Source organism: Stegodyphus dumicola, chromosome 10 (assembly GCF_044657685.1).
Source record: "Stegodyphus dumicola isolate Sdum_Otavi_A_Nest chromosome 10, ASM4465768v1".
Taxonomy (NCBI): domain Eukaryota; kingdom Metazoa; phylum Arthropoda; class Arachnida; order Araneae; family Eresidae; genus Stegodyphus; species Stegodyphus dumicola.
Genome location: NC_140777.1, coordinates 124505395 through 124577483, shown reverse-complemented (window position 1 = coordinate 124577483; position 72089 = coordinate 124505395). Strand labels below are relative to the sequence as shown.

General features: G+C 31.2%; 1 protein-coding gene across 4 annotated transcripts; it reads left to right on the top strand.

Moving 5' to 3' along the window:
* The first annotated feature begins 14254 nt into the window (after positions 1 to 14254).
* LOC118204036 (uncharacterized) lies at positions 14255 to 64570 on the top strand. Of its 4 annotated transcripts, none has more exons than XM_035376356.2 (11): positions 14255 to 14504; positions 15452 to 15549; positions 20906 to 21077; positions 23621 to 23763; positions 23937 to 24054; positions 37017 to 37075; positions 47892 to 48014; positions 49049 to 49126; positions 52164 to 52224; positions 56188 to 56274; positions 56710 to 64570. In XM_035376356.2, the coding sequence occupies exons 2-11, from the start codon at positions 15478 to 15480 to the stop codon at positions 56868 to 56870; spliced, it is 1074 nt and encodes a 357-aa protein (XP_035232247.1). In that variant the 5' UTR covers positions 14255 to 14504; positions 15452 to 15477; the 3' UTR covers positions 56871 to 64570. The 4 variants fall into 4 exon arrangements, with proteins under 4 accessions (XP_035232247.1, XP_035232248.1, XP_035232246.1 ...); XM_035376357.2 differs by lacking the exon at positions 14255 to 14504 and adding an exon at positions 14531 to 14894; XM_035376355.2 differs by lacking the exon at positions 14255 to 14504 and adding an exon at positions 14901 to 15141.
* Positions 64571 to 72089: the final 7519 nt, after the last annotated feature.

Here is a 72089-nt window from a genome sequence, read left to right as displayed (position 1 = left end):
ATAAATGATTGTCTATTTCTCGCATTGTGATAAAACAATGGTACATAGAGCCATCGAATTTTGAATGACGAAATCCTACTGCGAATATGGGCATCTGAAATCCCAAATTTGGAATTTGTTTTATTATAGATTTTATATTTTGTAAAACTTTAACGAATTTTTGATTTACAAACTCAATGCTTTAAAAGCGAGAAATGGCAACGTTATATAGAAAAAAAAATACTTTTATCTCCAGCTCGCGAGACTGTGTATATCGGAAATTCTAAAGATATGCTTAATTTAACATTATTTTGCGATATTGCTCTTGAACTGAATTTTATGGTTTAAGTGCAAAGAACATGATATTTAATAAATAAAGGTAACACTCAAAACGTTAAAAAAAACGCCCCTTTGGACGTAATTTAAAATCTGAAACATTTCAGATTTTTTTTTTTTTTTTCTTTATTTTTAGTCCAAAGGGGCTTTGTCCCTGGAGGACTATTGTTTTCGTTTTGCGATTTTGCGTCGGACTCATAAACGTCGGTTCACTTTTCAAACTTTTGCCACAAAATGTTAGAGTCCTGCATTATATTTGAAAAAATTAAATAATGAAAAATCTGCATAAATGATTGTCTATTTCTCGCATTGTGATAAAACAATGGTACATAGAGCCATCGAATTTTGAATGACGAAATCCTACTGCGAATATGGGCATCTGAAATCCCAAATTTGGAATTTGTTTTATTATAGATTTTATATTTTTTAAAACTTTAACGAATTTTTGATTTACAAACTCAATGCTTTAAAAGCGAGAAATGGCAACGTTATATATAAAAAAAAAAAATACTTTTATCTCCAGCTCGCGAGACTGTGTATATCGGAAATTCTAAAGATATGCTTAATTTAACATTCTTTTGCGATATTGCTCTTGAACTGAATTTTAAGTGCAAAGAACATGATATTTAATAAATAAAGGTAACACTCAAAACGTTAAAAAAACGCCCCTTTGGACGTAATTTAAAATCTGAAACATTTCAGATTTTTTTTTTTTTTTCTTTATTTTTAGTCCAAAGGGGCTTTGTCCCTGGAGGACTATTGTTTTCGTTTTGCGATTTTGCGTCGGACTCATAAACGTCGGTTCACTTTTCAAACTTTTGCCACAAAATGTTAGAGTCCTGCATTATATTTGAAGAAATTAAATAATGAAAAATCTGCATAAATGATTGTCTATTTCTCGCATTGTGATAAAACAATGGTACATAGAGCCATCGAATTTTGAATGACGAAATCCTACTGCGAATATGGGCATCTGAAATCCCAAATTTGGAATTTGTTTTATTATAGATTTTATATTTTGTAAAACTTTAACGAATTTTTGATTTACAAACTCAATGCTTTAAAAGCGAGAAATGGCAACGTTATATAGAAAAAAAATGCTTTTATCTCCAGCTCGCGAGACTGTGTATATCGGAAATTCTAAAGATATGCTTAATTTAACATTATTTTGCGATATTGCTCTTGAACTGAATTTTATGGTTTAAGTGCAAAGAACATGATATTTAATAAATAAAGGTGTAAGGATCTTAAGTTTTACTAACGTTTATTTTATTTTAAATCTTTACTATCACTTCTTATTTTCTACTTCCGGCCAGAATTATAAGCGTGAAGGAGTTTATGCAAAGTTGTCTGGCGAACGCCAAGTATTTAAGTGTGGCCTTTTTGCCAAGCAAAAGAGAGGAAGCCGTGAGTTCGAAGCAGGCCGCTTACCTTAGAAGTTACGCAGTTGCTACTTTGCCTTCCAGGCCAGAGGTTTTAATCCTCTTGATAAATTAAACGTATTGTAGTGTTCACAGTCTCTGTGCTACATACGCTTTCTGTTATTATAATGCCAATCTTATTCTAAAGTTAAATTAGAGTTTAGTTTTATTTTGATATCTTTTATGTTAGACCCCGAGTGGAGGGTCATTGTATTCCGAAGTACGGAAGTCATTGTATATAAAGAAAAAAAATAAAGGGTTTTGTATACCCTTCGTCTGTATCCTGTCTACTTACTACAATTAGTGAACATAGCTTTAGTAAGCTCTCTGTTCCTAGTCAGGTCATTGTATGTTTCCGAAGAAGGTTAGAAGAAACATTGAACCTGATAGTGGCGCCCGACGAAGAATAACCATGTCCGAGTTTCAAGAAGAACCTGTGCTGCCTGCAGAAACAGCTCAGAATCCAGAAATGCCAGCTGCCGCCCTGGAAGGATTTGGGTATATTGTCCAGACCATGCGCGCTTCGATGAAACCAGAAGCAACGTTTAATGGAAACTCACAGGTAACCAGTTTTTTGGAAAAATTGGATGACCACTTCATGCTCTACCCCGTGCACGAGTTTCAAAAAGTTACCTTAGCTACCAGCGCTTTGAGGGGCCAAGCGCTTAACTGGTTCAAATGTATCGGCAGAAGTCTCTTGGGTGAAGCAGGAAGTCCCACCTATACTTACGAGAATTTCAAGACTGCCCTACTAAAAGCCTTCCCTGTTGTAAGGGATCGTGCGAAATTAGAAACAGAACTTTTCAGTATATATCAACAAAGAATAAAAAACCTCTCCAGTTTTATTTTAAGAAAAATTCACGTTTTCAAGCTCTTGTATGGAAACCGTCCGGATCCTGAAATAATTCAAGTGATTTTGCCGAGGTTACTACCCCAAGTGCAAGACTTTATTGAATTGAGAAATCCGACTACACTGGAAAAATTATTTGAGCTAGCAATCCAGTTTGAAAGTAGAAGAACGGCGGACGTCGAAAGAAGACGCCAATATCAACAGCGAAACCAATTTGGTACGCCAAGACTACAGCAAACTCAAGCACATGGCTACGGAGAAAAAGCGAATCAGTGGGCAAGGAAACCCGAGCATTCAAAAACAGCCGGCGAACGTCGACAGTTCAATAGCAACCCAGGAAAAAAGTCTCAAGGCCAGTGGAGAAAGAAGGAAAGCACCGAAAGAAAAAATAATTTAAACTAAAACGGATTTCTGCTGACGAGAGGGTGCGGAAATCCGAAGGCCACGAAAACCCCTCTTCCTACAAGTTAAATACAGTAATGGTGAAAAATTTAACTCTTCCGAAGATTGAAGTCTTGGTAAATAATATCCCGGCCACCGCACTCCTGGATACCGGCGCGCAGTGTTCCTGTGTGGCAGAAGTCTTTTTTAGAAAGTATTTTCGCAAATACCGCATATATAATGCGGATAATACAACAGTATTAGCGGCGCAAGGAGAGCAATGTAAGTGCGTAGGTAAAGTACCTTTGTACATCCGTATCAAGGACGAACAAGTAAAGGTGATGTTTTTTATAGTAAAGAATTTGCAAGCACACTTAATACTAGGAATAGACTTTCTTTCAGACGCACAAGCTACACTGGATTTTAATGAAGCGTCTCTTAAGCTGACGATGAAACCAGTGCGTGTAGAAAAGGTTGAACCGCCAAGGTTAAATCTCGACCACCTGCCTAATGACGAGCAAGATAGAATCCGACAAGTGGTAAGTGAATTTGCTTCCTTATTTAGTGATATTCCAGGATTTACCCAGGTTACTAACCATAGTATTGACACCGGAGATGCATTGCCGGTTCGTCAAAAACCATACCGGTATGATAAGAATAAGGAAAAAATTATAGAATGGCATATTACCGATATGCTACGTAAAAAGATCGTAACGCCTATCTCAAGTAGTTATGCTAGTCCGGTGGTTTTATGTAAGAAAAATAATGATTATCCTTTGGAGCATCCAAAAAGGTGGAGATTCGCTATTGATTACCGTAAATTAAATTCCATAACGAAATATCCGGTATATCCGTTACCGATTATAGAAGAAATTTTAAGGAACATAAAATCAACCAAATTTATGACAACTTTAGACTTAACGAATGGTTATTTTCAAATAGGGATCAGGCCTGAGGACGTGCCTAAGACTGCTTTTATAACCAAGTCTGGCACTTATGCATTTTTGCGAATGCCGTTTGGCCTTTCAGGCGCCCCAGCAACATTTCAGCGATGCATGGACATTGTGTTAAGACCTGTTCTCGGAAAGTCCACATTTATCTATTTAGACGATATCATTATTACTAGTGATAATCTAGACCAACATGTACAGGATTTAAGACAGGTGTTTTCTTTATTAAATGAGGCCGGTCTAAAAGTTAATGTCGAAAAATGCAAATTTGCAGCCCCTGAATTAAAATATTTAGGTTACAAAATATCGCAAAAAGGGATCGAGACAGATGAATCAAAAATAATCGCTGTACAAAAGTATCCGACTCCAAACACGGCAAAGAAGCTCTCTTCTTTTCTAGGACTTTGTTCATATTATAGGTCCTTTATAAAAGATTTTGCGGCTATCGCTGAGCCATTGTTAAAATTAAAAAGGAAAAAGGCAAGATTCTCGTGGACGGCCGAAGCCAATAGTGCTTTCGAAAAATTAAAACAAGCATTAACGCAAGCCCCTGTGTTGAAATTTCCTGAAAAGGATGAAAATTTAGAAATTTCAGCGGATGCTTCGGATTATGCGGTAGGAGCGGTACTTTCGCAAAATCAGCAGCCAGTAGCATTTTTTAGCCGAACTTTAAATCAAACACAAAGAAACTATTCCGCGACCGAGAGAGAGGCACTTGCAGTTCTGTTAGCAGTGCAAAAGTTCCGAGTCTATTTTGGAAAGGCGCCGATAACAGTATATTCTGATCATGCGGCGGTAACTAGATTGTACTCTGGAAAAAATTTATCCCCAAGGTTAATAAGATGGGCACTCAAGCTGCAAGAATATAATCTGGTAATCAAGCATACCCCCGGAAAGGAAAATATCGTAGCAGATGCCCTGTCACGAATTAAATTAGACGAACAGGGTAATACCGTAAAAGTTGCAATGCTGACAGCGTGTACAATAAATTCCCGAGAAACTGTAATAACCGAACTGGGTAAGGATCCTGAGTTTGGAAGTATTTATGAGTATTTGAAGGATCCTGAAAATTTTAGCCACCAAGATATTGTGGCGATAAGAAATAGGGCGGCCCATTACGAACTAATAGATGGTCTATTATTTTATACAAAAACTACGAATTCCAACAACGAATTTCGACCTGTTATCCCAGCTAGTCTTAGATTAAATATCCTGCAAGAGCTCCATGACAGCCCTTTAGCTTCTCATGCTGGTATTCGAAAAACTACTCAACGCGTACGCGAGGCAGTCTACTTTCCTGAACTGCAAAAGTTAACAAGGGCGTATGTCCAGTCCTGCCCAACATGTCAAGCCGTTAATTATATTAATTTCCGCCCGGCCGGGTTTCTAAATAGTATTAAATCCGAATTTCCAAATGAAATAATCGGCATCGATTTATTGGGCCCTTTCCCAAAAAGTCAGTTAAACAAAAGTCGCTATCTCCTTGTTATAGTTGATCATTTTAGTAAATGGACCGAAATTGTTCCCTTAAAACGAGCCTCCCCGAAATTAGTTACCGATTCTATTTTAAATAAATATATTTTAAAATACGGGGCGCCCCTAAAAGTTATATCGGATAATGGTCCTCAATTTGTAAGTAATATATTTGAAGACATGTGCCAAAAACTGGGCATACGTCATTTAAAAATGGTCCCGTATCGGCCGCAATCAAATATAGCGGAACGGGTCAACAGAAATATAGTGAAAATTATCCGTAGTTATGTTAAAAATTTTCATAAAAGCTGGGATAACTATGTCAATGAATTTGCTTTCGCCCTTAGGACCGCAAAACATGATACAACGGGCAAAACTCCTGCTGAGTTATTTCTAGGCAGAAAGGTTATAACACCGTTAGATAAACTATTTTATGTGCAACAAAGAGCCCCAGAATTTAAAATGGGTGATATAGAAAAACTAATAAAAGAAGCAAAAAAGAATACGGAAGTAGCACAAAGAAGACAAAAATTGTATTATGACTTGAAACGACGGGGAGTAACTTATAAAGTAGGGGATGAAGTACTAAAAATTAAGCATTCACTTTCTTCAGCACCAGAAGATAAAACTGCCAAATTTTTTCCACGCTTTGAAGGACCATATGTTATAGAAAAAATAACTCACGCTGTTGTAGTGTTAAAGGCAAGAAATGGTGAAACCTGTTCTGCAAACATTGACCAGATAAAACCATTCTATGACCGTAATAAAATGCAAATCTTTTCAGATCTTTTGCAGGATCCGGTACGGCAGACACCGCAGGTACAAGTTCCAGAGGTGGGAAAACGACAAGTACAAGGGCAAGCCAATGAGAGACAGAAGCAAGTGAAAAGAAAATTGCCCCGCGGAAAAATTGAAGGTACAAAGAAAAAGAAGCCGTTCCACCGTCCAAAAAACAGAGTTCACGAGCACCCCCAGAATGAAGAAGGGAGAAGGACGACGTATGTGGAAAAGACCGGGAGAAAGGACGGCAACTATAACCCGGCTGTGAAACGGAAGATTGACTCATCCGACAGAACTCTCCGCAGCAAAAGTCGCCGAACTGCGGAAGGGCCATCAGCGGCGGAGGAAAAAGTACAAGAAAAATTTGAACGGCCAACAACGAGGTCCAAGCAGGATCACGACAGAAGTTTCCCGGTTCCACCAAGACCAGCTGCCTTCAAACGGCCAAGACCACAAGCAGAGGACAGAAGGAAGATGTTCAAGGGTGGCCGTAGTGGTGAAAAACGGAAGCTTCCAGAGGAAAGCACTGAAGGGCGAGCCCGTACAAGAAGGAGGATCAACCAAGCTACGGTCTGCAGCACCTTTAAAGACTGGGCCCAGAAAAGGATGTCTGAATATTACAAAGATAAGTAAAATTTTATGTTACTTTACAAACTTAAGTTAATCTTTCATTCTTACTGCAAGTGGCAGATTTCAAGAAGTTTTACCTCATGCGAGGTCTACCTTTATCGCCAAAAGGGCGAGAAATGAGTTGTGACCGATTTTCTTATTATGTTTTTCAATTACTCGCGCGTAAAACTAAAGTTGATGTATAATAGCGTTGTGTAAAGACTTAAATATTGTAAAAAGTTATTGTATAAATTTTATTTAAAACATTCTAACAAGAAAGAAGTTTTAGTCTGAAAGACTTTTTGAAATGTAGTATTATTTCAATGTAGAAAGAATTGGCACTTGCTTTGAAAAGAATAGAAGTTAACAATGTACTACTAATGTATGTTTTCAAATGTGTAAAATTAACGGCATCTTGATATGTTCTTGTATACATGTGAACTGTTATTTTGAATGTTTAGAAATACCGTGATATGGTAAAAGTGAAAGTAATGTTAAAAAAATTTGTTATTCGTGTGACTGTAAAGATTAAATCATGGTGAATATGTGTTAAAGGTTGAATGATGTAGTTAGGCTCTCTGACGCTACACTTTAGAGTTAGCCACTTTCAGAATAGTACCTCAGGGTCTAGAGTTGAAATTAGGGTGTGTTAAGAGGTCTCGTATGTTGAATTTTAACACATTAGTGTTTTGATTGTAGGAGGAAGTGTTGAACACATAGACAGAAACACATTCGTGTTTGGTGTTTTTACAACACATGTCGGAGAGCACGGGGAGAGATAATTAAAATAGTCATGAATGAAATAAGAATGTTAAGAAAAGTATATTCTATATGTTATTTGCAATGTCATTCTGTAACATTTCATTAAACTAGTTTTCCTTCCAGATCTCTGGAAGGAACCAGAATTGAATAAAGCTCCTGTTTTGATGCAGTACAGATGAAAAAGAAAAAAGATTGTTGTATATTCCGGGAGCTGCTATTGTAACAAATTTCTTTCTTTTAAAATTTTCTAGTTTCTAGCTAAGTTATGTTTGTAAAAGTTTGGCCTCGCGTTAGTTTCTAGAGCTAAAAGTTTTCAACAAGGTCGTTTTAGACCTCAGTTTCAAACTAATTAACTCTGGCGGGAAGTATGTAAGGATCTTAAGTTTTACTAACGTTTATTTTATTTTAAATCTTTACTATCACTTCTTATTTTCTACTTCCGGCCAGAATTATAAGCGTGAAGGAGTTTATGCAAAGTTGTCTGGCGAACGCCAAGTATTTAAGTGTGGCCTTTTTGCCAAGCAAAAGAGAGGAAGCCGTGAGTTCGAAGCAGGCCGCTTACCTTAGAAGTTACGCAGTTGCTACTTTGCCTTCCAGGCCAGAGGTTTTAATCCTCTTGATAAATTAAACGTATTGTAGTGTTCACAGTCTCTGTGCTACATACGCTTTCTGTTATTATAAGGCCAATCTTATTCTAAAGTTAAATTAGAGTTTAGTTTTATTTTGATATCTTTTAAGTTAGACCCCGAGTGGAGGGTCATTGTATTCCGAAGTACGGAAGTCATTGTATATAAAGAAAAAAAATAAAGGGTTTTGTATACCCTTCGTCTGTATCCTGTCTACTTACTACAATTAGTGAACATAGCTTTAGTAAGCTCTCTGTTCTAGTCAGGTCATTGTATGTTTCCGAAGAAGGTTAGAAGAAACATTGAACCTGATAAAGGTAACACTCAAAACGTTAAAAAAACGCCCCTTTGGACGTAATTTAAAATCTGAAACATTTCAGATTTTTTTTTTTTTTTTTTTTTTTTTCTTTATTTTTAGTCCAAAGGGGCTTTGTCCCTAAAGGACTATTGTTTTCGTTTTGCGATTTTGCGTCGGACTCATAAACGTCGGTTCACTTTTCAAACTTTTGCCACAAAATGTTAGAGTCCTGCATTATATTTGAAGAAATTAAATAATGAAAAATCTGCATAAATGATTGTCTATTTCTCGCATTGTGATAAAACAATGGTACATAGAGCCATCGAATTTTGAATGACGAAATCCTACTGCGAATATGGGCATCTGAAATCCCAAATTTGGAATTTGTTTTATTATAGATTTTATATTTTGTAAAACTTTAACGAATTTTTTATTTACAAACTCAATGCTTTAAAAGCGAGAAATGGCAACGTTATATAGAAAAAAAAAATACTTTTATCTCCAGCTCGCGAGACTGTGTATATCGGAAATTCTAAAGATTTGCTTAATTTACCATTATTTTGCGATATTGCTTTTGAACTGAATTTTAAGTGCAAAGAACATGATATTTAATAAATAAAGGTAACACTCAAAACGTTAAAAAAACGCCCCTTTGGACGTAATTTAAAATCTGAAACATTTCAGATTTTTTTTTTTTTTTCTTTATTTTTAGTCCAAAGGGGCTTTGTCCCTGGAGGACTATTGTTTTCGTTTTGCGATTTTGCGTCGGACTCATAAACGTCGGTTCAATTTTCAAAATTTTGCCACAAAATGTTAGAGTCCTGCATTATATTTGAAGAAATTAAATAATGAAAAATCTGCATAAATGATTGTCTATTTCTCGCATTGTGATAAAACAATGGTACATAGAGCCATCGAATTTTGAATGACGAAATCCTACTGCGAATATGGGCATCTGAAATCCCAAATTTGGAATTTGTTTTATTATAGATTTTATATTTTGTAAAACTTTAACGAATTTTTGATTTACAAACTCAATGCTTTAAAAGCGAGAAATGGCAACGTTATATAGAAAAAAAAATACTTTTATCTCCAGCTCGCGAGACTGTGTATATCGGAAATTCTAAAGATATGCTTAATTTAACATTATTTTGCGATATTGCTCTTGAACTGAATTTTATGGTTTAAGTGCAAAGAACATGATATTTAATAAATAAAGGTAACACTCAAAACGTTAAAAAAACGCCCCTTTGGACGTAATTTAAAATCTGAAACATTTCAGATTTTTTTTTTTTTTTTTTTTTCTTTATTTTTAGTCCAAAGGGGCTTTGTCCCTAAAGGACTATTGTTTTCGTTTTGCGATTTTGCGTCGGACTCATAAACGTCGGTTCACTTTTCAAACTTTTGCCATAAAATGTTAGAGTCCTGGATTATATTTGAAGAAATTAAATAATGAAAAATCTGCATAAATGATTGTCTATTTCTCGCATTGTGATAAAACAATGGTACATAGAGCCATCGAATTTTGAATGACGAAATCCTACTGTGAATATGGGCATCTGAAATCCCAAATTTGGAATTTGTTTTATTATAGATTTTATATTTTGTAAAACTTTAACGAATTTTTGATTTACAAACTCAATGCTTTAAAAGCGAGAAATGGCAACGTTATATAGAAAAAAAAATACTTTTATCTCCAGCTCGCGAGACTGTGTATATCGGAAATTCTAAAGATATGCTTAATTTAACATTATTTTGCGATATTGCTCTTGAACTGAATTTTATGGTTTAAGTGCAAAGAACATGATATTTAATAAATAAAGGTAACACTCAAAACGTTAAAAAAACGCCCCTTTGGACGTAATTTAAAATCTGAAACTTTTCAGATTTTTTTTTTTTTTTTTTTATTTATTTATTTTTTGTTTTGGTTCCTGGATGTGAGTGTGCATGTGTGGGTTTCAATGTTTTTGGAGTTGAAGTTGTTTTGTCTTGTCCTCATTATTTGTTTGCCAATAAATTTCTTAATTTAAGTTTTATATCCAATTCTTTTATTTCTAAAGCTTTTAGAAATTTCTAATATATGATACAGAGTTTAAATTGCGCCGGAGCCTACTGGAGTTCGGCTCCGGTACTTCTTAGTTTTTAGTATATTTTCTAATTCTAGCTGGAGCGCAACGGAGCCCTAAATAAGAAACTTCCGACACTTTTTTTATGTAAATGAACAATTACACTCATGTCCAAAATTATCTTTACATACCCAAAAATGATGATATTCAATGAAATATCGAATCAATGTGATCCGTATTTGCAGGGAATGTGTGAAAACCAAGCCTAATTAGCATTATCCAATCAAAAGTAATCAAACGGTTTGTGATATGCAAATCTAGGCGTTACGCCATCCAAGGGTGAATCAAGCGCTTTGCGCAAACTGAATATTTGAGTGAATTTCTGCAACATAGCGTTTGATTTCAGTGTGTAGGGACTCAAAGCGGTTTGTTATGGCTTCGAAGTATCATTTGGAAGAATCTGTAAAGTAGCGAATTATCGACCGTTTAGAAGTAGGGCAGTCAATCATGGAAACAGCCACATGTCTGAATATTTCAAGACAGACAGTCTCTAAGCTATGGAAACAGTTTCAAAATGATGGAAGTGTTGTAAGGACAAGGTCGGAAATGAATGATAACTGCTTCTGAAGATCGGTATCTGGCATTAACTGCCCGTCGTAACAGAAAGGCTACTGCTCGCCAGTTAAGTTCAGAGCTTGCAGCCGCCACTGGAACTGTTGCATCAAGGCAAACAATTTACAGAAGGCTTAATGAAAAAGGCCTTTATGCCAGAAAGCCAAGGGTATGTGTTTTACTGTCTTCACAGAAAAAGAGGGATCGCTTTAATTGGTGTAAAGAACATCAAAACTGGACTGAACATCAATGGTCCCATGTTCTCTTTACTGATGAGTCGCGGTTTAGTTTAACTGGTGATTCTAAACGTGTTTACATCTGGAGGGAGTCAGGAACACGAAATGATCCCTCGAACATTGTGGAACGTGACCGTTTCGGTAGTTGAGGTGTGATGGTATGGGGTGGAATAATGATCGATGGACGTACGCCCCTACACGTGTTCAGCAGCGGATCTGTGACAGGCCAGATATATCGAGATGAGGTCTTAGATCCTTATGTAAGACTTTTCAGGGGTGAATATGGACCTGACTTTTTATTTATGGATGATAATACCCATCCACATCGAGCAAACCTCGTTGATGAATTCCTTGAAAGTGAAGACATTAAGCGAATGTCTTGGCCACCAAACTCTCCTGACCTTAACCCGATAGAGAACTTATGGGACTACCTTGGAAGAGCAATTGCACGTATACATCCTCCTCCTAGAGATGTAAATGCTCTGAAGACGGCATTGCTGGAAGAGTGGAGATTAATTCCCCAAACTGTGGTTAACAACGTTATTTCCAGCCTTAAAACACGTTGTGATATGTGTGTACAAGTCAGGGTAGATCATATTCCATATTAAATTCGTAAGACTTAATTCTTTTTCTGAATCATTCCTTTTTTTCTTAACTCTCTTTGTCACACTTTATTACCATTTTTATTGTTTCATGCTACAATGTTATATCATATGAGGTGATTTTCAATTTTTTCTTTTGCATTTATGTGTCATCGTGTTATGTATGATTCCACAAAAATTCGTTAAATTATTAAGTCATTGTCTCTGAGAAATCTGTGAATTTATGCATGTAAACATAATTTTGGACATGAGTGTATTTCAGTAGAAATTTGATCTAAAAACTTTTATTCTATCAATAAAATTATATAAAAAAATCACTTATTAAATTTTAATTTATCTCTTTAATTTTATTTAGTTTTAATTATTTAAATCTTTAATTATTTTAATAAATAATAATACATTATTTCCGAATTAATTAAAAAAAGAAAATCTGAAAGGTTTCGGGTTTTAAATTACGTCCAAAGGGGCGTTTTTTTAACATTTTGTGTCTTACCTTTATTTATTAAATATGTTCTTCGCACTTAAAACATAAAATTCAGTTCAAGAGCAATATTGCAAAATAATTTTAAAATACGCATATCTTTAGAATTTCCGATACACAGTCTCGCGCGCTGGAGTTATTTTTTATTTATTAGTCCAAAGGGATTTGAATCCCGAAGGACTATTAGTTTCGTTTTGGCATTTTGCGTCGGACTCATAAATGTCGGTTCACTTTTCAAACTGTTGCCACAAAATGTTAGAGTCCTGCATTATATTTGAAGAAATTAAATAATGAAAAATCTGCATAAATGTATGTATATTTCTCGTATTGTGATAAAACAACGGTACATAGAGTCATCGAATTTTGAATAACGTAATCCTATAACGAATATGAGCATGTGGAAGACCAAATTTGAAATTTGAAATTTGTTTTATGATCGATTTCCTATTTTTTAAAACTTTGACGAATTTTTGATTAACAAACTCAAGGATTTCAAAGCGAGCAATGGCAACGTTGTGCAGAAAAAACATTTTTATCTCCAGCGCGTGAGTCTCTGTATCGGAAATTCTAAAGATATGCTCGTTTTAAAACTATTTTGCGATATTGCTGTTGCACTGGATCTTATGGTTTAAGTGCGAGGAACATGATATTTAATAAAGAAAGGTAACACACAAAATGTTAAGAAACGCCCCTTTGGACGTAATTTAAAATCTGAAACATTTCAGATTTTTTTTTTTTTTTTAATTAATTTTTTTTTTTTTTTTTTACTACGTTTCTATTATGCTATTGCTTGCTTTGAAATCCTTGAGTTTGTTAATAAAAAATTCTTTAAAATTTCACAAAATATGAAATCGATAATAAAACAGGTTCCAAATTTCAAATTTGGGTTTCCAGATGTCCATATTCACAGTAGGATTGCGTCATTCAAAATTTGATGGCTCTAGGTACCGAGGTACCGTTGTTTTATCACAATGGGAGATTTTTCATTATTTAATTTCTTCAAATATAACAAAGGGCGATAATATTTGATTGTAACAGTTTGAAAAGTGAAACGGACCTTCAGAGTGATTCGGCGCAAAATCGCAAAAGGAAAACTATAGTTCCTCAGGGACAAAACCCCTTTGGACTAATAATTATAAATTAAATACTAATGAATTAGTTATTAATATGTAATAAATATTAGTTATTAATATGTAATAAATATTAATTATTAATATCAATTAAATAATTATTAATTGATTTCATACTCATTAAAAATTTAATTTTTAAATTAATAATTATTTTAATAGTCATTTTATTTATTTATTTACGCTTGTTGCTTATTCCTGACCGTCTTTCACTGGGCTCTAGCACTTCTACTTTAAAAATTAAGCCCTGATGTGATATAAGTTTGGTTTATCATACAATATAAAAATTAAGACGGCTTTAAAACATTCGCATTAAAAACGAAGAAACAAGAAACAGGACTTCCATTTTTAACCATTATTGTTCTCATAACTGTTCTTCGAATTCCACGATAGTTTAGTTCTTGATAGAAATAAAGAAGAAAGTAGTTTAGAAAAATCGAAATTAAAAAATAAACTAAAATTGTTTTTAATTATTATTCTTTTTCTTATGTTGAAAAGATGGAAGAAAATAATGCTTGGATGAGTTTTTAGTTTGTTCCTTTTAAAATCTTTGCCTTCCTGGAACATTGCATCAACAGCTATTCAAACATGTACGGTGAATTTACGCGGTGATTCATTTTGAGTTAAATCGATCCATTTCAGCCTTAGTTTATCCTCGGAAGCGTACGCGCGCTGTTTCCTGGAGTGCGGTTACTCTTCTCCCTTAGAATTTTGTTAGTGGGAGTTTCCCTCACCACCTTCCATCTCACAATGGACTACGCGCACGCGCATCGTGAATGAACTGAGAAAACGGAAGTCGGAATTGACAAGGAATTTTAAATAAGAATTTCTGTAGTATGGAATCTTTTAACCAAGGAATGGACATCTTATTTAAAATTTCAGTTTCAGTTTAAGAAATCAATACAAAAGTTATCGGTAAGTTGAGGGTTTTGTCATTGATCTGAAATTTTGAAAATTATCGTTCATAGCCTGCAAGTGGAATCGTGAAACTGTTGAGAACATGATTTATTTTGGGCAATGACTTCAAAGCAAAATAAAAAGCGGAAAATAATAATAATATCTGCCTAAATGTTGATATCAGGAATTTCCAACGTAGTTTACGTAAATATAGTAAGTCAACACCGTAACCTTCACTATTATTGATTCCCGTCAAGGCCATTTCTGAGATGGTATCGTCCGTGTGAGAGAGTGTGGTCTTCAGATTCCCCTGGCTACAATCTGTGTACAAGAGCTCTCTTTTTTCTCTCGCTGAGACGTCGAAGTGGTTTAACTAGCCGATTACGTCGCAGACCTTGAAGATTGCCGGTGTGTGGCCTAGTTTTCATTTTCAGTCATTCGAGTAACTCTCGGATGTCTACTTGTCTGCGTAATCGCGGCGTAGTGCGTGTTTATGTCCGTTTTCTTGTTTCATTCAAAATATTTGCATGATTTCAGAAGTGTTTAATTACATTTTTATTGGCATTAGTGGATGGAGTCAAAGTAGCACTTGCCTTAATTTGTTTATTTTTATAATGTAGCATTAGTATGAACAGATTTGTTTTTAATTTAATGAGTAAGTGGTTTTTCATTTTATGTCATTTGTTCAGGTTTTCCAGTTAATTATTGATTAAATACTAATGTAGAAATGCACATTTATTTATTTATTTATTTATTTTTTTCTCCACAGTCATTTAGCTTATTTGAAAGAAAGTAAAACTTGATTAGTATAGAAGGAGAATATTGCATGCTATTATGGTTTATGATCTTTAAGTGAAGAGTTTTCAGATAGTCAGTGTATTCTCAAAATCTCTTTTAGTTAGAAAGTACATTATTGTCGTGTATAAATTTTAATTCCTTTCATTTATTTATTTTTTCTTCTCTAGATAAATTTTTTGGTAACACTGAAAACATGCCGACTGATGATTCTACATCCTCATCTAGTAGTAATGAGTCTCCACAAGAAAGTAATTCTGGATTCCAGGTAAATGTGTTTCTTTTTAGTATTTATAAAAGCAGTGAATTAAGGTTTCATAACTTTTAAAGCATGCTATCATTGATTGTTCTAAAGACTGCAGCATACTTGTTCTCATGGAATAGTTAACTGATATTTAAACTATCACAAAGAACATTTATATATTCTTTTTATGATTAGTATTTACCTTTCTGTGAAAAATAGAAGCAGGTAGCATATTTCAGTTTAATCAACGTGGAATTGAATATGCTACATAAGTAAATTCTAGCAGAGTTGGCAGTATGTATAGTATAGAAAATACATAAAAGAGTACTGACACCTGTGAAAGTTTTGCAAATAAAAGAAATTATTTTTCACATCTTATTTTTTGTAAAATCTCTGGGCTGTTTTATGTGAGCAGTTTTACAGTGTTACTTTTCAATATATTTCATTGCAAAGATTTACACCTTAGTTTCTTGAGTCATGAATAACTTAATAATTTTATTTTCAAGTAAATGAGAGGATGTACTTCAAGAGCAGTATTATTAGCTACATATCTTTTTTGTATTAAAAATGAAATGGCAGATTACTGAGAGTTTATTTTGATTTATTATTGAAATGAGAATTAGCTAAAACCTTGCAGGTAGCATCTTTGATAAGTTGGCTGTTTATCCATGTTTTAAGGTTATAAAACTTGTCATTGAGTGGGCTAATTTCATACTGTTGAAAAATTAACAATATATTTTCTGCATTCTGAAAGCACTGTATTAACTACATAGTTAATGTATAATTTTAAATTCTGTAAAAAGAATGTACTTGTATATTATTACAAAATCATGAAAATTTTAATGAACAAAGTTATACAATGAATAAACATGAATAAAAGTATTTTTATGATTTGATGATTGTTTTAAAGTGGTAACTTGAAAAATATATTTTTCTATGACTTCGTTTTGTCACATACTTAATGTAATAGAATTTTTCCTGCTTTAAAAAAATATAACATTTTCTACTTAAAGTTACTCGATTAATGAATTATATTAAACTGTGAAATTAATCAGGTATTAATTAAAAAAGAGGTTAATTTAATTGGAAAAAACAGATTAATTTAACGTTTAGCTATTATTTATTTGAAAATGCTCGCCTTATTTGTTGAATTACAGGAAATTCTGCTTTCAAAGTTTGGCTTGATTTATTACTATGAAGCAAAAGTTGCATAAATTAGCATTCAAACACACAGTTTTTCAGAATAATTTCTAAAGTTCAGAAACCTAAAACTACAAAATGTTCTGATATTAGAGGTATGAAAATTAAAGTTTTAACAGTAAAAGAGAGAAATGATTTATGCAATGCTGTTATTTCTGAAAAATTTCTGTTCATTATCCTTTTTTTCTTTGCATAAAGATAAGCTACTGATGAACAGTTTTGTGTGAATTTTAGAAAACTGTTATACCTGTCAATCTTTATCACTGACAAGTTTAAAATTTTAAATGTTGTGCATGGATGTTTTTGAATGTTATGCATTAATAATTAATGTATTATTATTATATAATTATTGCATTAATAATTATTACATTAATAATTATTGTAATTTCAGTAATATTTATTTTATAATGACCTTTTTTGTACTTATATCAGATGGTGAATCAGTTTTTATACTAGTGTTAATATGCTGTATTGATTAATGTGTTTTGGATATAATTTAAAATTTCATGCAAGTGGCGGCTATCTGAACCCCAAGTGAATGGCAATATTTGCTGTTGTTAATCACAGAAGTCTTTGCAGATTATCTTTGAACATATTAAAGTTTTTTTCCTACCAGTTCATCCATATTATGTGGTTTCTTTGCTTTTCTTTTCTCTTGAACTATCCCAAGGGGGAAGAGGATAGGATAATGTTATTGTCATCCCATTTCTCCTCCTCATATCAAACACAAAAGCATTTTGATTCTATGTAAGTTTACATTCCAAGTTTTTTCCTTCCATACTGATATTCTATGTAAGTTTACATTTCAAGTTTTTTCTCCCATATTGATACAATTTGTTGAATCCTTGAGGACCTTATTTCAGATTTTAATTTCTGAGAAGTTTAAAGCATTCTTTATCAGTGTAATTTTGCTTATTATTAAATATCTACCTTTATTTTGGTTCAAGTTAGGTAGTTCTGGCCTCCAGCACAAAGTGTTTCTTTCGTTAACCTATATTTAGGGGTGCCCTTTGGATTATCGCCAAGTTGTTTCATTTATGGTAACCTGAGTAGTTGAATGTTATGGAAACCCTATTATGATATAATTGGTTGGATGATTGGGGTGAATTTGACTGATGGGAAAAGACTTGCAAGGACTTGTATGTGTGTGTTAGATGTTGGTTAGGAAGTACATTGCTTATTTTGTAGTTTACACGATAAAATGGCTGAATGTGGTAAGATTAATTTGAAGTTTCTATACGGTTTGGAATGAAAGAGAAAAAAAAAAAGCATCAATTGACTGGTGTGTAAATGAAGTTTTATTTAGTAGCCATTATAAATGTCCTATTTGTACGAAGGAAATGCATATGGTTGACCGTCTGAGGATATTTTTTACTCATATTTTTGTGAATTTATGTGGCGACTCCAGTATACAGATTCTAGTTCAGATAATTTTAGGAAGGTTTGGATGCTGTTAAGGAATTTTGTGTGCCACAGACTGAAGATCCAGAAATTTCTAAATAAAGCAAGTGAATATTTCCTTTGTGTAGTGCTTAGGTGCTATAAGATGAATTTCCTTTTTTATGTTATTTCATTGTTTAATTTAAAATGTAGTTTACTGCTCCTGAATTGGCTTCTCCTTTGACTTTTTAAATGAAAATAGATTGATTTGTACATGGACAAAGTCAAGGGATTGCGCAGTGCTAAATTTGTGAAATTTTCTGATCTTTTTTAAGTGAAAATAGGTCAGTGTATACATAAATACTGAGTTTGTGCAATTCTTTGACTTGTTATTTTGGCTTTGTGTAGTGTCGATTTTGGTCACAAAAATGTCTGCTACACAAAGCCAAAATAACAAGTCATCGAACTGCACAAAATTGGTGTCCATATACCGCCAATTTTCACCAAGGGGCACCTGTAACAATATTTTTACCATTTTTTTCTCTTGAATGAAAAGAAACCATGTACATGCCATCCTTAAAATATGTATAGTTTTTAAAAAATAATCTTGAGTTAAATTTTGCATAATTTTTATCAGAAGAATTATTTGATAATAAACATTTAAGAATGGGAATATTTGTGTATAAGTGCTCTATCATTTTATTAATTTTGTATCAGAATTTACCTGTTGTTATAAAGCAAATGGTTGATCTTTGGATTATGGTAACTTGGTGATTTTTTGACGAAAATTTGGCGACTAACTCTGCTACAGCAACCCTCTATTTTTTTTTTTTTTCCAGCTGCCATTTTGTCTTCACGAAGTAAAGACATGTATGTTTCTTTTCTTTTTATTTACTCAACACTTTTTCCAACAATCTACTAGCTGTATTACACTTATGCTAGAAATTTTATGTAACAAAACTGCTTAATCATGACAAATATTAACTGAAAATTGGGAAAAAGTGCACAATCGCAAACTCCTTGCGCGTTTTTCAGAATAGCACATACACATAAACCATTTACACATCGACTTATTTTTACTTAAAAAACATCCCAGAATTGCATAAAATATCCAAAAGCTTTTACCTCTAAATTATCTATTATATTATAAAAAATGGCATTGCACACACTTTTAACTTTATCCATCTACACTGCTATTTTCTCATTACAAAAATTTGCACGAAAATGCAGGAAAATTTTCTTAATCTTTAAACGAAAAAAAAAAAAAGGTAAAAAGAACATATATGAAATTACATGATCGCGAAAAAGTATATACCCTTTCCAAGAATGAACATTTCCACGTATAAAATGAATAAAATATCCAAAATTAGCAAAAAGCAAAAGCTTTTACCTCTAAATTATCTATTATATTATAAACGTCACCAATGAATTTATACGCAAACATTAAAAATAGTTACAAATACTTAGTGTCAAATATTTAATTATTTCCATACACATTTACTTCAAATGAAACATATACCAAATTCCTACAAACATAAAATTCACAAAATAACTATCATTTAATTAAAATGTAACTAAACCATGTACACGTCAACTTATTTTTACTTAAAAAAAATCTCAGAATTGCACAAAAATGGCATTGCGCACACTCTTCACTATATCCATGTACACTGCTTTTTTCTCATAAATTAGAAAAATTTCATGAAAATGCATGAAAATTTTGTGAATCTTTAAATCCGGTAAAAAGCACATATATGAAACTACCTGATTGCGAAAAAGTATATACCCTTTCCAAGGATGGACATTTGCACGTATAAAATAAATAAAATATCCAAAAACTTTTACCTCTAAATTATCTATTATAAACGTCACCAACGAATTTATAACAAAACATTAAAAATGATTACAAATACATAGTGTCAAATACTTAAATTCTTTCCATGCACATTTACTTCTACTCAAACGTATTCCAAAATACTACAAACATATAACTCTCAAAATCACGATCATTAAATTAAAATATAATTAAATTAAAAAACACTACTTAAAATATAAATAAGCACATATATTAAATTAATAAAAATTAGCTTACAATCCTAATTACTTTAAACTAAATCAGTGCTAATAACAATTTTCCAATAATACCATATTAATTTATTTACTCCTTACATTTAGAACAATGCATAAAAATAATATCCTCAAATAATTAAAAATACTAACTTACCTAATCTTCTACAGAATCTTGAGTGCATGGTGGTTCACAAAATGTCCATTTTCACCAGGTTTCTTGCAACGCATTTCAAACTATCTGTAATATTCTTCCTTTTACACAATCTCATTTCATTCCCACATATTGGACATTCATAATTATCCGTAATTAAGCAATTCTTTTCAATTACACATAAACGTAATAAAAATTTCGGATTTACTTTATATACGGCCATGGGATCCAAATATTAAACAACACTGTTTCACAGAACATAGAAGAATGAAACTACCCTATAAAGTACAGCAGATATTTTTACAATATACCCCCTTTCCCGATTAAAGAACAGTGATTCGTCCATTAATGTCGCATGACATATCTCATGATCTCTCATTTCCCTCTCACAAAATAATGCGTAATCGAAACTGAAAACTTCTCACATTATTCCCAAAGTCTTAGGTAGTAACCTTTATCGCCTCCAAAATGTTACCATATTCCAAAGATCAGCCAAGCAAATTTTTAGTAGTATTCTGAAATTTTTCTTTCTCCATTATTTTCAATTTAAAGTTATTGATCTTAATGATTTCATAATAGGTTTCTTTGATTGGTGGTCACAACATTTGGGAGTGGATTTTTCTTGTGGTGGCCACATGCAATGTTGCTCTGTTGCTTGCTTCATCAGGAGTTGCAGTAGTACAATGTGATCTTCAACGTAGTCTCCTGTCTCCAGAATTTACGACAGAAGTTATCGTCATTCTTGTTTCAAGTATTATAATAAAAAAATTTTGAATTAATAATTTGTATTATTTATTAATATTATGATAAAGAATTGCTCTTATCTTAATTATTAATGAAAATATAAAAGGGAAAATATTGCAAAAAGAAAGTAATTTACAGTCAGCTTAATATAATTTAGTTCTTATTTAAATACAATTTCTATGCATGGTATACTAATTTTTTTTGATATAATCATGTTATATTATATGTACTGTTAACATAAAGATTAGAATTTTCCAGATTATGGCAAAACACCAGAGAACTATCTGCCTAAGGAGGAAGTTTCTTTTGTGGAAATTTTTTTTTAAGGAGAATTGGCTCATATTCTTGTTATTCATGAGAAAAACCATAAAAACTTCCATGTAGGTGACTTGTTTGCCAGGGATTTGAATGTGGATGAAATACAGTGTTCAGCAGTTTTACCGCTTGAGCTTAATTAGCATAAGAGCATTATGTAATATCTGCTGGACTTTCATTTCAGTTTTGATTAATACATCTTAGGATACAAAGGGTATGTACAGAATTTTAGAACTATATGTGTATATGAGCCAGTTTCCCTTAGAAAGTCCTCCACAAAGGCATCCCTCCCCATAGGCAGATAGCCCTCGCGGCTTTGCCATAATCGCATACACACACACACTTTCCTAGTGTAAACCCACAACGTGTCATGGGCTCTGGAAAGCAGTGGAAGAGGAATCAAAATCAAGCCCCTGGAAATTTTACAAAAAGCCCTTCTTTTATGAAAATCATAGTGCAGACTTACAGTCCAGAAAAAAAGGAGTCAGATTGAACATTTAAAAAATTGCTCTTTATATTTTGAACATTAATTAAATGGCTTCAAAATCTAAATTTCTGTAAACATCTCTGGAGTCAGAAAGTCATATATACTATATTCCCCTTCCTTTAATTTGTTGAAAATTAAAAGTTAGTTTAAAAGCATTTAAAAAAAATACTATTGATTTATGATACATATGTCTTTGATGTCACGTCATCTGCACTTTTGCGGTTTTCACCCAAATGCCTATTTTAAGTTTTCTTTACTTAACCCGAATGCTCTCAAAGAATCACTTTAATATTTATTTCTCCTCTTAAAATGACAGTTTTGTAGATTTATGGTTTTAATATGGCTGGCAATTATGTATGTATCCAATAAAAATATGTGTATGTAAAACATTTTGCCACTGAAAGCAAATTCTATTTGATATAAATGAATGTGATATTTTTTACAGTATGAAGCAAAATGTTATTAGAAAAATGTGATCACATTTTAATTAAATTTTGGTAAAATACATAAATAGTGTGTTCTATATAATACATTATGCTGTAAGAAGAGAAGAGCAAATTATTCTAGTTTCAAGCAGTTCACATCTCCTAAGCACAAAGCTAGGAGAAGTTAGTATTGTTATATATCCTGTTCTGTATGACTGAATAAATTTAATACACAATTAAATTATAAATAGCATCCAATTCATGCCTATTTTATGATACATGAAAATCCTCTCTAGCCAGCAATTAATCCTGATTTATAATAATTAAACAAAATTAACTTATTCTAAGTGCAACTGGAAGGATAGTGATGAGGTTTCATATGACAGATCTTGTGTTTAAATATCCCAGTGTGTTTATAACTAGTTGTCCATTCATTACACATTATGCAATTTAGTTAAAAGAAAATAACACTTTTATGAAAGAGACATATTTAACATATGAAAGAGAAACTACTGTGGTCTCTTCAGGCAACAGAAATATCAAAAGTTTATTCAAAGGTTTACCAATTTTTTGTGTTCTAATAACATATACACCATGTGTCAACGTAATGATCTTTTTCTTGTCATCTGTCTGGCTGCAAATTCCTTTCAATAATTTTGATTACTGTCTGAATGTGTGGTTAACTTTGACAATTTATGATATAACAACATCTTTCGTGTACTATACATATTTAACAGACTCTGTGTACTGTAGAAAAAAATTGCAGCATGTGATAGCAGATGATTATAGTGGCCAATTACATTGTTATTGACTGCAGCACAGCTCATCTAACAGAGAGGCACATGTTAAATGCTTTTCCTGTTTGGTTAACTGACATCATGGTATTTCTTTAATTGAAAAGTGAGATCAAAAGTGATGAAAAAGTTTGAGACTAATAGCCCTTTCAGGGTAGTAAATGTGTATGATTATAAACAGTCATTTAATAATTGTCAATTGACTGTAATAAACCCATAGAATTATAACAAAAGAAAAATTTTTTGTGAACTTTTTCCATGACCCACACTTTGGGAACCATTAGTTAACTAATACACCAAATGTTCAGTGTGTTTCCATTTTCTGAAATTGCATTATTCAATTTTATTTCAGGACTTTTGTACATCTTTTTATTTTATGATTACATATTATTCAAGATTTTTGTTTCTGTTATATTAATATAATTGAAGCTGGCATATTTGAATTAGTTGAGCTGTTAAATACAGTGAAATAAATACAGATGAAATTAAAGGTTTTAAAAGTAAAATCAGTCTTTATTTTTATTTATAGTTATTGCACTTTCTTTTGCTATATATGGAGTTCATGAAGAACACCAGTTTGATATCTATCTTCATGCAGTTTTCATTACCATTGCTGATGCTTTCAGTTATCTGGTTGCAGAAAAGATTAACTGTTACCATTGTTTCAAATTTGTGAGTTACTTTCTACTTTTTAATCTTTTTACATTGTTAAAATATTTATTTGTGTGTAAATAATGGTCTTATAAATGTTATCTCTTAAAATCTTGGACGAGAAAATTATTATTAAAGTTTTTAATTATTAAGCTCTTTTTCGAGTGTTTTAAAGTAGTAATATTATATTGCAGGTATGTTTTTTTGTTGCTATTGGATTGACAGTTGTAAATTATTTCATGATCTTCAAAGCAACTACTGCCACAGACTGGACTGAATTTCGAATAATTGGAGCATCGGAGTCCCTTGCAGGTATATTCTAATGTTTGTTTTCCTTTTCAATATCATGTTGTGGTAAATGCAAAATCTTTACATTTGTGCCGTAAAATCTTTTTACTATTTTACTATAATTTATAATCTGGGTAGATCTAATGTGGTAATGATGGGAAAAATGAAATGAAAAATTTACTGCTATTTTCTGTTTGCTGAGCAGTGCAGGATTTACGATACTTTTCCATTTTGCTGACGCAAACAATAAAGTCTGTAACAATAAATAAATAAAAAGGGTACAACCGATGCTAAACGGAATATCCTCGCTGGTAACATTTTACGCCTCATTTTCAAAACAAGTTGCAGCCATTTCTTATCAGATTGATTGTTTCTTTCAATACTGGCATACAATTCATAGAATTTTTACCAGATAGTACAATTTTATGCTCTAAGACCATTCGTGGTAATTAAGTCAAGAAGCATGCAATCACTCCGCTCACCCGAAGGCAAAAATATAGAAAAAGCAAAGTCAAGGGTTAAATTCATTAATTCTAATAAGAATGCACTAGCAAAGAAAAGCACTGCGGTTTTACATAATTTCTAAGTAAGCTATTAGTACTAATTGAAATAATTCTTTCATTTAAACTTGTATGCCAAATTAAGATTTAACTTGAAATTACTGTAGATAATTACTGAGAGAATTACATTTTTGTAGCATAGTTTACGTGAGATGAGATCACTTGGGGCACGTGATATGTACCACGAAAGCATAGTAAATTCTTAATGTTTGTCTTTTTACAAAATTTTAAATGATATTAAAATGTTTATGCCTTCAAAATAAAAATATCTTAGAAGTAACAAATGTTAATACTTGCGCCGGCGAAATGGAAATATACTGGATTTACGTATAAGCTACACAAGCTATAGCTGAGGGCTCCCCACTCTGTTGGGGGGGGAACCCCCCAAAAATTATAATATACTATAAATATAGTATAAGACACTTATAAAGGGCCCCATATCTCAAATATCTTAGGGCCGTATCAAGTTTAAATCCGGCTCTGTTGCTGAGTGCGCTATAGAAAACAACATACCACTTTTGAATCTCATTTTATCATAGTCATTCAGTGGAAAATTTCTGCTTGATGGTGACTAGCCTTTTTTTGTAAAATAACTTTCTTAGGTTTTTTTTTTTTTTTTTTTTTTTTTTTTTCTTTGTATCATAAATGCATTTTATTTTCACTTTAGGAGTTCAGTTGGTGACAATTTAATACATAAAAACAGAGGTTTAAGGACTTTTTTATTTTCCGTATCATAAAAATATGATTCTCGTTACCATAATAATAGTGCAAATCATTTCAAAAGTAATTTTATTTGTATTTTAGCAATATAATAAATTATTTTGCACTATTGATGAAATAAATACTGTTACGGATTTGGCATTTAAGTAGCTAATGTTGGTAGAATTATAAATTAAATGGTTTTATTCTCCGTGCAGTGCAGCGCGAGACAAATATTAGGAGAAAGCTAAGCCAGGAAATTAAAAATATAAATAAATATCTCTTTTTGATTTTGAGAAAACACCAGAAAATTCTCGCGCATTAAAAAAAAAAGCTTAAGTAAGCGGCATGAAAACCCTCAGTTAGTTAGTTAGACAGTTGTTGTTTTAAGAGTTTGTTTAGAAAACTGCTCTTGCCGACTGTAGCAAATTTGCGGATTAGGTTTCTCTAGCTGTTTTGAATTAAGTTCTGTTGAACGTTTGAGTAGTTAAAAGATAACTACTGTGAGATATTGTAATTATGTACGAATATCTAAGAAAGTTTAGGCATTTTGTTTTATTTCTTGTGATAATAATAAATTTTGTGCATTCAATTCATAACATACCCATGTGCACGCAACACTTTTTGGTGACAGCGGTGGGATTTGAATGCCAATAACAAGAGCGTTGGAAGAACAATTAAGGCAGTTGATATCAAGCCTTTGCCTCGTTTAAAAAAGAAATGAAGGAAGAGATGAAATTGCGCTAAGAATCCGTTAAAGCAGAAAAATGAAGACTGTTTAAGAAAAGATTGAAGCAGGTCAAGAGGAAATGAAACGAGAAATTACCAGCGCAATAGAAAACAAATACGAGGTTATGGAAGGCAGTATTGACACAGTTGAAAATAAAGTTGGAATTGAAGAAAAGGTTTTTCCGGTAATAGAAGAGAGAGTTTCTGCTGTGGAACAACAAATTGATGACGGGGTTAATGCGGTCGCCAAAGAAGTTGATTTAAGGAACTTCATAGCGACGGCAAGGAGCAATCCAGATGGTTTTAAATTTCTACCCATGCCTGCTCATCCCTCTCTAAATGATGGGACTCTGATGATCTCTCATATGATGGAACGACCTCCTGGCAAGTGTATAAGACACAATTTTTTATAGTTGTGGATGCGAATGGACGAGATTCCCAAGCTAAGGCCTGTCATTTCTCCGCTTCTCTGAGAACAGATGCTGCAGATATACTTCAGACTCTTCCGGAAAACCGAAGGCTAGATTTCAAAGCTTTGTCTGGTGCGTTGGAGGTGCACTTCGGGAAGAGTGTTTAAAAGACTACAGCAAGCTTCAATTAAAATCCCGTCAACAGAAGAAGCCCACCGAAACACGTCAGGAGCTCGCTACAGATGTAGAAAGGCTGTCTTATCTCCCCTTTTCGGAGTGCCCGACAGAAATAGGGAAATCCTGTCTCTGCAATACTTCATCAAGGCCATCCGGGTTCCTGAAATATAGAAAGCTCTGTGAATGGTGGATGTGAAGGAGATAAAAAGCACTCTGTTGTACGCCATGAAATACAAGGCAGTTCAGCAAGTAACTTGTAGAGATCGCTACCCAGTCAGAGCTGTGCGAGTCCACAAGCCAGTGGGTCGATGGCTCGTTTAGATGATTTATCCAGACAAGTCGACGCTTTTATACGGAGTAGGAGTGAGAACAAAGTGGCTCTAAGTTGTTGATGTGGTAGTGAAGGTCGCCTAAGATGGAATTGCAGACCTTCTCAGGGTATGGAAAATAAAACAGATGATTTTATCAGACAAGTCAGTGCCTTAAGATGGAACAGAAGTAAGAAAGAAACCAGTTCTAAAGTACTGGAACTGCAGTGTTGAAGGCCTCGTGCGAAGGAACTGCAGCATATCCCACAGCGCAGAAAATAAGACAGACGAGTTGAACAGACAATTAAATGCCATCGGACGAAAAAGGAGTGACAAGAAACCAAACTGTGGAGCTGAAGGCCATGTGTGAAAGAACTGCAGAGCACAGAAATTGAAAGAATTTCTCAGCAACGACGCATGAAACAAATTAATGACCATATTGAGGAATGGAGGTTGCCAGATGATGAAAAACCTTGTTTTAAAGCACTCAAGATTTCTACAGTGAGTGGCAACAGTAACGGACTGTCCATCAATGGGCATATCGGTGAAGTTCCTTGCAATATGATCATTGACACAGGAGCTAATGTTACCATCATTTAAAAAGATTTAGCTCAACAGTTTAAAGATAAACTTATTTGGACACCATCCTGTGTTACCCTTCATAGTGCATCTGGTGATAAGATCAACATACCTGGGAAGTTAAATGTGAACATCACATTTGGAAGTGCCGCCTACTATTACATGACATATGTGGTGGATATTACAGATCCATGCATACTCGGATTGGACTTTTTAAGGAAATATAATTTTTCCTTAGACTTCAAAAACAACAATCTGTTCTCAGCATCTGAGGACATGACTATCCATCCTCAAAAGGGATCATCGCCTGGAAACGCCAATGTCTCATGTGAAAGACCCTGCTCAGAAAGCTGCCAAAATCATACTAGGGTCGAAGAGAAACACCGGACTACCTGCTATTCTCCATCCCAGATGCTTTTCGGTCGAGACCTTTGTTTGCCTTGTGACCAGCTGTTTGGTCACCCTATGGATGTGCCTTCATCGCCTGAGGAATACATCCAAGATATCCAGGCCCAGTTTGAAGGGATGCACCATTCTGCACGAGAGCGAGTCAACTTGGTGATGGAGTAAGTAAAGACCCGATTGAAAACGAGCTGCTGGACATGAATTCGACGAAAAGGATTCTGGCCTAAATTCAGTGACCTTGGGATTGTCCATACACAGTTCTAAACAGGCTGAATGACTTCGAGGTTCAGATCAGTAAGTCATCGAACTCTAAACCTAATGTCGTTCATTATGACAGGTTAGCTCACTATGGCCTTAGTCAACACCACCTAGAACTAACTCAAGGCCACGGCGCGCAGTTCGTGACGTCACTGCAGTAGGGATACTTTCGTCGTCGCCAACTTTAAGGGTGCCTTCTTAAATATCCATTTGACAGGCTTATTTAAAAACTGAAATTTTTATATTTAATTCTCATCGTTTATAAATCTGGAAAATACCTTGCTTTCATTAGAATGTGAAGAACCGAGATTTTTATTTTTAGAATGTTTTCGATACGAATAACTAGAATTTTTAATTCCATTAAAAGTTATTACTGATGTTACTAAATTTAATCGCTGAGAAACTCTTGTTAACGAAAGAAACTTCACACTTAATGAATCGGAATTTTATTTGTACGCAATAATTAAACAGAAAGACAATTTAAGACATGAAGGCAGGATATAGATCCTAAAAAATTGAGATAAATTCTAACTGATTTAAATTATGAAGCTAATTTACCTGGAATCATGTAGCAACATAAAATCATTAGTTGAAAACAAATATAATTAATCAGAGATGTTTATTGGTCAAGGGTCGTATTAATTATACTTACAACAATTTATGCCTTGACTAATAAACATCTTTGATAAGTATAAGTAATATATCTTATTTTTGACATATGTTGCCGAATAATAATAAATACTCATGTTTGAAACAAATAACACTAAGCTTGCAACGATTTAAATAAGTTTTTATAATTATTTGAGACATTAGGTGCACAGAGAGAATTGCATATTATTTTGCATTTTAAATGGCAAATATCAAATCTCTGATAGAGGTCTGATATAGATCTAAATAGCTAACCTCTGATCTTTACAGGGAAATTTTATAACATGGTTTAGCAGTATTGTGTGGAAGGCAAATGTAACAAATCGTAAACTGGGATATTGAACACAACAAATGAAAAACACTATCATTGCATTATTACTGCCGAATAAAATTACTAACATATAAATGCCCTTAGGATGCACTAAATTATGCAGTACAATTCGAAACAATTTATACAGAAATACTTTAGATAATATGTATATGCTTATTTTCAATCAGTCAACTAAAAAGAGGAAGGATTGTTTTCAATCAGTCAACTAAAAAGAGGAAGGATAGAGGAAAAGAAGAAAATCATCGAAATTGTCTTTGCAGTCAATTCAGAATTATTCAAAACTGTCTGTAAACGGGGAACGATAAATATTGCTTTTTTTTATCACAGACTGCATTTCATCAAATAAAAATGTATGGCATAATATTTCATAAAGACTACATTTCTATCTTTAGAAAGAATTTAAATTGTAGTCTTTATGAAATATCATGCCATACATTTTTATTTCCATACGTATGTATATGCATGCGTATAAATGTATGAAAATATATTCGATTTCTTTGAAAAAAAAATTGCTTCGACATACTGCTATACAAAATATACAATTAGCTACCAAAGATGAGCATAACCTTTGAATTGTCCGAGGGTGAGGAGCCAAAATACACCCAGAACTCCTTAAAAATTTATAAGCATGGGGTGAAATTGTACATAAAATACTGAATAGTATCATACTCTCTGGAGAATACCGTAAGTTTTCTTTTGGATGTATTAATTAATGTTAATTGCTCCCTAATGAATTGTATGGCTTTCTGCTTATTTTCATCGTATTGTTCTTCAATATTTTCTAAAGTTTCACAAACAGAATTTATTCTTAAATTCTGCACATCACTTTTAAATTCATACGACAACAAAGCGTTTAAAATAGAAATAACCTCATCTACATTGCCAACAGATGCTGGCAAAGTTAAATTATTAAATTTTTTAAGTTCAGTTTTCCCAATGTAAACTGAAAGTTCAAGTTTTTCGTTTATTAATGCTGAAATATTTATTTCAGGGCACGGTGTTAGCTCAATAATTAAAAAGATAGCTTCCCGTGCTCTTTTAATACAGTTCCACAAGCCAGGTAGCTTTTCTTTTCCCATCTTATCTAAAAATTCAGAAAAAGAAGAAAAGGATTTTTCTTTTTCATTCGTCTGAAACTGGGATATACTTTCAGTTACAGCCCACTGAAGATTTTTATTTTCTAGCCTTTTATGACATTCATCTGGGCTTTCTCTCACGATAAATTCCCTTGAAATATATTTTGGGCAGTTTGGGAAAATACTAGGAATCGCAAAACGTTTTAATTTGTACCTCGATAAGGGAGCAGTCACCTTCCTTCCAGTCCTTTCATCAACGAATTCTGTACATTTTGAAATGTCCTCAGAGTGAAAATGAAGGGCACAAACCTATCAGCAAGAATTTGTATACATTAAGTTTTTCGGCTTTAAACTGAGCATACATTATTAAATTTCATTAAATTTGTAGCATAAAATAATACAGGTTAGGTTATTTTAATTATGGCAAAGCCTCGAGGGCTATCTGCCTAAGGGGAGGGATGCCTTCATGGAGGACTTTCTAAGGGAAACTGGCTCGTATATACGTTACACATGGGGAAAACACCCATGCAGCCAGCCCGTTGCAGCAGGCCACTAAAATAATATAAGTTAATGTTTATTCACGACTAATAGAAAGAAAATCCTACTTATCTATTAATTGTATAAAGTGAAACAGGTACTAGTTTTGAAGAATAATGTCTAATTAGATAGAAAATTCTTTAAATAAAGTGTTGCATAAATTTAATTATTTACTTACAAAAAATACGAAACACTTGTATGCAAAGATTGTTATAATCGGATTTAATTATCTAAACTAGAATTAAATACAAGATTTTGTAAAACTTCATATTTAATGATTTATGTTATATTAAGTGAATTTTAAGAATATCAGGCATGAACTCACAAAAATTTAAATAGCGTATTTTTTCGCATTAACATCAGAAACAAAATTGGTATTAGTTACAGAGATATTATCAAGATTTTTCAAGGTCTTCGGATTTTAATAAATACGCTGTTCCTGTGACAAATGTATCGAGATATTTAAATGCAAGCATTTTGCAACATACAAAATGTATTTACAATTTTGAATATTTATTAATCCTACATTTAATTGAACTATAGATTGAACGATTAGCATGATGATAAACAGTACTATCTGCTATAAATTAAATTAATAGTATGATTAAATCATCATACTTATATAATCACTATTAGACTTACAATAAGATTAAATATGTTTACTTTCTATAAATGTATGTACTCGATTTAGTTTATGATAATTATAACATACTTAACACAGAAGCACTTTTTAAAGCACAGATAAGTATAAACTTATTCATTAAAAAAAAAAAAAAAAAAAAACGCAACTTACCTTCGAAAATTTTGTTGGCTTGAAATTGCTTCTATGAATCGCCTTTATCCATTTATTTAAGAATTCTTTCTCTTTCGGAAAAGAGAAAACCTGTACTTTTGGACCATTTGGATAGTTCCCTTTGCAGTTAGGTACACAGCATGTGTAAACCATATCAAAAATTTGAAAAACAAATAATAAAGTGGAATACTTATAATATAGAAATATCTGAAAAAAGAAAGAAAATGTCGACTGTTCTTATGGACGATTTCTGACCAAGTGACCGTCAAAACTCCGGAAATCCACCCACCACAGTCCTGGGTGGGGAGAGTTAAATGAAATACAATCCCTACTAACACTGACGTCACACCTCCACCTGAGAAACGCGCCGTGGCCTTCAGTTAGTTCTAGGAGGTGTTGCCTTAGTACGCAGTGTAAATAATTGTAAATAGTGTAAGACCATGGTCCTTTTTGTTTCTAAATGTGTATTTGATTTGATTTGTATTTAGTATTTGATAGCATTTGATTTGTATTTAATATTTGATTTGCTTAAATTTAGTTATTGCATTTATTGTTCATGTTGTTTGTTATTGTAATGTAATGTTTATTATTGCATTTATGCCTTAGTTGTAAGTTTGGCTTCCTGTCCAGGGATTGTACTGCCCGGGACGTGCAGTCCTTGTGAAGGGGAAAATGTTATGGATTTGGCATTTAAATAGCTCATGTTGGTAGAATTATAAATAAAATTGCTTTATTCCCCATGCAGTGCAGCATGTGATGAATATTGGGAGAAAGCTAAGCCTGAAAATTAAAAATACAAGATCATGTGCATTTAACATTTAATAAATAAGTATCTCTTTTTAATTTTGAGAAAATACCTGAAAATTCTCACACATTTTAAAAAAGCTTATATAAGCGGCATGAAAACCTCTCAATTAGTTAGTTGGGTGTTGTTTTAAGAGTTTGTTTAGAAAACTGCTTTTGTTGTCTGTAGTGAATTCGCGGATTAGCTTTCTCTAGCTCTTTTGTTAAGTTCTGTTGAATGTTTGAGTAGTTAAAAGAAAACTACTGTGAGATATTGTACGAGGGCCATCCAGGAAGTAGATTACGTTTCCGTCTGTGTCCACTAGGGGCGGGGCTAGCGCGGCCATCTTGGGGTCAGAGCGTTGCGCAGCTCAGTCTGCATCTAGCCGTGCTAGTGAGAGGTTCGTGCTGTGCTCCGTTCAGATACTGTGACGGTTTGAAATGTCTGCGTTAATTGAAAATCCCGCGAGCTGCGAGGTGCGCTCAGTAATAAGGTTTCTGACTGCAAAAAACTGTAAACCGATAGAAATCTATCGGCAGCTTCGTGAAGTGTATGGGGACAACATTATCACTGAAGGTGGAGTGCGTCAGTGGGTCATAAGATTTCAAAATGGCCGAACCAATGTTCACGACAAAGATCGAAGTGGGAGACCCAGCATAGTGACCGCCGAACTTCTCCAAAAAGGCGATGCTAAAGTCCGTGAAAATCGAAATTTCACAATAACGGAACTTTCTTTGAGTTTTCCGCAAATTTCGCGAAGTTTGTTGCACGAAATCATCAGCGAAAAGCATGGTTACCACAAGTTTTGTGCAAGATGGATTCCAAAAATCTTGACAGAGGACCACAAAAATCAGCGAATGGCTGCAGCGTTGAACTTTTTGGACGCTTACCATAAGGATGGTGACTCTTTACTCGATCGCATCGTTACTGGTGACGAAACATGGGTGAAACATGTGAACTGTGAAACGGAATTGCAATCAATGCAGTGGGGGCACACAAGTTCTCCCCAAAAACCCAAGAAATGCATGCAAACAATGTCGGCAAGGAAGATGATGGCGACTGTTTTTTGGGACAGAAAAGGTGTAATTTTGGTGGACTTCCTGGAAAGAGGCACTACAATAAACTCTCGAAGGTATTGCCAAACTCTCCAAAAACTCAGAAGAGCAATTCAAAACAAGCGCAGAGGAATGTTGAGCTCTAAGATCTTGTTGATTCACGACAACGCCCGGCCCCACACGGCAAATGTCACTCGTAAAGTTCTTGAATCTTTTAAGTGGGAGTTGTTTCCTCATCCGCCGTACAGTCCCGACCTGGCACCGAGCGACTTCCACCTATTCCCAGCAATGAAGAAGTGGCTGGCTATGCAGCGTTTTGATGACGACGCACAGCTGCAAGAAGAGGTAACGAAGTGGTTGAAGGCGCAGGCGGCCGAATTTTTTGACGAAGGAATTTCCAAGCTCGTACATCGCTACGATAAATGCCTTAATTTGTATGGTGACTATGTAGAAAAGTAGTATTTGAGTGTGGCTTTCATCTGTATATAATAAAATTTGTTTCCTATACTTTGTTTATTTTTTTATTCCAAAACGTAATCTACTTTCTGGATAGCCCTCGTAATTATGTATGAATATCTGATGAAATTTAGGCATTTTATTTATTGTGATAGTAATAAATTTTGTTCATTCTTCATCGGACTTGTGCATTCAATTCATAACAAACCTGTATGCACGCAACAATACATTTCAAATCTTTTTTTTTTTTGTTATAGAACAAAATTGGTGTTAAAATCTAAACATAAGGAATATGTCATTAGGTTAGTCTTTAGTTTTCTGTACACAAAGAACTAACATAGAATAATGTACTTAATTTTTTTATCTATAATCTGTCTTTGAAATCAAGGATACTGTGGTAAGAAATAAGAGCAACACATTTAATTTAAAAGTGGCTGATAAGTAACTTGCATGTCAATTATTAAATAATTGTTCAAATGTTTTTTGCTCTTTATTCTGACATCCCCACTGAAATTCACGTAACTAAGAATCGAGTAAAGTACTTGCTCATATTTATACAGAAAAATGCTTAGTTCTGTAATGGAAAATATTCTGTATTTCTAACATTGTAGAATATGATAATTGTAAAACAAATATTAGTTTCTTTGTATGCATTTCTGCATCAAAAACTAAAACTAGTGATGGAATCATATGGTTATATATTAACTTACAGACCTGTCTGTATTTCTTTTCTTTGTTTTATTATTTAATTAAAAAAATGCTTTTTATATATATATACTAATTTGCATTTAAAAAAATCACGTAGAAACAATTTCTAAAACTTTCCAAGCTTAAATATCCTTTCAAGCTGAGTGTTAATATTATTTAATAACAAACATTTAATTTGATGATTTGATACCAGTAAGTGTTATTCTTGTAATTTAATGATAAGGTTTCTAAGGTATTAGATTATCATTGAAAGTTTCAGAATAACTTTTTTCAGTACTTGCGTATTAATCAACCACCTTGGCGTATTTTAGAAATCTTTTTTACCGAAGAAAAAGAATGAAGTCATTATTCAATTTAATTGCAAAAATTTACTTATTATTTATATAATTATTATTAAATACACATTTTGCATTCTAATTAGGTATTTATCATGAGACCACTCAATAAATCTTACAAGCTGATCTTTATCTCTTTTGTTGTGGCTGAAATCTCATAGCAGTCACTTTTAACAGATTCAAAACAATTGTTCTCTTTATTCATATAAAAATACTGTATTTCTGCCAAAATTTTACCTGAGTTCTTCCCTTGCTTGCAAATTACACAAGCACACATATTTAAATCAAGTTTAAAACAAAACATATCATTATTTGTCTTTAAAAATTGTTAGAACAGAATGAAAAGAATGCATACAAAAATGGCAACGTTCCCAAATTGGAGAACTATTATGAGTATGGCTACAGGAAAAACTGTTAAATGTATGGTTGCCAGAGTTTGACCCATTCTGAAAATTTGGCGACTTCTATGAAGAGTGGTTGCGTTATATGTAAGTATTGTTCTTTTGTTAAGATTATTATTTTCTGATATTTCTAAAGGTATTTAAAATAAAAATATGCATATGCAGTACAAGGTCTTTAATCTGGATGTCCGTAATCCGGAGTGATCTATAATCCGGACCTCAAAGCTACAAACTTTCTGCGCATGCATAGCGTTTACACATGCACATAATACATTTACGCATGCATGTTTAATGTATAACAGATGGTATAAGCTAGGCTAAAATTATCTATTTCAGTTAATGTTGCAGATTACGTTGTTTCTTAATCTTCTAATTGGATCTGGCTTATTATTTTTTGCTGACTGTTAGAGCAATTTTATAAAAGGTAAGCTTGAACTTTCGATTATGTCAAAAAGAGTTTCCGATTCTGGAGCTGCCAACAAAGCAAAAGCATGTTTCGATGTCCATCAAGCAAAAAGTGGAATTGCTGCAAAAAATGGATAAAGGCATGAAGAAAGTGACAGAGAGGTTAGTGAAAACGAAAAAATTTCGATTGATAAGTTAGTCAGTATTTTCGGCACAGCAATTACAGGACTTGAACAGCGGGACTTTGTAACTGAACAAGAAATTGTGTCTGTTTATAGAATTAAAGAGAAAGTATTAGCACATACAACAAAGTAACTTGAACAACTTACATTGAAAGAAATGTTTAATAAAGTAAACATATAAATATAATTTTTTTTTTTTTTTTTTTTGTAAATTTTGATACCCTTTAGATCACAATTGCTCTTTATTTCATAAATTACGGTTTCATATTTTTAATTTTATAATTTCTGCATGCCATATTACCAGATTTAAATTGATGATCTATAATCCAGAAAAACCCCTAATCCGAAATCACCGAAGTCCCGACGAGTCTGGATTAAAGACTTTATACTGTATAAGTGATCACATTTGGAGTTTGGATCTTTTCTGCCATCATAAGACAACATGGCATTAAATTTAATTTTGTCTAAACATAAAAAATGTCATTTAGGTTAGCTATTTCAGGAAATAATAAAATAATATGTAAGTACCTAGAGAAATCAGTTGTGTAGGTATTTATATATTACCTTCTTGACTATGAAACTGCTTCTAAGCAGCATAATTTAGCTCCGTTTATGGGTAAACATGACGTAGCAATGTGCTTATAACGTGTGCTTTTATTTGATGTAACACTGATTCATTATCAATAAGTCAACGTTTGTTTACATGAAAAAGACTATAAATTAACTATTATTGCTGTACATTTTCCTTGGATTTTGAAAAAGAAAGTGATTAGAATTTGGAACCTGCCTTTTACAGAACAGCAAGTAGTGATTACTTTCAAAGTTATTGGATCTTACCATAAAAGAGGTGTGTATTAATAGACACAGTGTGGTACTTTATTTGAAAATCGTTAAACAATGGCAGTGCAAGAGTTTGAACTGAACTTTAGTTAGTTTTCTTATAATAGTTTTTGTTTATTCATTTGCAAGCTATTCTCTAGATTCTGAAAATATTAATGTGCATGCTATATGCATAATTTTTTTATATTTGTAAATATATTAATTTAGATTAAATATTTTATATCATATTTGTGATATTTTATAAGATAAATATCATATTTGTGATATTTTTAGTTGAAATGTCCTATATAATTTAAATTTTTTCCTCTAGTTATGTACAAGAAGCAATGTGCATTTTTAGCTTTACTGAAGTTTGATGCTTTATTTGTGGTATGTATATTTGTGAAATTCTTATTCAATTATTAATGTCCCAAAATTTCATTACATTATTAAATGTATTGTAACATATTTTGCAGTATTTAACAAAATAACAGATGATCTTAGTAAAACATAAAATTTATTTTTAGTTTACAGAGATAGATAATTTGAATACAGTCTTTTAGTTACAAATTTTTCATGTGTCTCCTAGCTGGTAAAACTGCAGAATTTTCATTTTAAACAATTTCTTACATTGTTGAGCAATGGTTACATCATACAAATATGGCATTACCACTTCAATAATAAATATATTTATTTGTTAAATAACAAAATATTACAACCTCTCTTTCCCTCCAGGCAAACTTTAATTTATATTTTTATAAATTAAAGTTTACAATTTTTTTTCAAAACAACAATATCAACAAAATGCAGAATTAAAAGTCCAACAAGTAACATACACTGAGGAAGAGAGGAAAGAACAAAATATTTTTTTTTTTTATCTATATAGAGAAACAAATTATTTAATCAGGCCAGGGAGTACAATTTAATGCGTCTACATTTTTATGGTTTTTACCACTTCGATGAAAGACAGTGTAATTGTAGGATTGTAATTCTAGTGTCGATCTCATAAGTCATGGATTTAGACTCGCATTATTTTTGAGCCAAACTAGGGGATTATGATCGGTCATCATGAGGAATTTAGTATACCTGTCTACATAACATTACATTTTCTTTAGAGCAAAAATCATGGTGGTGCATTCCTTTTCTGTGGTAGAGTACTTTGTTTCAGTTTCTGTAAACTTCTTACTGAGGTGTAATACTGGATGTTCATTGCGTTGTTCATCTTTCTAAGCTAAAATGACATCCATATCAGAGTTTGAAGCATCAGTTTGCAAAATAAATGCATTATTGAAATCAGGTGAGTGTAACAGAGGCTTTTGCAGTAGTTTTACTTCTTCAACAACTTGCTCTTGTCTGTTTAGTTTCTTTAAAAACTTCTCCTTGACTTGTATCTCAACTGCAGAACTTGGCAATTCGTCTAGAACTTTTAACTGAAAATCGTTTAATTTTGTCAGTTTTTTCTTGTCAGATTGCTGCTTGTGAGATGAACTTTTGTTCTTATCTGTTACTTGCATTCTCAGTGAATATGGCAACTTGAGTATCCTTTATCATGTTTGTGCCTCTTTGCCAAGTTTTCTGACATGTGCTTAGATTCTGAACGTATTTTTAATTTCTTAGCTTTAGAAGCAACTTCACGAGTTCTTTTATCAGATGTTCTTTGATCTGCTGTTAACAAACTGTCAAACACATCTTTGCTTTTTGGAGAAGAAAAGAACTGGGGAACTTGTAGGGGAATGATCACACACATTATCCATAGAAGATGAATCACCAGGTGAGTAAGGTGAGTTAACTTCCATATCAATTACTTGAATTTTCATACCAGGAGATGAATGCTTAGACTGTCTGTCAGATATCTGTGAAGCATTGATAGAAGCTTGACTATTAGAAAGGTGAGTATTGACCAAATTACCCTGAGTTTTAGCACTGTTATTTGTTTGGATCTGCATCATTCTTCTTTTTTCCTCATTTTGGTGTCTACTTTGATCTTCTTCACGAGATCGTTTTACTTGAGGTCATGTTAAAACACCATTTATTTTTTATAAATTTAAGAATGATTTATCTTTGAACAATTGGGCAGTTTTGTTACCCAATACATATCTGCCGGAATCATTTGTAACAACTGCTGCCTTTGTCTTTATATGACCAAGTTCACAATTAATTTCAACTTCCACTAACAGTAGATACACTAAGTGATCATTTAAAAGATATTGTACTCAGACGTGTTCTCCAGTCATTTTTGTGTTATCTATGTATTTTCGAGAAATAACATCTACTGTGGCTCCTGTGTCTCGAAGAATAGGCATTTCATACCCATTAACTAAACCATTAATTGTGTATGTCTCTAACAAACCATCATTCGAAGATATCCAATTTACCCTTTCATTTGGTTTTAAGTGAGGGCACTGAAGCTTAAAATGATCGTGTGACCCACACTCGAAACAACATGGTCGATATCTTTTGTCATATAAATTTTCTTGGTTCTTCTTTTGAAACTGACTTCTTTGTCGGTGATCTTTCTGATATTTTGAATCATCCCATTTATCAGAATGCTTAAAATGAGGTGGTTGCTCTATTTTTTTCACAAAATTATCATAACGATGTTTAATTTTTCCTTTGTTAATTTCTCAGTCTCAGTTCCTTTGTTAATTTTCTCAGTCTGATATGCAGAAAACTTTGGCCACAAACTCGGCAATTGGTACTAGCAAACTTGTTCTCAAAATTTCGGCAACGTTCTGGAAATAGGAGACCAGCACCATCGAAATTGATAATTGTGCTCCTAATTTCCAGTTTCTTGGTGGGACCTCCAATTTTATAAGACTCTAACGTATTTTGCAGTATTTAATAAAATAACCGATGATCTTCTTAGTAAAACATAAAATTTATTTTTAGTTTACAGAGATAGATAATTTGAATACAGTCTTTTAGTTACAAAGTTTTCATGCGTCTCCTAGCTGGTAAAACTTCAGATTTATCATTTTAAACAATTTCTTACGTTGCTGAGCAATGGTTACATCATACAAAATAGCATTGCTACTGCAATAATAAATATAGTTATTTGTTAAATAACAAAATATTACAGTATGCATGTTTTGCTACAAAATTAGATAGAATGTCTGTTCAAAAAGTTTTTAGGCAAACGGCATTAGCCCAGAAGGGCTATTAATTTCGTTTTGACATTTTATGTTGGTTCACTATAAACAGAGAATCACTTTTTAAATTGTAGCCACCAAATATTAGAGTCTTGTATTATATTTAAAAAATTCAATAATGAAGAATCTGCATAAATGTATGTATGTTTCTTGCACTGTGATAAAACAATGGTACCTAGAGCCACCAAATTGTGAATAATGTACGCCTCCACCCAAATATTGGCATCTGGAAGCCCAAATAGATATACTCTTTTAAATATTTTGTGATATTGCTGTTGAATTGAATTTTATGGTTTAAGTGCAAAGAACAAGGTATTTAATAAAGAAAGGTAACACACAAAATGTTAAAAAAAAAATGCCCCTTTGGGCGTAAAATAAAATATGAAGCTTTCAGTTTTTTTTTTTTTTTTTTTAAGAGTATGTTTTGTTGTTCATTCTTTCTTGGACACATTTAAAATATTTTTTCTCTAATTTTGGTTTCTTACAATACTTAGCAGTTAATTTCAATATGTCCAGTTTGATTATTAATTACCATGTGTATTTGAAAATAATTTTAATTCTAAAATGATGTAGAATTTTACAATCGAGTATTTTTGTAAATGAAATTGCAAAATGAGAAAAACATGTTATATACAATAACAACAAATAGTAAATAAATACAAGTAATTAGCATATCCATAAATTGCTTAACTTCTACTAGTTTTAATAGCCACATCTTCTAATAAATGAACAATTTCAATTTAAGGCTGTGTGCACTATATTGGTAACAGGTGAAATAACAAGTGATGAATAACATGAATGATAAATAACAGGTGAAATGTCAGCAGAAATCACAGGAATACATTGAAAAGGTATATATTCAATACCTGAATCACTTTTCATTTTACCAAGAAATGTGGTGATTCTTGAAATATGATTTGTTGGTTTGTTTTGATGTTAAAAAGACAGGAAAAAAACTTTACCATACATATTTTCTACAAAAATTGTATGTTCAGTTATTTGGGATGCAAAAATTTCTGCTGTAAATATCAGACATAGAACTTTTTCTTGATAGTACACTATGTTGATTTTAACATCCCCCTCTCTTCTTAATTTGTATTTCCCATTATAACTTAATCCTGCAACAATCCCTTACTGAAATTTTCTTTGCATTGATAGAACCAGGTCCATATATTTTTTTCTCTTCATTTTCAATTATAGACTTTTTTCATTGCAATAATTGAGGTGAACCCATGTTTCTTCAAGGTTCACAATATATTTATCTCCTATGCAATTTTTGTAGAGGTGGCTAAAAGCTGATGCACATTGTTTTTTTTTTTTTTTTTTTTTTTTTTTAGCTTTTTTCTTTGTTAGTGGTCCGAATGGGCTATTAGTTTCAAAACAGGATTTGGTTGCATATGACTTTGTATGCCTGAATCACTTTTCAAATTGTTGCCATGAAATATTATCTCCTTGTATTACTTTTAAAGAAATTATATAATAAAGAATCTACATGATTGTATGTATGTTTCTTGCACTGTGAAGAAATGACAGTACCTAGGGTCACCAAATTTTGAATAACATAGTCCTCCACCTGAACATGTGCACCTGGAAGCCCAAATTTTGAATTTTAAATTTTATATTTCATGTTTTTTTTTAAACTGCATTTAAGTTTTAATGCAACTATTTGAAAGTGAGCAATGATAAAGCTGTAAAAATATATATATATATAAATAAAAATTAAAAAATTAAATTTTTTTTTTTTTTAATCCAGCCCAGGAGACTGTTTATCGGATATTTTTAAAATATGCCGTTTTTAAATATTTTGTGATTTTGCTTTTCAACTTAATTTATATCTGTGTGAAGAACTTAACACAATCATTAACAATAAGAAGACAAAAAAAAAAAAAAAAAAGTTTTGCAAGCCATCTTACTGAGAAAGTGTATGTTGATATGGTAAACTAAGAAAAGATTGAAAAAATGGAAAAATATGTGCCAACACTGAACCATTTCATTGGGAATTCTAAACATATGCTGCCTGTAAATTTTTTGTAACTTTGCTGTTGAATTGTATCTGCCATAAGTGTAAAGAAAATTATTCTTAATAATAAAACTAAATAGTCAAATGGGTTAGCGTAAGTAAGTGCAACAGCAGACTGTGAACTCGGCGGAGAGCTTAGGAAAGAAAACCTTAACAAATCCTTTTGGGTGACCGTTAAAGTCTGAGCCTTTTCAGATTTTTTTTTCTATTTATTTATTGTTGCTACAGATGTACACTAGTGAAATAAATTAAGAGAATTTTCATATTTGATTTACAAACTCAAGAACTATTGGACAGATTTTAATAAAATTTGGTGTGAACATAGGTTGATATAATACAAACAAAGTAAACATTCAACAGTTATAACAGACACACACGTTCGTGTGTAACACTCATGGGAGTCTGAAGGTCTGAAACAGCAGTTACAGAAGACACAAAAGAAATGGGTTAATAGGGGGTATGGCCCCCTCTTACAGCCACACAGGCCTCGCAGTGTGATGCCATACTAGAAATAAGGCAATTTATCAGTGCTTGTGGCAATTGGTCCCACTCATTCAGCAACGCTGTTTTCACTTCCTGGACGGTTCTCAGGGGGGTTGCTAGTTGCAGTTGCCCTCCCCAGAGCATCGACATGCTCTATAGGGCTGAGGTCTGAAAACCTGGCTGGCCAATCCATCCGAATACCCTCACTCTTGAGAAATTCGTCAACCAGAAGAGCTCTATGTGCCTTCGCACTGTTGTCCTGTAAGATGAGCTTGGGGCTCACTGCATCCCGGAAAAGGCGAACATAGGACTCCAAGATCTCATCCCTATACCTCACACCAGTCCAGAACCTGTGTTAAAGACGTGGAGAGGTGTGCGGCCATCCAACATGATGCCTGCCCAGACCATTACACTGCCACCGCCATAATTGTTGATTTCGTGGACATTGGAGGTTAGGTAGCAGATTCCTGGCTCTCTCCATATGAAAGTACAGTGGGAATCGCTGTTTAGGCTAAAACGGGACTTGTCGGTGAACATAATGGTCGCCCATTGCTCCGTACTCCAGTCACTATGCTGCCTGCACCATGCTAATCGGACTCTCCTGTCCGTAGATGTGAGCGGGACGCAAACAGCCGGTCTTCTGGCAAACAACCCTCTCTCATTCAGTCTTTTGGAAACGGTCATCCTTGTTACACAGGTTCCTGTGGCTGCATACAGGTCCCAAGAGAGCCGAGAAGCTGAAGCTCCTCTGTTACACCTCACTAAAATGGACAAATAGTGATCTTCTCTGGCCGTTGTGGCTCTTGGACGACCTTGCCCAGGCTTTCTCTCGATGAATCCAGTATCCTGGAACTATTTCCATAGGTTACACTTGACACTGGGCATTAAATTAAACTCTCTGCATATCTGGACTTGCGATTAGCCTCCCCACAATTCGCCACCTCATTCTGTCATCTAAACATTGTTGGTTACTCATTTTTTCTGTTCCCATGTGAATTTAACCAATTGCTGCAAGATAACACCAAGAAATTCACCAAGGTGTGCTAGCGAACACAATTCGTCTTACCCTCCACGCACTTATAAAGCCTGTTTTTCTGCTGTCTCCGCCTACACACACATGTACGCTTATTTATGTGCCGTACAAAATTTGTATTTTTATCTAGAAGCAGTGGTTTTTTTTTTTCCCCCTTTTAGTTTGGTTATTTTCATGCAGTTCGATAAAATATGCAAATTCTAGGGTCCCCGAGCGGTAAAGTCGCTGAACACTGGTAGTTCGGTTCAAGGTTCGAATCCCACGAACGGGCTGGCTGCATGGGCGTTTTCGTGGTTTTCCCCATGTGTAACGTGTATGCGAGCCGGCTTCCCTTAGAAAGTCCTCCACGAAGGCATCCCTCCCCTTAGGCAGATGGCCCTAGTATGCTTTGCCATTAGATCAGATTAAGAGAATTAAGATGCAAATTCCCTTAATTTATTTCACCAGTGTATTTAAAGTCTTTGTAATTGGTTTTTGCATTGGTGGATTTTTTCTTGTTACCAGCAACAATTTAACATCAGAAACGTTAGAAATCATATGTGTCTTTTTCAGGTCTTCTTTTCTTGTAGAAGTAATGATTGATTGTTTTTTCTTTTTCTGATTAATAATGTTGTGATTAATAATGTTTTGCAGTTTGAAATTTTAATACCATGTGTTTTGAAATGTTTTTCAAATATGGAATAGGAATATTTCTTTTTGGAATGCACAAAAACATATCTCTCAGTCTGCACAGCTTGTTTGCATGCAGCATTTTGAAAAAAACAAAGTGAAATACTTCATTTAAGAGTATCAGACAGTATTTCTTATTTAAAATAATAAGCTGTTGCCAGAAATTTTTATTCCCAAAGTCCCCCATTTTCTTCTTTTTTTTTTTTTTTTTTCTTTTTTTTTTTTTAAGAAGTTTCTTTAAAAAAAATCCTCTGTCATTTCAGTTTTTTATGTGCATTTCAAATTTGTGTTGGCCATTAGAATGAAAATGCATAAAACGATATGTTTTTTCTTCTCCCATCCTTCACTGCGCATACCTTAATAAGAATTTCTTTCAACATGGAAATAGTGGCACTTTACTGATAAATAATACTGTCTACACATAGCAAAACATAATAAATATCGACATATGCAAAAAATTGCAGGAAACAATGAAATCTACAGATAAGGGAGTCAGAGAATAAATTAATACATAGAGAAATTGTTAGAAACTAAAATTTAAATAAAAAACCTTCTATTTATTAAGCAAATTTATTTCAGTTATTGTTTTCATAACAAGCTGTAGAAAAAGGAAAAAAAAAAAAAAGATTTCTTATCTTAAAATTGTCTTTTAGTTATTATAGAAAACCAGTTTTTTAAATGTTTATAAAATCATTTCCTAAATTCGGGAAATCTGTAAAACCTCCTGCGAAATTCATGAGAAATCCTAGAAAGAAAGAAATAACATGAAATGAATATTTATATGTGCACATTTAATGCACATGAAAAGATGTGCAACTTCAGTTGGTATATTGCTTTCATCATAATTTCTTGTTCTTATAGGACTCCTAATTCTCTTCATTAACAATGGTAATTCTTTTCATAAAATTTTTGCACTAATTTACTCAATCTAAAAGTTCTTAAAAGATTACACTGTGATTGTTTTTCTGAGTCAGCAGATATGGGACAAATTTTGTGGCAGTCTGGTGCATGTTTAATTTTAGGTCTGAATGTGATGATATAATCTAATCCAAATGTTGCATTTATTGATTTCTTCAAAATATTTCTAGCTTTTTGCTGTTACAGAATTAGTAGGGATAATTTTGCTTTAGGATTTTAGACATTGCAGCTTGGAAAGTTTAGAAGGATTTGAAGGCAAGATTTATAGACCCACGATTCTGAAAGATTCCAGAAATCTGTGACAATATGAAAAATGCCTCCATGGTATTAACACATAATGGATGTATTTTACAGAAAGTTTGTGATGAATTTCTTACTTTTTGGAGGACGTCTGGAAGAACACTGAAAACGTAATATTTATATGTTTTACTTCTGATACTAGAATCTTTTTCTTAACAAGTTTGTTTATCTTCTCTTTATTTTCTCTACTTTTTACTAGGCACAAGCATGGAAAATATCAAAAATGCTTCTAATCTTATCACATATACAGGCATTATAAAAAGGAATTTTTTTATTAATAAAGAAATTTAAAACTGATACTTTAAAAGATTCATATAATATGTTTTAATGCATCATACACAGACCTGGCGCTAGGCATTTTCCCACCTGATGCAATCTCTGTGGATCCTAAATTCTGCTGCCTAGTGCCTTTGTAAATTCTGCTTCCAGTGCCTGCTCTAAATTCTAAAAGTTTTTCCATTTCTAGATTTTGTTGCTTGGTGTGTCACTAAATTCTAAAAATTCTGCCACACTAGCTCTGCCTGTTATAGAGCCATATATATTTCATATTTCTTCTGAATGTTCATATTGCTAAAGAAATAAAATTAGCAGTCTTTTTCTATACATTCTAAATGCATTTAGTTGTGCTAGAATAACAAATATCCATAATTATATAAAAAAATTCTAAAATGAAAAGGAAATGTGTTGAAGAAAACTAAATACACAAAGAAAATTATTCTTCAAATATATGTAGAGTTATTATTATGTAAATTACCCAGTTGTTCATGATTTCAGCCTTTATTATAATTTCTGATTTCTATTTCCTCATATGATAGAGTTACTGAGCCAGCTTAAATTAAAATTAAATTGTATAGTTTTTGACCTCTAGTACATATTTTCAATTTGAATTTGACTGTTCTTGTTTAATTACATTACCATGAGCTGTAATTGATTTTGTTAGCATCAGAACATGCCTTTACATTCTAAGACTTATTTAAACCTTTGTCTGACAGTGTAGTTACTTTCAGACATAGCAATAATTTGCTTCACATCTGTCTGGGGGTTTTGGACTATTTAACTTTTGCCAGCTCAAGTAAACCCTCATAGGTATATTGCGGAGAGTTTGAAAAGTTAGGAGATAAAGTATGCAGAAGCTAGTGAGAACAAAACATAAATGTTTTATAGCTTTTAATGTGTAATTATCCTAAAGAATCAATGTCATAAATTACAAATATTTTAAACTGGGAAATTTTATTAGATTGTGATTTTAATAAGGCTTTTTTAATGAATATTGTTAAAGGTAAATAAAACTTAATATTGGCTATATAAATCCATAATGATCAAGGTTATCTAACTACCCAATTTAATTATTTATAACTAACCTCTTACCCTAAAAAATTATCTTTGTATATTAAAGTGATGAATTTCATTAATCCCTACTGTGGTCACAAGATAAAACACAAAAATGTTAAAATTTATCTAAAACTTATTCTTTCTATCTAGTGAGACTTAAAATAATACAAAACAACTTATCACCTCTGGTGCTTTAGTGGCTTATTGGAACCTTAAAGTATATTAACTGGGTTACAACCCCTAGAACTCTACATACAGCTATGATACTAACTGCATCAGACAGAGTCCAACTAACTTTCAAAAGTTGCCAATTGTGCCTACACCAGGCCTTTCAAGTTTGTTCTAATCAGCTGGTCTCTCTCCTCAGGAAACCTTGAGCAAAAGCCTCAGCTTGGAAAAGTGAAATCACAGAACACCAGCGAGCCAAAAATCAACCATCGCTCCATAGATTGCTACATTACCATAAACTTACTTCACTGTATCACGAGTCTCGGTAAACATGTTTCCAGTTTGATGCAAAATGCTGTATTAATATGGTTCTTGTGAAATTTACTGGTCTTGAAAATGCTGGAAACGTACAACACACGTAGATAAAACAATGGAATATAATAATTAAATATAGCAAAAATACATTATAAACACTTTTTTTGGGGGGGGAGATTACTTTTGTACAAAGCCATGTATTGCATAATAGTATGAAATACTGTGGTATGCCATCCGAAACTGGGAAACTTTTCATATAGACTTTGTTATATAGAATTCTTTTTATATACAAAATACCAATCGGTTTAACTTTCTCTCTGACAAATGCTTATTAAATTTTCCAATTATGAAAATAAAATTAATCTATACAAAATTGTGACTGTAATATATATGTAATTACCAATAATTTATAAAAAAATCTATCCCAAACATCACATTTACATATTTTAATTTTAAATGAAGCTTTAACAATGTGGTATATGTGCTGTTAAATTAAAGCACTGCTGCTAATAATTACTGAATTATATATGAAATAAAATACTGAGTGAAATTATGAATAAATTGTTTTAAAATTGATTGTTGTTATTTGAGCTGAAAATAATCATAAATCACCATGTTTGTGTTTTTTTGGGAAGAGGGGGGGGTTACAGTCTTTTTTTTTTTTTTTTTTTTTTTTTTAAGATACCTTTATTTTAAATAAATTTTAAATTATTTTGTATTATCACTTAAAAAGTATCTATATATTAAAGTTATTAAATATTTAGTCCCATTTCCCAGTAATTTACTGTCCTTAAGTTTTCTTTGTTTTGTCTCTTATAGGTTATATGTGCTATATACAGTTTTCCTATTACTTTGGATTTTCCAAACAAGAATAACCTCTACCTCCTTCTTAGTTTAATTATCATGTATTCATTTATGAGTTGGTGCTGCGGCAAAGTTACAGTAAGTAAAATATTTCACTGAATGTGTTATATATAAGCATTAATATAATATATATTATTCAGATATTTTTAATTTTTGTGTACCTTTCATTTTTCTTAATTTAATCGTAAGTTATTGGTTAAAAAAAGTTGTGTGTCAAATGAATTAATATTTACATTATTTCTATTTATTTTTTAAATAATGGTATTAAAAATTAAAAGTCCCAGTATATTGCCCATTATTTAATTTGCAGAATCTTATTAAACTTTCTAGCATTTGATAAAGAATAAAATATAGTATTCTTTGCTGAAAGATGCTCTGAATGGTATAGTTGTTAAAAAAGGCTGACTGAGTATCATGTCTGGGTTCAAGCTCAAATTTTTGATAAGATATCAACATAACGCAAATTGTTATTACATGGAGGCATTCAAAAACCATTGAACCAAAAATCTTTTAGTGATATTAATGTTGCAAAAAGGAGTACAAGTTTCCATCCTCTGGACTGCTTTTGGTCGATGAGCTGAAGCTTAGTCCTTAAGCGCTTAGTTTACTGAATTTTTCTAGTTCCTGAAAGATTGAATTTTTACACAAAATACTAATTACATAAAATACTCAAATTACACAAAATACTAAAATTAAGGTATTTTTAAATAATGCTTTTTTACACAGAAAATTTTTCCACGATAGATTAAAAAATTGAGAGTGCCTTAAAATGAACTATCCATAAAGGAGTAGAATGCTTGGTTAAATTTATTGAGAAAGGAAATAATTTCAGGTTCTGTGATTATACTTAGTAAGCAGAGTCTGGTACTGAAATATATGTATATGAAAAATTTTTACAAGCAGTAGCCATTGATGAGAATTTTCTGATGCTGTTAAATATGTTACTATTAAATGTAAAAAATACTAAATACTTGTAAATAATTTAATTTATAATTTCAGTTATATGCTTTTCTATTAAATACTTTGCATAATAATTTTAAGTTTGCTTATAGGCTGCTTGTTCTGCATTAATAGGTCCATAAGCATATTAGATTATTCTGTATGTGTTCTAGGTCTGCAAAGAGGACAAATACTTAGCATCTGGTTTTGTAGTCCTGTGCATAACATATCCATGCTTGGTAATTTATCAGGTAATTCTTTTTATTTAGTATGTAACTTTCATTCTTTTTTTCTCTTTTTCGTTTTTATTTTTCACATTCTTCAGCTAACTAAATCACTTGTTATTTATTCAAAGACAATTTTTGAAAATCTAAATAATAGAAAAATATAACACAACATAGCACATATTTCTAAGTAACTGTCAAATTTAGTTAGATATTTGTGGTCAACAAATAGATTAAATTCATATGTAACCTATAAACATTAATAGGAAAGCAATTAAATATTGGTAAAGACCTACTATTAATTATTTACTCCAAGTTCTGCTTGTTCTCTTTTCCTATGTTAACTAAATGTCTCAATATTATGTCAATTCTGTCTTTGCACAAGGAATATTTTGTTTTACTGTGGGGCATCATTATTAAATTTTTTCAAAAAATATATTTAATATTTTGTAGGGAAGGAAAAAGGACTTCTTAACTGTATAACTTCTGTTGAAATAAATGACAAAATAAAATTCTTATGTTTGCATTATAGAAATACATATTTCATCTAAGGAGAGAATGCAGCATAGCTATTCAAATTTCCTGGAATGTCAGGATAGTTTATTTCCAGTTAATCTTATTTTCTGAAGTCCTGCTGTATTTTAATATGATTTAAAATGTATTGAATCAGTTTTAAAAGAACACTCAAATTATTTATTTGAAATTAGCACTTTCTCCAACAATGTATATAGGATAATGGACTCGGACTTGTTTTACTTCCCAAGCCATAGGCTTTTTTGTCCTGATTTAAGGTCTTTACTTTCTATATGTTTAAAAAGAATTTTCACTAGAATTTGTCTAAGAGTATCATTATTTTATATTTTTAGTATTTTCTTTTATAAATTCAGTTGCATATTGTTTGTTTTATTTTAATATTTTGAAAATTATTTAAAAACTAATTTTCATTATGCCAGGAAAAAAAATTCGCATAATAAAATACTCTGATGCTTTCTCATATGTGCAGAATTCTAATTTTTGAATCAATATCGGAATGTAAAGTATTATAAGAGTAAGACCATTTTAAAATTTGAAATTTTGAGCATCACTCTACAATTTACAGCACAGTATTCTTAGCAATATAATTTTAGAAAATCTAGCTATGCTGGCTGTGTGTCAACTTGTGCAAGTTTATTTAAACAAGATTCTGCAAAGGGTGTTTACACATTTGTAGATTTGAAGACTGTTTAATTAATGTTTAAAGTGTAAAAAGTATTTTTTTTAACCATTTGATCTAATACCCTTTTTTCTGGATAGTAAGTCTGCATCATAATTTGCATGATAGAAGGGTTTTTTTAAAAGTTTCCTGGTGTTTTGTTTTCTATTTCTCTTTCACTACTTCCCGGAGTTCATCAATTGCAGTAGGTTTTCTCTTAAAAAAAGCTGTTTTCAAGAGACGAAAGGCACAATAATTTATAGGTGAAACATCGGGAAACTTCACAGGAATACTTTGAAAAGTTATATATGCAATACCTGTATCAGTCTTTACATTTTCAAGCAATGTGTTGGTGCCTTTTAAAGTATGACTTCTAGCTTTGTCTTGATGATGTTTCACGTCTTTGAAATTCATTGAGATAAAGGCTTTTGATGGAATTCCTTCTGTCAATTTCAGAATTAAAAATTTCTCTTGATAGTATGTTTAGTTGACTTTAACATTTTCTCCACTCTCCTTATTTTTAATTTCCAATTGTAAGAGAATGTTGCTACAATCATAAACATCTTACTAAAACTTTTTTTTGCATCGACAGAGCTAGGTTTGTTAATTTTTCTCTTTCTTTTTGATAATAAATAGAACTTTTCCAGTCATTTAGTTAAATCCATGCTTCATCATAGGTCACAATGTATTTCCTTTTATCTTTGCTAAATAATTTTCATACGATGTTTTACAAATTTTTCTGCATTGAGCTACTATGTCTCAGCAAAGGTGGTAAGCAGTAATTTTTTTTTTTTTTTTTTTTTTTTTTTTTTTTTTTTTTTAAGTTTAAACCTTGGTCTATATTTTTATTTATTATTGCTACAGATGTATTTAAAGGATTTGCAGTTGATTTCTGCATCAACAGACTTTCTCTTGTTAACAACAGTTTAATATTAGAAACAGTATGTACCTCTTGTCAGTATTTGTTTGGAGTCTTCTCTTCATGTGGAAGTAATGACTGATGGTTTTTTCCTTTCGGATTGATAATGTTGCTGATTTTGCGCTTTGAGATTTTAATATCCTGCATTTCACAGCATTTCTGAATTCTGGAAGGAAAGCGCAAAATCATATTCTTCAATCCACAACTTGTTTATATGAAAGATTTTGAAAGGAGAATAAAGTAGCAGAATGATGTAAATGGCCTTTGTGCAATTGACCTCTCCACAAAGTATATAAAAATAGTATTATTGTTTGTACTGCTAACTTAATTCTTGTGAATAGCATAAAGTATTATGTAGAATTTAGTTTTCTTTATTGAGAAATTTTTTAAATAATATTTAAAAACTATTACACAACTTGCAGACTTAAAGAACTTGCATTTAGTTATGTAATTTTAGTTTCAAACCAAAACGTACTGAAATCTCGTAAATTCATTTGATCTCATGCGAGTATAGATGTCATTTGTTTTAAATGGCTGTGTTTTGTTTAGTCTTTATGATATAAAATTATGCATCAAAATAAAAGTAATTTTCTTGTATACAGTTTCATGTTTTTTCTTATACTTTTGCACCTATACAGTTTTTTTTTTTTTTTTTTTAATTTTAATTTTGTGAAATAAAAAGTTACTTATATTTTATGGTTTCTAAAATTCATTTGATTACAAGTAGACATTTACAATTGAGTGCATGTGAATTGAGTTAAAAAGGATAGAGACCAAATTGTGTGTTTTTCCTCTTTGATGAACTTATAATATTGTAGGCTATGAAAATTATGTTTACATTGCCTTCCTAACAGTGCATTTTATACATGTTATTTCTCCATAATTTTTCCTGTATTTTTGTATTTTATTGAAGCATTTTAAAATTTGTTCTTTTAAATTATTTTTTTTTCTAGATGTATATGTCAAATCATAAAACTTCTGTTGGACAATTTCATCTCTCTGCTCAATATATAGGTAAGAAAAAATATTGAGAAAAGTGTAATAGAAAAGAATGGCTGATCATTTATCAAAATTTAGAATGCACATGTATAAAAATGCCGTGTATACTGTAAATGTGATGAAAATTATGATTTCAAACACTTCTCTCTCTCTCTCTTCTTTTTTTTACCCTCAAGAAAGAGTGATATTAGTATTATTGAAATGAGTGTATGTCTAGATGTTTGAAATGGTGCTTTATGCGTTTTTCATTTTAGCAGATTATTTAACAAAAATAAATCTATTTCATTTTGTATTGAAATCATTGCATAAGTTTCCATAATAATTAGTTATACATACAATAGCTATGTCTAGAGGGAAGAGGGAACCTTATTCTTCAGAAAAGTCAAAAAGCAGAATATGTTTATAAGGTTTAAAAGGTTTTTACTTGTGGTTTTACTTGGAAATACTTGTGTATGCTTATATTTATTTGTTCCTCTTTTCTATAACATATATTTTGCAGGAGGTTAGGTATTTTTTATAAAATTAATAATACTTTAGCAATAGGTTTCTTAGGTATATGATTTATTGGAGTAACACCGTAAAGCTAGTTTTAAGTTTTGTGTTGTTTAACTCTGTGAATATAAAATAAATTTAGCATGATAGTTTATAGGACTGCCATATTATCTGCATATGTTCTTCATATTATCTCCATATGTTCCAACATATGGTATGACTGCCATGTTTTTGGCTTACTTTTTAGTATATATGCATCAGTAACCAACTCAATTGCAAATACAATCCATGTGTTTGAGTTCATAGGGATTTAGGTGCTTTATGTTTAACTATCATTTTGCTGAATAGTATTCACGAGTTTAAGTAAGTTTAAGTATTAACCACATGGATTTCTCTTTCTGCCTGTAAAATTTGTTTCTTGTAAAATACTTCTTTTATTGTTATTTATGAACAGAACAGAACCTATAAACCATAAAAATAAGCAATTAAAGCAACAAACTATTTTAAGGTATTCATAAAGTTGGCTATGAGTTGGTAATTTTTTGTGGGGGTGTGGAAAATCAGAAAGCACTAGTATTATTTATTATGTTGTAAACGGCTTGAAGAAATATATTACAGGTAGCATGCTAAAATGTTTTCCGTAGTTTTAGAGTGCAAAATAGAGATATAAATTATTTATTAAAATATGGCCTATAAATAAGTTGATATATATATGTGATAGGAGAAAATTTTAGGACTATTTAATCTGTACTCGCAGAGAAATAAATTTAGAGGTTTTCTGGGGTAAGAAGGAAAAATTTTAAAACATATGAGAGACATTGTAAGAAAACTCTAAGTTGATGATGTTTATGTAATTTTAAAGTAGTAATAAGCAATTAATGAAATGGTGCAATCTATGAAAGTGAATCAGATTTTTATGCAAATTTCAGATTTCTTTGCTTTTTAAAATACTAAAACTACTACTCCAAAATAAAAAAATACAACATATTAATCCTTTCAGTTATCATGTACTGTTGTAAAGAAAATAAAAAACATCAACATGCAGAAGCAGTTTACTAATTTTGACTTCATCTTAGGATCTGAGTAATGGAATGTTATGTATGATGTTTTAAAAATGATCTATTAAACAGCATATATTTACATAATGGGAGAAACACAAAATGGGAGAGACATATAGAAATGTGTTGAATTCATGCTGGATAATATGTGACAACATGCTTTGTTTTTACTTAGGTAATTCATTTATCTGAAACTGAAAAATATGTGTAAGCTTGAATATTTTACATGTTTTAATATTCTCTAAAATCTGTTTCATAATTAGTAAATACTCAGGGTTCGTAACGGTCCTTACAAGTGCTTATAAGTCCTTATATTTGAAAATAAAATATAAAGGCCCTTATAGGTGCTTACTTTTTCTTTTAAAGCCGTTATTTTTTTGTTTTTAGTGCTTATTTTTTTGCTTTTAATGCTCTTTTTCAGTCCCTTTTTTTTAATGAACGCGCATTTTTCCCCCCGTACCAAAGCCGAAATTAAATAAACAACTTTTCTTCCTTAATGCAACGTCAGATGGTGAATCATACTCCCGGAAATTGCTTTTCCCCCTTTCTCTGCATTAACATAACCAATGGTGCGTGTGAGAGAGCAGGTGCACGTTGTTCTATTGGTCAAAAAATTGCAAAAACGGTAGAAAATTCCGGTACATTTGGTATTCTTTTCCTCCCACCCAAATACTACACACGTTTGAATTTCTATCAAGATTTTAATAATTTGCATTCTCATTCCACATATCAAAATGTCAAAATCATTTATTTAGCCGAGAAATCTAAAGAAGGCTACAATCTCCCCCACTCCTCTTTTTCCAGTTACTATCTGGAATATTTGGCAATTTCCGAGTATGCGGGTTAGTTAAGCTTTTACTGTTAAAGGATGACTGACTGCATGAAGCAATTTTCCGTCTTCTGATTTCAGAAATGTGCCTCTTTTTTACTTAAATTACTTTGCTTGGAATATATGTTAAGGGAAAACTGTTATGCAATGAAAATTTAGAAAATGTTCAGAATTTTGATTTAAGTTAAATTATTTAAATATTAATATGAGTGGAAAAATAAATTGTATTTATTATTAGGTGCCAAATGAATACAATTAATATGGCTTATTATTACTTATTTTCTATATTTTGAACTGAAATTTCATCATTAAATCTTGTAATATAGTTTAGTTCTGTATAGTTTTTTTTTCTCTCATTGTAAACTAATTCTGTAAATTGAACTGTCATTTAAAAGTTAAAAAAAAAAAAAAAGTTAATTGTTTTCCATGGTTGAGGTAATGCTCATTCTCTTAATAAATATTGCATTGCTCATATTTTAAATTATAAGTTTAATTTTTCTTTTAAGGTTATGCAGTTGTGTATAATGTAATTAGACAGGTGCTTATTTTTCCTTAAAATGTGCTTGAAAAGTGCTTATAGGTGCTTATTTTTTTAACTAAAACGTGGCTACGAACACTGATACTGTTTTTGCTATATGACTTGAGTCTTTTGCTGAAATGTAACAATGAAAACTTTGGGATTTTTTTTTAAAAAGAAGTAACTGATTTTAGCCAAGCTGATTGTTAAAAGCTGGAAGTGCAGAGGAAATCTTCATAGTATCAGAAATTTCATTTGAGAGAGGAGGCACTGTATTATGTTATAACTATTTGGCAATGAAAGTAAATACTGCATATGTTATTGTAATTAAGGTTTTTTATATTTAATTTTTGGAAATGTTCAAATGAAAGTTGTAAGTCGAAGTTCCAATACTTTTAAATTCTAATAAGATTAAAAGCATTAGAAATAAAGTATAGCGTCTGAATGGCTTTTAAAGTACTTAAATGGCTCTGCGCAAATTCATGATTTAGAGTGTCTATATTTTATATGGTAATATTGGTGTACTTTGAATAATTTATGTATTATCACACATGCTTTTATGATAAAAAGGTGTATTAACTGCATGAATAAAGTTCAATATAGCTAAATCTTTTGATTTACTGTACATTGCAGTCTTTACTTTTTGTGCAAATACATATTATACATATATTATTTTCATAGAACTGTCTCTTAGTAGGAATTAAATGATAAATATTAAATTTTTTTTAAGTGTTTTAAAACCATCAGAAACTGCGAATGAAAAAATTCATAAACGTAGCACTATTTTAGTGATAATCGTATAAATCACAAAATGGGGGGGGGGAAGGAGGGGAATGGGAAATATTTTTAGTCTACTACTGCTGTTTGTTAATTTATTAAAGTATGTTAAAATAAAAATGAGAATCTGAATTCTTACATTTGAAGTTGTTTTTTAATAAAATAGTTTATGAAAGGAATTTGGATATATTTTGTATCTTCTATTCTTTTCATTTTTACTAGTGCTTTTCATAAACTTAAAACTACAGATGTTACATAAAATGTATATAATGAACCTTTATTTAGTTATTTAATTTATGTTATAGGTATCATCATAATTGCTTGTAAATTCCTCTTGTCATGCTTGATGATACAGACTTGTAGAACATTTGGATATGGATTAAACACAAGATGTAAGATTTAAACTTTTTAAAAGTTTTAAATGTATTATAGCCTATCATTTAATTGTTCTTAAATTCCTTCATGATAAATACTAATTTATTTTGTCATATTCTTATATTTTAAATGTTTACTTAATATCTTCATTTTATTATTTCCTTGTATTTTATTTTGAATCTTTTATTTATTCCTAGCTTTTATTTTTTCTGTGATGTAATTAATTTTTATTCTTGTTTGCAGCATTCCATGATTTAGTTTCTAGGGATTCAAATAGTTTATTAGCATACTCGCGATCATCTTTACTATACTGAGTGTAAAGAATGTTTATTTGCATGAATATTTTGAATAGAATGGAATGTGCATGGAATCGCATGATTATCATTAGTGTCATCATTTTTTAATGATCAGAATTAAGACTAGAATCCTCATCGAGCGCACATATTTTCCAGCCTTAGATATTTTGAAAAAATGGTTGGATCGCCCTTCCAAGAAAAAGCCAGCAAGTGAAAGAATGATGTGGTTCAAATTCTTGAAAGAGTGTTGTCATCTCAAGTGTTCCAATAAAACCAAAAAGTTGGAATACACATACAAGGATATTTATAGATTTTAGCTGTGTGTTTCTGAGGACCAGGAAAAACTTATATTTATTTTAAAATGTGTTTGAATTTGTTTTGGTAATGAAATAGGAGTACAAATAAAATTCCCACCAGAATATTTGCTTTTTAGAGATTTAGTTTTAATTTTCTTCTATTCTTTAAAATGCATTGAACATCTCATTAACACTTTAATGATGGGAACTTCAGTTGGTGTTTTAATAATTAATAAAATTTCAAATTACTGTGTCATTATTGATAATTAATCAAGATTGAAATTTGGAATATGAACACACATTATCAAATAATAAAATTAATTATTATTATAATAATTTGTAAAAATTTTAGCTGAAATGCTTCTTGGTATTTCTGTCATTAAAGTGTTAATATACTCTGTATTAAGTCAAAATATTCAAAGAAATATGATTCCTTTATGTTTATTTTGAATTTCACATTAAAAATTAATCTTGAATATACAGTGAAGCAATATAAAAGATGAGTTGGTTGGTTAATAGCATATCAATTTTAAATAAAATTTTGCTCAACAACTGTATTGTGTATTGAGCTGTTTTTAAACTGTTGTATGTTACCATCTATAAAAGTGTGCTTAGTACTAGGGCCTATCTCTTTTCTTTAAAAATATGAGTAGAAAGTTATAGATAACAAATATAAATTTCTCTTCTTAATCTGGTCCTCGAGAATGGGAACTATTTCAGAAATGTAATTTTGATAGATGCATTTAAGATTGATTTGCATTTGTTATGTATTAGCTGTGTGGCTGGATTTAGTGTAATTATATAAAATCAAACTATTTTTTCAAATGGTTGCACAACTTAGCAATTGTGATGTGGTGAAATATATTAAAGTTTAAATAAGCTTACATTATTTATAGATTTGCACAATGCAGATTAATATATCCGTCTCCTTATTCCTGGTTTATTATATATGCATTGTTTTTCTTTAATATCTGTTAATTTTTTGCTTATAGAGTGTTGCTACTGTGTATTTTCTTGGGAAAAGCTTGATAAATCCATAAAATAACATAGAAGCATATTACAAGTTTAGGATATAATTTCTGTCTTTTAGGTGTTTCCATGATTATACTGTAATGTAATTGACCTTGTATTGAAAAATCTAGATTTGGAGGAAACTTTTACAAGAAGATAATTGTTATTTCAAAATCTAATTTAATTCATTTGTAATATTTATATTTCATATAATCTGGTAATGTTCAAGAAGCTATTTTGTGTGATAAAAGTAAATATCTTAATTTTACTACAAAAATATTGGGAATATCCCCCCCCCAAAAAAAAAGAAGTTCCCCCCCTCCATGTAAGAATGGTTTTGCAATATTTTCCACGAAATCTTTTCCATAAGTTGCACATGCTCGGAAAGTTTACTCTAGTCTTACATTTAAGTCATGGTCATTGAGTGCAATAAAATTCTGGAAGTCGTATTTTGATTCAGAAGTGATATACCGGTTTCTTTTTTTAAATATTCTAATTTAGAATTTCCAAATACTGAACCAGTGACAACAGATTTCTTTAATTTTATAGTATCCAGTTTATAAATGTATTTCAGTTGTTTTGAAATATTGCTGTAAAAATATGTATTTATATTTGAAATTTGTTTAATAAAGAGGTTACTAGAAAAGTATTTCCATACTAATCTCTCAAATATGTATCATAAGCAATTTTCTAGACAAACATTTACATATGATACTTCATCCTATACAGAAAACAAGTAATTTTAAATTTGTCACATTTGAGTTTCTTCAAAATTGTCCAAATTTTTATTTATTGTAGAAAAAGGAACACTAAAACTGTAAATCATAGTTCATTGCCTTCATCGGTTAAGTCTTTTGAGAAAATGTCAACAGCATGTGGTGTTCCCAGGTGATCAAACTTTCAGAAATAAGTATTTTCTAAACATATTATTTTTTGCTTGAGAGCTGTATTTGATAGTGTATATAACTTCAATGTGTTTAGTTAGAAGTTTTAATTTATCAGTTTATTTGAATATGAATTTAATTGAATAATATTTATCACCTGGAATTTAGATAAATAAATAAATAAAATTATTGTAAGCAACACTGTTTATGAATGATTTTTGCATTCAGATTAGGATAAATTAACTTATGCTTTATGAAACTCCCTGAAGAACATCTGAAAAGTAATTTTTATTTGAAACTCTCTGTTTGGGAGAAGAAATTTTATTTATGTAAAAAAAATGTGAATTCAGTTTGAGTAAAACTGTGTTAGATTCTTTTTTTTTTTTTTTTTTTTTTTTATTTTTAATTAAGGAAGTTAGAGTTCAAGACAATCACTCAGCTGTTTTAAATAAACTTTTCTGGCCTTTTTCCTTATGGGTTTCGATTCATATTGTTGAAAGAATTATTGCATTTATTCGTACAACCAACTTCTTGTCATACCTGCTTTTATTTTCTAGCTCTGCTTTCTAGAGAAAATTAAAATATTCATATAAAAGTCCCTGAATAGTAAAATATCTACCATTCTACATCTGTGTGTTGTTCACATTCTTGTTACACTTTATATAAGGTAGGCTGTCTTTTTTTAATATTCAGCCTATGAAAAGCAAACTTAGGTACTAATTGTTCTTCCAAGTTTCTTAACTGTAATTAGATTAGAAATACTTACCTTTTATAAATATATATTCTAACTGTAATTCTAATTAGGAATTGTAGTATAAGATGTATAGTATTTGAGCTGATATATTTTACCTTTTATGTAAAACAAAGAAAGAATTTGCTTCAGCATTTTTTTCTTAGATATACACTTCCGTTTAAAACTTAAAAAATAAATTAATAGTTCCTTAGCAAGTATAACTATTTCTATTTTAGCTGTAAAATATTTACATTATTTGTGCAAATATCATGTTAGAAATTTGTTTCATATAAAAATGCATTTCTAATGCAGATTTTATTACTTAAATTATATTTAAGAAAAATATATTGGTTCAGGGCATAATTCTGTGCATTTTATTTCTTTATAAAATGTTAAGCATTTACTTTGTCAACTTTTATATATCAAGCATGTACATTAGCAATGGAACTCCATGAAATGCTGAGGATTTTCTCATAAAAATTGCTTTAGTTTAATGTCAAATAGATTAAAGTTTCTAATGAATGCTCTTTATTCAAAGTTAGCCAGTCTTATGAAAGACTGGCTCATTAGGAATTATACTTGAAGTAGTGCTTTTACTTTAACAGTACATCAATTTTATGCATAAAATGTGTATAAGATACTTTTAAATTTTTTTGCTTAGCTTATATTTGCAAATATATTCAAATAGTTTGAAATTTCAAGATGTAAAATGTAGAATTGCTGAAAGCAAGAAAGCATAATTTTTTAGCAAGGTGTTTGAAAAATGGTTTCTAAATTTACTAATAAACAGTTGACATCTGTTTTTATATCACAGTTCTGTAAATTTGATATACTAGTAAGGTAACTGGATTACTTTTGCAGTACTTTTTTCACAAAATTACACAATAGAAATATTTTCTCTTTCATTACAATCCTCTCTTCATTCCATACATTTCATGTAAATCTTCCAATATTGGAAACAATGTTGCAGGTCATTTTCCAATAATTTCTTCATTCATTATTTTATCCTTCATCAGTATATCGAAATTTCGTTTCATTTAATATAGACTTTTGGAAACAGAAAAAAATCACATGGAGGACCATAGAGAAGTCTGAGAACTTGTGCTTAGCCATAAATGAACAGACAGGTGCTTTCCATAGTGAAGAGACTTGAGTTCTTCACACATCGGGGTATTTTCTGTTTGTATGTTCATGATGACTTATTCATATCTCCATGTAGTAGACTTGGGTTACTGACTTTCTAGTATCCATTTCATGGGAGCAATTCTTGGATATCAAGAAAATAATCATCGTTACTTTAGCTGGATTTACTTTGATAAGCGCTCTTAGCTTTTGCTAAAGAGGAAATTTTGTGCTACTTGGGTTCATGTTTAGTTTCAGATTCATACAGAAAAACCAATGATTCATCATGGGTTGTAACATGTTTTAAAAGATTTGGGTCACTTCTAGTGTTTTGAAAAATATTAGTACAAATGTTCACTCAAATTTCCTTCTGTTTAAATGTCTGGATTCTCTCAACTAGTTTGAAACATACTTTTATCATATTTTAAGTAACATTCAAAATTTGTCAAACACTGACAATTTTTATAATCTAATTTAGCCAATGGCTTTTAGCTGAGCCAATGCAATTGTTTATTTCTTTGAAAAATTTTGGTGACATTTTGGGTGGAACATCACTGTTCCTGGAACAATCAGTATGTTAAACATCTTTGCTATCTTCTTCATTCTTTTAAATAAATGTATCAAACAATCATTAATGTTAAACTTTTCATGATAATTTGTATGTATATTATTAATTTTCACTCAAAATTTCACATTTGCATGTGCAAATGAATACACATTATGATTTTGATATAGAGCAGAAATATGTACCACTTCAAACAAAATCTGTTATTGACCTGAACATTGCATGTCCTTCAAATATTAACTTTGAAGAGAACAAAATGCTGGCTAATCTCAGACATCATTTGCTGTTTCCAAGGAAACGGCAGCACAGAAAAATCAGTCCATTTACTTTTTACTTACACTTCATGTGTTTTGTGTTTGTATTTTATTTACATATAGTTAGGTAATGTAAGTGAATGCATTCCAGGTGCATATTTATTATTTTTACAAGCTATGAAATGTTTAAGAGAAGGAAAGGATTGAGTGTGCAATGTTAAGAGAATCTGAATTAACCTTCTATAATTTCTGCTAATTATTTGTTGTACAAATATTATTATTATTTACTGAGCTTTATCGTATCAGGATTTTAAATAAAAAGTAGTTTTAGTTTTCCTGATAATATTATCCTCATTGCTTTTGTTATTATGTCACCTTTGAAAAATATAAAGGGTTCAAACCATAACAGTTCTTTGACTGTTTAAGAAGATAGTTAAATTTCACTGTAATTTAAGTAAAATCCTGTCAGAAATAGTTATCTTGTGAAAATATTTCAACTAGAAAATTATAATTCTGTATAAATATCTAGAGAAAATGTGATTATCTTGTAAGGAAGTAATTTAACCTTGATTAAATCAAAAATTCAGATTTAAATTGAATGTATTGTGTGCCAAGTGTGTGAAATTGAATTCTTTTAATTGAAACAAAAATATAAGAAAGTTATCTGTCTGTGGGAAGAGATACTTTATTAGAATACTTTTTATAGAAGATGGCTCATATTCACTTGATATGCAGGGAAAAGCCATGAAAATGGCCCATGCAACAAACTTGTTTTCTGGAATTTGAAACTGGGGTTGAATTGTTAATGTTCAGCAGTCTTAGTTGCTTTGTGATTGGTGGGTGTTGAAATAGTATTAGAAGAAAAGTATTTTGTAATGGAAAATATATATATATATTACATGTCTTTGGGTAATTTAAGTACATTAAAATTATTTTAAATGCCAGATTCATGAGTAAAATATAAAGTGATACCATATCTTAAAAAAGGAAAGAAAAACTTATTAAATTGCAGAATATTTATTATGGCATTCTGCTTTGTACTTATGAATAATTTACTGATTTTTTTTTTTTAATTTCAGATAAAATTTCTATGAAATTTATGATTTAAAATTAACCTAAAACACTCATTACTGAAAGTATAAAATTTTTAGTTGATTAATTAGTGAATTTTATCAAATTCGACAATCTTCAGTGTCCAAAATTGAAATTAGACAAGCTGCTAATATATTTTGAATTTTTAAGGGTCTAATTTATATTTGAAATAGAATATTGCTTTCATATATAGATATTCAATTCCAAAATTGTTACTTAAGAAATATTTTTATTCTATAAAATGGGAAACATAAAGCATTTTCCTAGCTCTAAAAAAACACATTAATATTTTTGTAGAGTGATAATATAGTGTATTTTGTATACATATTTTTAAAAGCTAAGCATATTTCATGTGTGTTTTGAATAATGTAGCATTATGTTCTAATCGTACCTAATTTTTTTGTTTAATTTTTTTATTGTTGTAATGAAATGGCAGCTATATCTTGAAATTTCTAAGCATTATTACATATTTTCAGTACCAAAATTTTTAAGTATTATTTGACTTTAAATTGATTAATTTGAGCAATTTTTTATATTAATTGTGTAATTCATAAAATTTCTAACCAAAAAATGGTATGGATTTTGAAATAATGTGGCAATGCTTTTTGTTGTATTAAAAATTTGGAATTTTTTTTTTTCCAAAAAGATCCATGTACATAAATCTTTGCATGCTTTATTGTTGTTTTCTTTCATTCCCCCCCCAAAAAGTGTTACTCTTGTGTTACATTTATATAACTGAAGTCTGTGATTATGAGATTTTGTAAAAAAAGGGGGGAGAGAGAGATTGACTTTGAATTTCTGATGATACATTTGTGCGATAGGTATTGAAATTATGCTTTTTTCCACCTGTGTTCATTTAAATGATTTTTTTATATGTTAATTAATTTTATAAAAGCGTTATGTGTAATGGAGACCACTTTTGCTTCTTTCAATGCATCTTTATTAAATCTTTGTGACATAGATGCCTGTTTACTCTATCAGCTATGCTTTGTGAATGTAATCTTTTAACATAGCACAAAATAATTAAAATTAAATTTTGTAAACTATTTATAAGCGCTTTTTTCCAATAAGGAATAAACTGGATAAGAATTTAAACGTATGAATTTATCTATTTATTATATTTATATGATAAAGATAACTAATTTCTGTGTATAATATATAAATTCTTTTTATATGTAATTTTCTATGACCTAACAAGTAAATAATTCTGTCAAAAAATAATGTTTATAATCTATTTATTGGAAAATTATGTTTCTAATCTGTGTATTATCATGAAAGCTGTCAGTTGCCTTTGATGAAATAATTTTCCTAAAGTTTATCAGTGTTTGTGTGCCAAATTTATATTAAGAATAATGTAACAAATTGAACTTGTAACATTTTACTTACTTCAATAATTATGATATTCTATTGATTATCTGGTAGAAAAAAATTGTAAAGGAGCATTTTTTTTTGTCAAACATATTTCTGTACAGAGCGTATAATTGCTCTTGGAATGTAAAACGGGTTTCAAATATTTCTTCATTTGTGTATGGAATTTTTTACAAGTCAATATGTGTAGAAATTATTGCACTTTCAAATGTGAAAAACATTTAGAATTTATTCACTAATCTTTGGTGTAACTAGCAATCTATGTATTGTATGCATAAGCATTTACCTGCCAAGTGTTCATAAAACTACATGTTTAATGTTTTGTTTATTTTTTCCCTTTACTGTTGTAGAATTTTTCAAGGTCACTACTTTCACTATCTGCTATATTGTATAACTTTTGTTATAAACATTAGATACTTAAAATCGTTTGGTTGTTATTTTTAGCTATTTGTTGTATTTTATGTTAAGTTTGTATGTACCTAGGTTTAAGCATTTTACATTTTGAAGCTTATTTTTATGGGATACATCTTTTGTTCAATAACTTAACATGCTGAATAACAACTGCATGTACACTAGTCTTCACTAGAAGTACTGCATGTACTTCTAGCGAAATTTTCTGTCCATCATTTGAACTGACAAATGTGTCCCTAGTTTCTTTAAAATTTTTGATTAATAAATGTTTTCCTTATAAATTGTTTGGTCTTTATCCATATTGCTATTATTTAGGGAGAACTTCACATTTATGACATGCATTCTGTTTTAGGTAGTGGTAACTTAATAGTAATTCATACAGTTTAGATTTTCTTTAATATTTAAGTATTTATAAGTGTGTATTCAGGATTGTTGTTTGAAATAATTTCCCAATATTCTATTTGTGCCCATTGTGGCAAATTAATGGTTAAATATAAATGAAGATTTTGCACCTCTTTCTGTGTGCCAAGAATGAAAAACATTCCAATCTAAAATTTTGTGACATCAATTTAGTGCCCAGGGACAGATGATCCCCCCTTGGCTCATCCTAGCTATGCCACTGATGCAGCCAAATATTGCTCAGAGTAAAGTTCCATATCCTTGGTATTAGTTAGCAATGCATGGTCATTCTTGGTCATGGTATTAGCCTACAGGTCATTCAAAGCAGCAGTTGAAAAATTATATATGTGTAATCCCTGTTGATAATTCTTAATGTTGTATTTTATGCCATTTCTAGGGTAGCCTTTTAAAAATTTCCTTTAAAATAATTAAATTTTTAAAAAAAAATTCATTAATTTTGTTTTTGGAATATGGCAGACTACTATTTGATGCAAAAATGATAATGAGAAAATAACTATAGGTTACATTTTCAAAGATATTATTGATTTATCTTTAGCTTTTATTTGCAACATTTATGTACGCTTATTTTAAACATATGCTTTCAGCCTTCACAGCTACCAATAAAGATGTGCCAAGGGCTGCAACACATAAAAAAATAGTGAAAAATTATGCTACTAATTGCATTCAGAATTTAATATTTCTCAATAACTACAACTGATCCCATACTAATATTGACTTTTTTAAAATTACATTTATTTTTTAATCCAAAAAAAATTTTTAACATGAGCATTGATCCTGTTTTTAGAATAAATTTTTGCATACAGATGTGCTAGTCAAATTTGATTTAATAATCAAAATTTTTGTCTGAAATTTCTTTTGCTTTTATATATCATGTCTGCTTTATAAATTAAATGTGAGAAAAAAATTTCTTGCAAATACACGTTTTCAGAAATAAATAAATAAATAAAAATAAAAATCTGAAAGTTTTCAGATTTTAAATATGTCCAAAGGGGCATTTTTTTAACATTTTGCCTGTTACCTTTATTTATAAAATGTCACGTTCTTCGCACTTAAACCATAAAATTCAGTTCAAGAGCAATACCACAAAATAATTTTAAATTGAGCATATCTTTAGAATTTTTGATACAGAGTCTCGCACACTGGAATTAAAAATGTTTTTTCTGTACAATGTTGCCATTGCTCGCTTTGAAATCTTTGAGTTTGTTAATCAAAAATTCGTTAAAGTTTTACAAAATATAAATCGATAATAAAACAAATTCCAAATTTCAGATTTGGGCTTCCACATGGCCATATTCGCAGTAGGATTACGTCATTCAAAATTCACAATGTGAGAAATATACATATATTTATGCAGATTTTTCATTATTTAATTTCTTCAAATAAACTTCACAAATTGGTATAATATCAAATACTAACCTGTAGTGAATAAATGAAGCAATTTTAAGACTTGGAATCTATTTTCAAAGTTTTCTGATAAAATGGCACTCATTGCCACACTTTTGTAAACTACACGAAGGTTCAGACAACGTTAATGTTAAGTTGCAATCCTTTAGTATAAGATAACAGTAATTTCAGTTTAATTTCGAATGGTGTCTTTCTTCGAAATGTTTCTTATTAATTGCTTACGGTCTTAAAGCGCATGTAGAGTCCATATTTTAAAAATGATCTATCAGTTCTTTATTTCGAATTAATGTGCTTGCATTTTTTTTACGTTTTTTTGTTGAACGATCCAGGCTGTGCCCGCCGTGGATTGCACATCTTATATAAAGCAAAAGGTGATTGTAATCTCCTTAGCTTTACCTTTTACAGAAGATGTTTACACATTTTTAGAACAATATCGATGAAATATTAAAACCCAGCAAATGTTTTTGAATAAAAATTTCTGGCAACAGCTTATTATTTGAAATGGAAACTATCACCAATGTAGTCTTTCAAAATGTTGCATGTAATCAAGACGGGTATGTTTTTGCTCTTTCTGAAGAGAAATATTCCTATTCCATTGTATGAAAATTTCTTAACTGAAAAATTATTAGTTGGAAAGAAAAAAAAATGTCAGTCATTACATTTAAAGGAAAGAAAACAACAAACGAATACCCGAAAAAGATATATCTTGTTTTTAATGCTTCTGAAGTTAAAACCGTTGGTAACAGGAAATAATTGCCGATGCAGAAATCAATTGCAAATTCCAAGTACTGTCACGAATTTTGTACGTAGGTGATTTTAGTGCAATTATATGTGAAATAGTTGTATTTTGCTGTGTAATATAATGCGAAAACTCTTAAGAGAGCTAAGCCGGAAAAGTAAGAATTCAGGGGCAAGTCTATTTAACATTGAGTGAATGAGTGTCTCTCTAATTTGGTGAGATATCGCCAAGCTGACAACGGTTTTGGCGATTTATTTTGTCGCCAAATTTTGTTCCGGTTCGCATTATAAGCGTTCTGTACCGCACCACGCGCATAGGGAAAAAATCCATCCACGTGATTGGATACGGCTTTCGATGAATTTTCTCTACGCTTAGGAACGCCTAACTCCTGATTGTACTCGTGATACTGTAAACACCTCTACAAGGATTTCTGTGGAAAATTCCAGAATTTCGTGAAATGTTTCTTTTTATAAAAATGAATTTCATTAATCTATCATCTGACCTGTGTAAATTCAATCTATTACAAACCTGTACGCACGCGTAGCAACAATAAATGAAATAATAAAACAAGTTTTACAATTTAAAAAAGATAATATTCACCAGTTCTTGCTGAGAAATGTGGTTCGCAGAACAATTTGTAGAACCACTCATAGAAACAATTTAGCGGGAGATAAATGGAAAATATGTAACACTTTATGAAGCATGGATTTACCTAAATGACTGCAAGGGGAAAAAAAAAAAAAAACCTCCATATATTATCGAAAAGGAAGAGAAAGAAATATATACTCGGTCAAAAATAGAAAAAAATCTGATGTGTACACCACGACTTCCTTGTACGTAATATTAAAGTATATGCATTTTTTCTTGCATTTTATTTAAACTTATTAGATTGAATTAAACCTACTTCGCCGACAGCGCATAAACCACAATAGAATAAATGCATTCTTTAAAATTCACTTTGTTTTCCATAGCGACACTCTGGCGCTAGGTTTACTTAAGAGTATTATATTTCATTCATATTTTAACTCAGAATGAACAAAATGTATATCATTTAAAGAATTATCTAAGCGTTGCCACATGTTCTATTCAAATACTATAATAAAGCTAGAACAATGTATAAAAGAAATTAAGCAAATAAAACAAAAAAGAAACAGTTTTTCACAGACGATTGAGTATTTCTCATTCAATTAATTCAGTTCTTACTTTGCGAGAAGGCAAAAAATACATAAAAACTCAAAATATCTATATTAAAAATTACGAAGTAAATCTCAAACGCTTATTTCCTCGAAAAAATTCCAGAAAGAATTAAGCATGATTTAATTGGCAATAATAAATGAATGCGTTATCTTTGTTGTGAAGCTATGTTTCTCTAGATTGGCAACAAATCCACTAGTCTCCTGTTTCAAATGTAAACATCAATGGCCGCCATTAAAAACAGGCTTAGCGCCAATTAAACAACTTTAAAATTGCTGATAATTCTAAAAATATTGCACACAGATTTACTAAAGGCATAAAATCCTTAACCGGAAGATAAAAACAATATAATTCAATCATTTTTAAAGAAAAAAATGTACAATTTACAAACATATAAGAGTAAAGAAACTGAGATCACTGAGCCGGGTAATAGAGTGGATGTATATATAAATATATTTATATACGTTTGGTGTGGCCGATTGCAACCAAAATACGAGGTGCACATCTACATGTTATAGCAGTCCTATATACAAAATTTCAACGTTCTGAGGCTACGCATTTTTGAGTTATGCGAGATACGTTCATACAGACGCCACGAAAAATTCTCTTCAGAATTAATTTTAAAGCAGTTTTATAATTTTTTTGAAGGAAAAGAGTATTTTATTCTGTCCTTACGTACAGATATCTTGCAAAAACATCGTTAAATTGCATTCGATAGCGGTCAAAATGGATGTTTTCGTTGAAATATGCTGCCTGAAACTTTTCGCGATTACAATACTTCCTTTTTACTTCGTACAAGGAGGTAAAAAGGGGCACTTGTACATTTCCCATTCAGCTTGACCGATTGGCGAAATTCAACTTGCTTTTTTCACATCTTGAAAGCAAGACTTAAGCTATAAACTTTTGCTTGCGTACGAGTTTGTAATCGTTCGTACAGCTCTTCTCAGTATAATACACCACAATTAGTAGTCACCATTTCAAATTATTAAGAAAGTTAAACACAACAGCAATGGAGAGCGCATCTAAAGAGCGAAGCTCGCACGGAGATCTCTGAATACTCTGAAGTCAATTCTAAATTCAAACTCAGATCTGATGTTGTCTCTGGTCTTATACAGTTTTTCTCCGGCCGCCGAGATATTTCCAGTACTTCTATTTCTCGAAATTACTGAAGGTATATATGGTTACCGTTACATATAGGGATCAATTACAGCTATACAGAGAACAGAGCAAAATGTAGCCAAGTTTGGTGGTTTTCTCAGCAAATTTTCTGGCACAAATTAGTCACCAAAACTATCGCCAGCTTGGCCCTATCTCGCAAATTTTGCGAGATAGCCATTTTCCTCAATGTTGAATAGACTTGCTGCTGTATTCTTAATTTTTCCACAAAATTTCTCTCTCCTCGGATTTTTCATGTTACATTATATAAAATTCATAATATTAATAGATTTATATATAATGTTGTTCTAACGTGTTATGACACCAAATCGGTCTTTTTTTGAAATGGTACGCCAACTGTTTTCTTTTTTCATCTTTCTGTTATTCTACGACTCAAATTATGTCTAAAATCAAATTTTGTAAAATTTGGTGCGCAATTTAATCAGTAATTTGGAAATTTACCTTGGTGCACTTTTTACTTCCTTGTAAGAAGTAAAAAAGGAAGTATTGTAATTGCTATTCCATTGTATGAAAATTTCAAATTAAATTTCGGGTATCATATTTGAACGAAAATATCCATTTTTACTGCTATCGAATGCAGTTTAACGATGTATTTGCATGAAATCTGCACTTAAGGAGAGAATAAAGAACTCCTTTTTTTACCTCCCCCCCAAACGAATTATAAAACTGATTTAAAATGGATTCAGAAGAGATGTTTTTAGTGGCGTCTGTACGTACGTACGTATGTATCTCTTAACTCAAAAACGAATAGCCTCATAATGTTGGAATTTTGTATGTGGGACTGCTATAACATATAGATGTGCACCTTCCTTTTTGGTTGCAATCGGCCGCATATGTATCCACTCTGTTACTTAGCGTAGTTTTTTATTCTTATATGTTTGTAAATTGTGCATTTTTTGCTTTAAAAATGACTGAATTATATTGTTCTTATCTTCCGGTTAAGGTTTTTATACCTTTAGTTAACCTGCATGTTTTAGTTGTATAATTATCAACAATTTAAAAGTTGTTTCAGTGCGTCTAGGCCTAAGTTTTTTCACCGTAAGAGCCATATTTGTTTACATTTGAAACTTAGCAGAATAGTGGATTTGTTGCAAATCTAGAGAAACTAAGCTTCACAACAACAATGTAAAGTCTTTTTTTATTATTGCAAATTAAATTATGCTTAATCCATTTTGGAATTATCATTTGATTAATTAAATTATCCCATATATTGACTCAGCATAGCGTAGACAACAAGTTAAATCAGTTTCTACGCCTTCAGTGTCTTTTTCCGAGTGAGACCAAAAGTAAACTTTCAGTTTTGTGCACCGAAAAAACTGTCTTTTTGTACGCTGGCCGAATTGCTTGTTTTGCGGTAGAAACTGTAATTTTAATTGTAAAAATTGTTTTTAAAAATTTTTTAACTGTATTTGAGGTTTTATGTTTTCCCATATCTTTAAATTTTTATGGAGCTATTTTGTGTTTTTATTATTTTTGCCTTGCCGCGCAGTGAGGACTGAATTAATTGAATGAGAAATACATCTTTAATGAAATTCGAGGAAATAGAGTTTCATATTAGCAGAAAGTATTGTCGCCAGCTTCTTTCAGACAGAGTAGAATGTTTACGAGTAGCGCATACGCTGAATCGTCTGTGAAAGACTGTTTATTTTTTATTTGTTTAATTTCTTTTATACATTGTCTTAGATTTAATGTAGCATTTCAATAGAACATGTGGCAACGGTTAAATAATTCTTCAGATGATATATATTTTTCATGCTGAATTATAAAATGAATGAAATGTAACGCTGTTAAGTGAACCTAACGCCAGAGTATCACTAGGGTAAATAAATATAGTGAATTTTAAAAAGCGCATTTATTCTGCTGTATTTTATGCACTATTGAGGAAGTAGGTTTAATTCAATTCAATAAGTTTAAATAATATGCATGAAAAAATGCGTCTAATTTAATATTTCGTACAAGGAAGTCATGTGATGTACACATCAGATTTTTTGTTTTTAGAATTTCATTTTAATTATTTGAGTTGCATGGCTGAATTACAATTCTTCAAATAATTATTTAAAAAATTTTTATGTATTCATTCCATTGTGTGCTTCATTCGTATAAATGACTTTTCTTCTTTCATATTCTTTTTTTAAAATTTGATTTTATTTATTTGAATAGCATTTCGAAAGAAATACTTTTTCACCCAATATTCATCGCGATACCCTTTAAAATAGTATTCTGCATTAAAAGAGAAAATGCCCTAAAACATGGTGTGGTGTCTCTCTTCATGAGTCATAAATTCAAAGATCGTTTCGTTTCAGGAGTCAAGGTTGGGAGAGCATTAGAATTTCCAATCAAAATTTCAAGAGTTCACAGAACATAGAAATAACATTTATTAACGATAAACTTATATTACTTCCGCTTATAGCGGCCATGAAACATAATCAAGCATCAAATAAATATGACATGCGTCATTCTTCATGTTCAAGCGTCAAGTGATATATTTTTCATCGGCGCGCATCAAGAGCGCCACCTATCTACCAAAAAGACGGAACATACTCCGCCCCGATGAACATTGGTTCATTACAACATTATTATAAAGATCTTCAATTTTAGATTTAAACAAGTTCTCCAAAAGTTCAACATATCATATAAAATAAAAATGCATAATGACAAATTTAAATTGAATAACAACATTAAATTTAGCACAAAATTTTACAAATAAAACATACTTACAATCTCTAGAAGGAAAACAAAATAATGAAACTGCTAAATTACCATAATCCACAATTGTGGTCCATTCTCTGAATCTGAAACACAAATGAATTAATAATAATAATAAAGACACAAATTTTGAATATACAATTAATGGTTTTTTTTTTAGA

What these genes read in the sequence shown, in the direction of transcription:
- LOC118204036 (XM_035376355.2), top strand. Translation starts at nt 15,114, where the DNA reads ATGAACAGATTTGTTTTTAATTTAATGA. An exon ending in GGTGCTGCGGCAAAGTTACA is followed by an intron (nt 48,015 to 49,048) that starts GTAAGTAAAATA and finishes TATGTGTTCTAG; the next exon opens with GTCTGCAAAGAGGACAAATA. An exon ending in ATATGGATTAAACACAAGAT is followed by an intron (nt 56,275 to 56,709) that starts GTAAGATTTAAA and finishes CATATTTTCCAG; the next exon opens with CCTTAGATATTTTGAAAAAA.